General features: G+C 45.1%; 1 protein-coding gene across 1 annotated transcript; it reads left to right on the forward strand.

Annotated features, from left to right (window-relative positions):
- The first annotated feature begins 27,985 nt into the window (after positions 1-27,985).
- On the forward strand, positions 27,986-57,072 carry LOC121284061 (neuroligin-4, X-linked-like). The gene is made up of 3 exons (XM_041199064.1): positions 27,986-28,056; positions 45,155-45,909; positions 56,893-57,072. The coding sequence occupies exons 2-3, from the start codon at positions 45,450-45,452 to the stop codon at positions 56,934-56,936; spliced, it is 504 nt and encodes a 167-aa protein (XP_041054998.1). The 5' UTR covers positions 27,986-28,056; positions 45,155-45,449; the 3' UTR covers positions 56,937-57,072.
- The last annotated feature ends 3,876 nt before the right edge of the window (positions 57,073-60,948 follow it).

Here is a 60,948-nt window from a genome sequence, read left to right on the forward strand (position 1 = left end):
GGGACCAGCAAGAGGTGTGTTGGAATATTCAAGTTTAGAGATAATGAAGGCATGAATGAGGGTTTCAGCAGCAGATGAGCTGAGACAGGGAAAATACTAACAATAATATCCCTAAGTTCCCCATTTCCATGAGACATTTGGTTCCCCACGATTTCTGGAATTTATTTTGTCTGAAGATATTTATTCCTCATTATAATTTTTCCTGCCTGTACCTGTAGGTGACTCGCATTTACCTTTGCTAACCTCTTCCATTGTACATGCTACAGAACCAATTTACAATATGAACCCACTTGACCTCTCCCTCCAGCAGCACCACCGTACCCTATTTCTAAGCTGCTCATGCCCCCAGTTTCATTTTATTCTTCGTCTCATCCGACGCCTCAACAAGAAACTTTGTCTCTTTCTTTCAGGTGCAAAGGAACGCAAGCTCCAACAACTCATCGACACCAACACCCATCTAGGACCCCCCACCCCTGCCTGTCCCTCTGTCCCCATCCCATCTTCCAATCCCAGCCCCGGCCGTGTATTCACTATACCCCCTGACCTTCCCCTCTCCGATGCTGAACGTTCAGTGCTCAGCAAAGGACTTAGTTTCATACCCTTGCTCCCTCATCTCAATGAATTTTGGGCTCGGCACGATGCTGAACTCTTCTTCTGCCGTCTTCGTCTCCGGGCTCACTTCTTTGGGCAGCAGTCCTCTCCCTGTTCAACGGATCCTTTTACGCGCCTCCAATATTCTCCCTCCACCTGGACCCCTCCCTCTGGATTCTTACCTTCTCTTGATCTTTTCATTGAGAACTGTCGGCGCGACATTAGTCGTCTCAATTTCTCTGCTCCTCTCACCCACTTTAACCTGCCTCTCTCTGAACTTACTGCACTCCGTTCTCTCAGGTCCAACCCTGACATTGTCATCAAACCTGCTGACAAGGGTGATGCTGTTGTTGTCTGGCACACTGACCTCCACCTCATAGAGGCTGAGCGTCAACTTGTAGATACTTCCTTCTACCTCCCCCTGGACCATGACCCCACCACTGAACATCAAGCCATTGTTTCTAGGACTGTCACTGACCTCATCTCCTCTGGAGATCTTCGTTCCACAGCTTCCAACCTCATAGTGTCCCAAGCTCGGACGGCCCACTTCTACCTCCTATCCACAATCCACAAACAGAACTGTCCTGGTAGACTGATCGTGTCAGCCTGTTCCTGCCCCACGGAACTCATTTCTTGCTATCTTGACTCCATTCTCTTTCCCCTTGTCCGGTCCCTTCCCAACTACATCCGTGATTCCTCTGACACACTACATCATACCAACAATTTCCAGTTCCCTGGTCCCAACCACCTCCTCTTCACCATGAACATCCAATCCCTCTACACCTCCATCCCCCACCAGGATGGTCTGAGGGCCCTTAGCTTTTTCCTCGAACAGAGGCCTGAACAATCCCCATTCACCACTACTCTCCTCCGTCTGGCTGAACTTGTTCTCACGCTGAACAATTTCTCCTTCAACTCCTCTCACTTCCTCCAAATAAAGGGTGTGGCTATGGGTATCCACATGGGCCCCAGCTATGCCTGTCTCTTTATGGGGTATGTGAAACATTCCTTGTTCCAGTCCTACTCTGGCCCCCTCCCACAGCTCTTTCTCTGGTACATCGATGATTGCTTCGGTGCTGCTTCATGCTCTCGTCGGGACCTGGAAAAATTTATTAGTTTTGCTTCCAATTTCCACCCCTCCATCATTTTCACATGGTCCATCTCTGACACTTCCCTTCCTTGACCCCTCTGTCTCATATTTCTGGTGATATACTGTCCAGCAATATTCATTACAAGCCTACCGACTCCCATAACTACCTCGCCTACAACTCCTCACACCCCGCTTCCTGTAAGGATGCCATCCCATTCTCTCAGTTCCTTCGTCTCCGTTGCATCTGTTCTGATGATGCCACTTTCAAAAACAGTTCCTCTGATGCGTCTTCCTTCTTCCTTAAACGAGGTTTCCCATCCACGGTGGTTGACAGGGCCCTCAACTGTGTCCAGCCCATCTCCTGAGCATCCGCCCTCACACCTTCCTCTCCCTCCCATAAGCATGATAGGGTCTCCCTTGTCCTCACTTATCACGCCACCAGCCTCCGCATTCAAAGGATCATCCTCTGCCATTTCTGCCAACTCCAGCATGATGCCACCACAAAACACATCTTCCCTTCACCCCCGCCCCCCTAGCGGCATTCCGCAGGGATCATTCCCTCCGGGACACCCTGGTCCACTCCTCTGTCACCCCCGACTCCTCAACCCCCTCCCACGGCACCTTCCCATGCAACTGCAGAAGGTGCAACACCTGCCCCTTTACCTCCTCTCTCCTCACCGTCCAAGGGCCCAAACACTACTTTCAAGTGAAGCAGCATTTCACTTGCACTTCCCTCAATTTAGTCTACTGCATTCACTGCTCCCAATGCAGTTTCCTCTACATTGGAGAAACCAAATGCAGACTGGGTGACCGCTTTGCAGAACACCTGCGGTCTGTCCGCAAGCATGACCCGGACCTCCCTGTCACTTGCCACTTCAACACTCCACCCTGCTCTCATGCCTACTTGTCTGTCCTTGGCCTGCTGCATTGTTCTAGTGAAGCTCAACGCAAACTGGAGGAACAGCACCTCATCTTCTGACTAGGCACTTTACAGCCTTCCGGACTGAATATTGAGTTCAACAATTTTAGATCATGAACTGTCTCCTCCATCCCCACCCCCTTTCTGATCACCCCCTTTTTTTCCCAATAATTTATATAGATTTTTCTTTTCCCACCTATTTCCATTATTTTTAAATGTATTTCCATCCATTGTTTTATCTCTACCTTTTAAGCTATTTCAATCCCTTCCATTCACCTCACCCCACCCCACCCCCACTAGAGCTATCTGTACCTTGCTTGTCCTGCTTTCTACCCTTAATTATCACATTCCTTAGATAATATCACCACCTTCAACACCTCTTTGTCCTTTTGTCTATGACATCTTTTGGCTATCTCCACCTATCACTGGCCCTCTATCCAGCTCTACCTGTCCTACCCGCCCCCACCCCACCACCACCCCCCCCCCCCCCGCCCCCCCCCCCCCCCCCCCCCCCCCCCATAAACCAGCTTATATTTCACCTCTTTTCTATTTTTCCTTAGTTCTGTTGAAGAGTCATACGGACTCGAAACGTTAACTGTGTTCCTCTCCGCAGATGCTGCCAGACCTGCTGAGTTTTTCCAGCTATTTTTATTTTTGTCTTGGCTTTCCAGCGTCCGCAGTTTTTAGTTTTTACAATTTGTTTTACTGCCTAGTTAACTCTCGTAATATTTTTTGTCCCTATTAATTTCTTGGCTATCCCTTGTTATTTCTAAAAACCTCTAAAACCCTCTGAAGTTCCCTGAAGTGTTTTTTGCTTTATTTGCATATGGTTTTACAGGTATTCCAATAACTACCCTTCCGATAACTTGTCTCCTGCCATCCAGTAACTTACTTTCCAGTAACTTGCTGTCATGTTTCACGATGTTTTGGCCATTTTTCTACAGTAAAAAGATTTGAAAACAAGCTACTTTTATTGATTGTTAGGGAACAAGGGATGGGGACAGGGAGAGGCCCCAAGAGGTGCCCCAGAAATGGACAAGACAGAGGAGACAGGGAGAGGTTCCAAGAAACGTTCCAGGCAGCAGACAAGGGAGAGGGGATGGGAGAGGTCTCAAAAGGAAGTTCCAGGTAAAGGACAAAGACAGGCGACAGAAACAAGTCCCAGTCAGGCTCAGTTAAGCTCAGGTAAAAGAGAGAAGCAGAGAAATAGGCTCCAAGTTAGAGAACAGGCTACGAGGGGGGCAGACTTCAAGTAAAGGGGGCCATTGGGGTGAAGGTACCCCTTTAGCGCAGTAGTGTTCTGTTCAGTGCAACCGAAGATCTGAAGTTGTCCCTACAATTTGGTGCTTGGGCGCATCTTTGGGAATCCAGGGGAATGGGATCTCAGATGTTGAGACTGAAGCTCTGGAGATGGCCTATTCTGAATGCCATCTGAGCCTGGTAATCGATGAGGGTGGAAGATCTGAGGAAGCAGCCGAAGGTTTGTGACTCCGTGCCGTGGCCCGTTGGGGCAAAGGTCCCCCTTTTGAAGTAGCAGTGTTTCAAAAATCTGAAATTGTGCTTATAAGTTGATGCTTAGGTGTGCCCGGGAATCCGGGGGAATGGAATCTTGGAAGGCGAGATTGAAACCCTGCAAGGTGGGCCATTGTTGAAGCCGTTGAGTTTGAGCGAATTTTGGAGAGAATTGCAAGGTGAGATTTTTGAAGGCAAAGATTGGAAACCCTTGTGAAAGAGGCAAAGGCGGGATTTTCTGGCTCCCGCCAAAAGTTAATTCTGGCCTCATGTAGCTTTGGCTAGGCTGTCGAATCTCCTGTGGCAGGTCCCATCACGATGGGGCCCGAAAGTCCCAGCTGAAGTTTCAGTGAGATTGGTTGACTCACAGTGTCAGGGACATCTAGGTGGGATATTGCGGAATCCATGGAGTCTGTTTTGGTTGCATTTGGCATTTATTGTGTAGTGGTGTGTTCGACCACAGTTGGTTCATTAATTCACATGTGCCTCATACTTACCCTGAGTGCTTGAGTAGAGGATAGATATTGCAAATTGTTTTATCTTTCTAACTTTGAGCAGCGAAGTTTATTTGTTGCTTGTTGAAAACCCATGGAATCTTGTGGCTATATTCCCTTAGTCAGTGATTTGGATCTCAAGCTTTGCTTACTTCAGACAAAATGTTATTGGTCCCTAACAACTTGGGGCCTGGCCAAGCATCATAACATGATTATAAGAGGAAGAACCTGAAGAATAAGTAATTAATCAGGTAGTTAATAAGGGCTGGTTTCTATTTATTTCTGTTTTTCCACTAACATTCATACCTGTATTTTAAACACGCTGTGAGAGTGTCTGAGGGAAGTGACTACATTATTTCGTCACAGCGCCTAATAAAACAAACTGCCCTTGACTAACCTGATAATGAATAAAAAGTGGGTGTAATTTAAGATAAAGAATGCATCTCGAAGTAATCCATTGTCTTATGCTTAAGGAGATGTGTGTATTTGGCAGGGTCCAATGAAATTAACGCTTACAACATTATTGACGGTTGACAACAACTTTAGATCACGATGGGGTGATATCAGAATTAGAGATAAAGGAGGGATTTGAAGACCATTTTATTGTGTACACCAAGTAAAGGGACGCTACATTGTGTTTTCGCGTGGGCAGAGGCAGAATTCCTGTTGGCCTGGACCCCGGATAGTGTGGTTTCCTTCCGAGACAGGGGCAGCATTCCTGTCGGCGAGAATGGTTGAGGTTGTTTTCCAATTCTTCTGGACTGGCAATCCATTTGAAGCTGTGACATCTGTAGTATATTCTTTAGTTAATTGATTAGTGTATTGTTGTTTAATTTTATCCTTTATTCAATAATCTTTGGTAGTATTTGCTAATTCAGTGTCTTTGCCTGATGGTTATATCTCAGTTGAACTAAAGCAGGTTAAAGGGTTAATTTGATACCCAGTACAGGCTGCACACAGCTAACTTAAATTACGTCTAAATTTATCTAAGCTCCCCTTTTCAAATTTACAATCCACATCTGATGTGGACTCAGTCCAATGTCACCTCGAGTCATAGAGTTGTACAGCACAGAATCAGGCCCTTTGCCCATAGTGTCTGTGCCTATCTATTCTAATCCCATTTTCCAGCACTTGGCCAGTAGCCCTGTATGCTATGGCATTTCAAATGCTGATCTAAATGCTTCTTAAATGCTGTGAGGACCTCTGACAATTCAGCACTTAGGTTGTACCTCATTAGAATGTCAGTCTGGGTTACGTGTTACATGTTCCGCACTGGGACTTAAAGTCATAATCTTCTGACTTCCAGTGCCAACTAAACCAAGAGAGATTCAGAGGACCATGTCATCAATACCTGTCTGATAACACTCCTATGAAATGCCTTGGGATGCTTTACTGCACTAAAGGTAGTATATTAGTGACTTGTTGATTTGTTCATTATAGTGGTATTGAATGAAGAGAGAAAAGTGAGAAAGATTGCAAGATACGATTGAAAAGTAGGGATGTTACATTAAATATGTATCAAACTGTGGTTAGACCACACTTAGAGAATACCTAGTGCAGTTCTGGTCGCCATATTATGAAAAGGATATAGAGGCACTGGAGAGGGTGCAGAGATTTACAGGATGATATCAGAAATATGTGGGTATGCTTTAGAGGAAAGAATTGACAGGATGGGTCTCTTTTCTCTTCTTTTTCATTCGTTCACATAATGTGGGCGTCGCTGACTGGGCCAGCATTTATTGCCCATTCCTTATTGCCCTCGAGAAGATGGTGGTGAGCTGCCTTCTTGAACCGCTGCAGTCCCTGTGGTGTAGGTACACCCACAGTGCTGTTAGGGAGGGAGATCCAGGATTTTGACCCAGTGTCAGTAAAGGATGGTGTGTAACGTTTTAAAAAATTTGTTTGTGGGACGTGGGCATCACTGGCTAGGCCAACATTTATTGCCCATCTCTAATTGCCCTTGTTCAGAGGGTATTTTTAAGAGTCAACCACATTGCTGTGGGTCTGGAGTCACAGGTAGGCCAGACTCAATAAAGGTGGCAGATTTCTTCCCCTAAAGGACATTAGTGAACCAGATGGGCTTTTATGACATTCAGGGTTTCATGGTCATCATTAGAGTTTTAATTCCAGATATTTATTGAATTCAAATTCCATCATCTGCCATGGTGGGATTTGAACCCAGTTCCCCAGAGCATTACCCTGGGGGTCTGGGTTATCAGTCCGGTGACAACACCACTATGCCACCACCTTCCCCCAACTTAGAGGGGAAATTGTAAGTGGTGGTGTACCCAGGCTCCTGCTGCCCTTGTCTTCTAGATGGTAGAGGTTATGGGTTTGGGAGGTGCTGTCTAAGGAGCCTTGGTGAGTTGCTGCAATGCATCTTGTAGATGGTAAACACTGCTGCGACTGTGCGGGCTGTTTCGTCCTGGATAGTGTTGAGTTTCCTGAGTGTTGTTGGAGCTGCACTCATCCAGGACACTCCTGACTTGTGCCTTGTAGGCGGTGGTCAGGCTTTGGGGAGTCAGGAGGTGAGTTATTCCCCACAGAATCCATAGCCTCTGTCATGCCCTTGCAGCCACAGTATTTATATGGCTGGTCCAGTTCAGTGTATGGTCAAAAATCTGTCTAACTCAGCCTTGAATATGTTCAAGACACCGTCTCCACTGGTCTCTTGGTTAGAAAATACTCAGATTAAGGTTCCTCAAAGTTCTAGACTCTTCCTTGAGGAGATCCTCAGCATCTACACACTGTCAAGCCCCCTTGGAACCTTATATATTCCAATAAGATCATCTTTCATTCTTCTAAACTCCAATGAGTATAGACCCAACCTTCTTAACCGTTCCTCATAAGACAACCCCTTCATCCCATCCTGACTTGGAACAATATCGTCGTTCCTTCACTGTTGCCGGGTCAAAATCTTGGAACTCCCTCTCGAACAGCACTGCGGATGTACCTACGCATCCACATGGACTGCGACCGTTCAAAGTGGCTCACCACCACCTCCTCCAGGGCAATTAGGGATGGGCAATAAATGCTGGCTTAGCCAGTGACACCCACACCGCATGAAAGCATAACAAAGAAAAAGAGCCCAGCAGCGAGCCTTGAGGTAGCCCCGGGTGTAATACTGGCCGTGGCCAATGGTCTTGGTGGCACAGCCACCACGGGAGAGTTGACAGTCTTTGATTGGCTGTCAGCCCTCAGAGACAGAATTTCCACCGTACTCAGGGCTTGATTGGGTGGGAGGCCCAGGACAGGACAAAGCAGCCCGCTTGATAGGCACCACATCCACAAACGTTCACTCCCTCCACCACAGACGCACAGTAGCAGCAGTGTGTACCATCTACAAGATGCACTGCAGGATTCACCAAGGCTCCTTAGGCAGCACCTTCCAAACCCACAACCACTACCATCTAGAAGGACAGGGGCAGCAGACACATGGGAACACCGCCACCCTGAAGTTCCCCTCCAAGTCACACGCCACCCTGACTTGGAAATATATCGGCCGTTCCTTCACTGTCGCTGGGTCAAAATCCTGGAACTCCCTCCCTAACAGCACTGTGGGTGTACCTACGCCACATGGACTGCAGCGGTTCAAGAAGGCAGCTCACCGCCACCTTCTCAAGGGCAACTAAGGGATGGGCAATAAATGCTGGCCCAGCCAGCGAAGGCCACACTCCGTGAAAGACTAAAAAAAAGTGCCCGTTTGCTTGATATTTGCGTCAGGCATTCGGGGGAAAAGAGGCATTGGGTTCTCACTGCTTCTCTAGTCGGTGCGCAGGATCCCCATCGCCAACATTAAATCTCACCCATGGTTCTTTAAATAAATAAATTAGGGACAGGTCCACATCTTGTCGGTTATCAACAATAAATGCAGCAAGAGTCAAAGATTTGGGACTAAAAGATGATAGCTGGACATCCTGTCTACTTTCCCTCTGAGGATAAGCCCCTGCAGAGAGCATCAAAATTGTGAATTGACCTAGTGAGTGTGGGATGTGACAGTGCAGTGATTTATGTTACTGAGCTAACGTTCTTGGGGAATGTGAGTTCAAATCCCACCCTATCGTTTAAGAATGTAGATTTGGTTCCGAAAGTGAATCTAAATTCTTAAATGATGTGGTGGGATTTGACCGGCTAGAGAGGCTATTCCCCAGGCTGACGTGTCTAGAATGAGGGGTAGGGTTTTTCAGGAGGTTCAGTGGGGAATGTATCCCTGCCGATACTGGCTGCCCCACAGCTCAGGGCAGGTGAAAGGGTGGTGGGAAGGTCAACCGGGGAATTTTACAGCACCGACCCCACCCCCCCTACCGCTTGCAAACCTGTTACCGGGGGAGAGTAAAATTCAGCCCTGGGGGGGGGTCACAAGCTCACATTAGAGGGTCAGCCATTTAGGTCTGAGATGAGGAGAAATTTCTTCACTCAGTGGAATGTGAATCATTGGAATTCTGTAACTCTGCAGAGAGACGTGGATGCTCAGTTGTTGAGTATATTCAAGACTGCGATCGGTAGATTTTTGGAGTCTATGAGAAACGAAGTTTATGAGGTTATGAAGGGAGGATGAGCTGATGTTCAGCCATGATCTTATTGAATGGCAGAAAAGTCTTGAGGGGCCGAATGGTCTACTCCTGTTCTTATTTCTTATGTTCGAGTGTTCTTAAATTGAAGATTGTGAAGTTAGATGAATGAAGAAGAAATGCTGTGGACCAAAGGTACATGTATAAAGAGTTATGATGTTCTCACAATCACTTCCAGCATCTGAAGTAACTGAATGAAGCGAGACGTAGCCATTGGACAAAAAATTATTTATTTTAATTCATTCACAGGGTGTGGGCTTCGCTGGCTGGGCCAGCATTTATTGCCCATCCCTATTTGCCCATGAGAAGGTGATGGTGAGCTGCCTTCTTGAAATGCTGCAGTCCATGTGGTGTCGGTACATCCACAGTGCTATTTGGGAGGAAGTTCCAGTTTTGACCCAACAACAGTGAAGGAATGGCGATATATTACCAAGTCAGGATGGTGAGTGACTTGGAAGGGAACTTCCAGGCGGTGGTGTTCCCATCTATCTGCTGCTCTTGTCCTTCTAAATGGCAGTGGTCATGAGTTTGGAAGGTGCTGTCTAAAGAGGTTTGGTAAGTCCCTACAGTACATCTTGTAGATGGCACACACTGCTGCCACTGTGTGTCAGTGGTGGAGGGAGTGAATGTTTGTGGATGTGGTGCCAATCAAGTGGGCTGCTTTGTCCTGGATGGTGTCAAACTTCTTGAGTGTTGAGGGGGCTGCATTCATCCAGGCAAGTGGGGAATATACCATCACGCTCCTGACTTGTGCCTTGTAGATGCCAGACAGGCTTTGGGAGTCAGGAGGTGATTTATTCGTCACATGATTCCTAGCCTCTGACCTGCTCTTGTAGCCACAGTATTTATATGGCTAGTCCATTTCAGCTTCTGGTCAATGGTAAATCCCAGGATGTTGATAGTGGGGGATTCTGTGATGGTAATGCCATTGAACATCAAGGGACGATGATTAGACTCTCTCTTGTTGGAGATAGTCATTGCCTGACACTTGCGTGCTGTGAATGTTACTTGCCCCTTGTCAGCCCAAGCCTGGATATTGACCAGGTCTTGCTGCATTTGGACATGGACTGCTTCAGTATCTGAGGAGTTGCGAATGGTGCTGAACATTGTGAATTGGTAGTGAATGTCCCCACTTCTGACCTTATGATGGAAGGAAGGTCATTGATGAAGCAGCTGAAGATGGTTGGGCCCAGGACACTACCCTGAGGAACTCCTGCAGTGATGTGCTGGGGCTGAGATGACTGACCTCCAATCACAACCAACTTCCTTAGTGCAAGGTATGATTCTAACCAGTCGAGAGTTTTCCCCCTGATTCCCATTGACTCTAGTTTTGCTAGGGCTACTTGATGCCACAATAAATCAAATGCTGCCTTGATGTCAAGGACAGTCACTCTCACCTCACCTCGGGAGTTCAGCTCTTTAGTCCATGTTTGAACCAAGGCTGTAATGAGGTCAGGAGCTGAGTGGCCCTGGTGGAACCCAAACTGGGTGTCAGTAAGCAGGTTATTGCTAAGCAAGTGCCGCTTGATAACACTGTTGATGACCCCTTCCATTACTTTACTGATGATCGAGAGTAGACTGATGGGATGGTAATTGGCCAGGTTGCGTTTGTCCTGCTTTTTGTGTACAGGACATACCTGGGCAATTTTTCACATAGCTGGGTAGATGCCAGTGTTGTAGCTGTACTGGGACAGCTTGGCTAGGGGTGTGGCAAGTTCTGGAACACAAGACTTCAGTACTATTGCCGGAATATTGTCACGGCCCATAGTCTTTGCAGTATCCAGTACCTGCAGCCATTTCTTGATATCATGTCGAGTGAATCAAATTGGCTGAAGACTGGCATCTGTGATGTTGGGGACCTCTGGAGGAGGCCGAGATGGATCATACACCTGGCACTCCTGGCTGAATATTGTAGCAAATTCTTCAGCCTTTTCTTTTGCACTGATGTGCTGGTTTCCTCCATCATTGAGGATGGGGATATTTCTGGAGCCTCCTCCTCCAGTGAGTTGTTTAATTGTCCACCACCATTCAAAGCTGGATGTGGCAAGACTGTAGAGCTTAGATCTGATCCGTTGGTTGTGGGATCGCTTAGCCCTCTCTATCTTTTGCTGGTTATGCTGTTTGGCACGCAAGTAGTCCTGTGTTATACCTTCACCAGGTTGACACCTCATTTTTAGGTATGCCTGGTGCTGCTCCTGTCATGCCCTTCTGAACTCTTCTTTGAACCAGGGTTGATCCCCTGGCTTGTTGGTAATGGTAGAGTGGGGGATATGCAGAGCCATGAGGTTACAGAGAAATGGGCAGAGGAAGCTCAGTTATGCCCCTTTTGTTTACCTTTGTGTCCCCCCCACCCCCAACCTCAATTGGGCCTATGGTAGATCCTGCCTACAACTAAACACATTTTAGGAAATGGAAACTGTATGATTTTATAGACACATGGGGTCTAGTCGGTTGGGGTCTGAGCCAGAATCATTCATTGTTAAGTCTGGTGTTAGAAGGTCACAAGAGCCAGGTGTTAGTACTATGCAGATGGACTTCTGCTGCAGCCTAATTATTTTATACATGTCTGCACATGAGCTGTTAACATCAATTATGTTATTGTTATAAAGGGAACACAACCTTGCTGTTCTAACAGCCAACTCATATTACGTAGATGCCCCTTCAGATTATGATTTTACCTGTTTAAAATTCTTTGGCCATGAAGTTCCTCCTTTCATGGAGAATCCGTCCATAATTAATAATCAGCAATTAACCCTAATTCTCGGAATTTTTACGTTCTGAGAATATCCATTCCCACATTTTCATTCAGAAGACCATTGACTTCAGTGAAAAGCAGTCACTCTTCCCATCTTCCTCTGGAAAAGGCAAAACGAAACTTGGTCGATTTTGTAACCTCAGGCTTTCCCCTCCAAACTGTTACTTTTTGACATGTTGTCCCAGATTCCCAGTGTGGCAGCCAATTGGCAAACAGCAAGGTCCGACGATCAGACATTGGGATTGCATAGTATCAGGTTATTCAATATGCTGGTGTCTGCACAAAGTTTATAGAGGCAATGGGTAAGGTGCAGAAAAGATTTACAATGACCAGGACTGAGGTGTTATAATTATTAGGAAAGACTGAACAGGCTGGGGCTCCTTTTTCTAGAAAGTGAAGGTATTTACTCCACATGACCTTCACCCCATCTTATCAATGCCATGTCAACATAGCCTTCTATTCCTTTCTTCCTGATGAGCTAATGTAGCTTCCCCTTTGGAGACTGATAACTTTTGAAAAGAAGTTCAGACTTCCAGTTAATAGCTGAAAGAATGACACAGCAAGATTTCACGTTTTAAGACAAAAGACTCAAAGCACTAATGACGAAACATTATTTTTGTAGGCAACTTATACGTTGTACTACTGAACGGATCTCTTGACACAACTGAAAATAAAACTCTATCAGTTATGCGTTACACTATCCTTTAAAGGGGCATTCAATTCTTCCACAATCAGTCCAAAATGATTCTTAGCTCCTGAACATTTACTTCTGTTCTTTTCCTTCGTCAGCCTGCTAGCATCGAACCCCTGGACTGTCCTATACATTGAGAGTATTACTGGAGATCCTCCCTCTAGTGCAAGTTAGACATATCTTCCAGCTTCATTTTAACTTCTCACAAGTTTGATGTTTTCAATCTGAGCATGATCTTCCACCTGCATTCCAGTGGTGTGGCTTTCGGTCTCTAACTGTTCTCTCCCTCCAAGATCCTGGCAGATTAACTGTTTCTGTGAATTTTCAGGGATATCTTATAAATCCTTCCTCTCTCAAATCCCATTTCCATGGCAACGTGAATCACATGGGCCTTGTATGCAGTTTGAAATGCTGATTAGTTATGCTTGAGCGTACAACTCTATCATCTTGGAACTAAATGGACAGCTTAAAGCACAATTGTTACAATTCGACATCCTCAACACTTTCCTGGGGCTTTGGATCCTCACAGTCTAATCAATGTTAGCACCAGGCTACTGCCATTGTTTCCAAGCTTAAATACCTTGCACCTTATTCCCAGTAAAACAATCTGCACCCCCCCACCCCCACCACTTTAATGTCTAACATTAAACTACCCAAGCTTTCTGTCAGCCTGTGGCTGAACGTGGTCAATAAGATGATCAACCTGCTGCTTCTGTCTTCTCTTTGTTTCTCTAAATTGTTGACTGTAAGGGCTAGCACCGATCATTCTTGCGTTTCAGATTTTATACATTCAGTGCGGTCTGCTGGGATCTTCTTTCTAAACGAGACTAGTGCTAGTTAGTCAAATACACATTGCCTATCTGCTTCAAAGCACTTCCTCCTCCAATGATACTCCTTGTAGTTTCCACCCCTCAAAGCTCTCAATCCTTTGGTGTTCTTTCTTATCAGAATAAGTGTCTGCAAGACCCGACCATGTTTTATAAGATGGGCAAGACAACTTCGCTTTTCAGTAATTTCATCCTGCAGAAAACACATTGCTCTAATCATAAGGTTGATTGACTTGTGGTCTCCACAGAATACACACTGTGTGGATCAGTTGATCATCACAGAATGTCTTTGCCTCAGATGTGGGGTCTCCTTGCAAGTCCCACTAGACCTTATGGCCAAAGCAAGCTCGATTTTGATTGTTCAGGTAGCACTTGCAAGCCTTGGCCAATCAAATTTGATTACAGCTGCATCATTACAATAATGATCGCATTTCCTTTAGGACCTGTGTTCTTGGATACCTAACAAGTTGAAATATTTTCTCTTTGTCTATTCTATCAAAACCCCTATGAAGTCAGTGAAGCCTTTTCTTTTCTGGGAAAAAAACTTTTCATAATAATTATAACTTTTCAGTTCTGGGAATCACTCCTGTAAATCTTTTTTTTTTGCATCTTTTCCAGTGCCTCTATAATTTTTGTAATATGCAGATCAGAATTGAGCACAGAGTACCCCAGGACCGATCTAACTAAAGTTTCCCTACACATTTAACATAACCTCTCCACAATGGTGCTCTGCCCCCCACCCCCCAGCCACCTGACCTGGGTATTTTTGTGGCATTTTTGTTTTCGCACAGCTGTGCTGGGCCAAAAGAACGTAAAAATGCAGATCTGTGCATGTGTGGCCTGCTCCTGGTTTGGCTCCGAGGCCTGTCAGGAACTGATGTTCCTGGATTATTTAGTTCAGGCCTAATGAATTACTGGTCTTGCAATATAGACGTTATGTTACTGTACCTCCATTAATTAATTAGCCATAAAGCTCTTTGAGACTTGCTGAGGTTGTGAAAGACCCTATATAAATATAAATCTGTTTCTTTCTCATTCCTTTTATGAACTGTTGCCCATTGGTGAGGAGTTAAGTCACCTTCCCATCCACCTGCTCAATATCTCATGGCACACTATGCGGACAAGAGCAGGAAGCCGTTCTGGTGTTCTGGTCAACATTTGGGTCTAAATACATTGATCATTAATGTCTCATGATGCAACAGGTAGAGTTCTTGCCTCTGAGCCAGAAGCTCCGGGTCTGAGTCCCACCCAGGGCTTGGTGGCCAAGGAAGGTGTGTTTATAATGCGGCCAAACAGGTTAAGTGTCAACCTGCAAATCCTCCCAACACACGCCAATGGCAGGAAGTAAGAGCAGGAGAGATTCCTGGTCGGCCTTGCGATGAAAAGAAAAATGTGGCCTCTACCATCACTAGCCCTGGCTTGAGACCTCAACATGCACTTAACGTTCAATGTTGCCACAGCAACTTGGACTCCCTCGGTGATCTGTAACACAGCACCACATTGCTGATTAAAACGTCGTGAACAGGTTACAGAAAATAATCAAAAAATGCTCATGTTTCATATTTAGGGAAATAGGGGTTAGAAGGCATGATTCAGCTGCACAAAGCCCTGCCCTGGTTAGACCACACCTGGAGTCACTGTGAACAGTTCTGGGCACCACACCTTTGGAAGGATATATTGACCTTGGCGGGAGTGCAGCATAGGTTTACCAGAATGATACCCGGGCTCTAAGGGCAGATTTTTACACCCGGCATGCAGGCGCGCGGTGACGTTGGGCGTGTGTCCCGACATCATCATGCAACATTTCGCTCGGCGGGCGCACGCCAGGATCGGCTGAGCGTCCGCCGATAATTTAAAGGCCCATTAAGGCTGCTAACAAGCTAACCGAAATCAAATTAACTCTGCCCGTCCAACCTTACAGTCGGCGAACAGGCGAAAAGGCCAAGCGGCCTTCACATTTTTTAGGAAGCCTCCTCAAGCAAGATGAGGTTTCCTAAAGCAAATCAACATTGAGTTAAAGCTTTTATTTTGGAATTAAAAGCATGCCCCATCTCATGCGACAGAGTTACATGAGGGGACAAGTTTCATTGCATTTTTTACTGCCTTCGTTAATTTTTTTTTAAAGCAGCTCTTCAATCTCTCCTGAGGCAGCTCCGTGACTCTGGGGGATTGAAATGCTCTTTCGCTCGCATGTGTGAACAGCGCACCAGGCCCGGGTCTCCTTTCCAGCCCCTCCCCCACCCCCCCCCCGCCTTAATTGGCCCGTCCTTGTGAAATTGCAGTCGGCTGCCTGGTGCTCCCATCTGCCCCCACCGAGCGCCCCTGCCAAGGGCAAAACCCTGCCCTAGGGGTTAAATGATGAGGTCAGGTTTCACAAACTGTGACTGTATTAGCTGGAATGTAGAAGGTAGGGGATGATCTTTTAATCAAGGTTTTCAAGATGTTAAGGGAAACCAATGAGGGTGGGCAGAGAGAAAATATTTCCGCTGGTTGAGGTTTCTAGGGCTGTGGGGTCACTCATGGGTCCATGGGAATTCATCCCAATCCAGAACAGGTCACAAGTTACCCAAAGAGAGATTCAAATGGGATATAGAGTGGAAACCAAACCACAAACCATTTTGTGTGTAGATTTTTGAGCCAGGCCTTTCAGGAAGGAAATTGGGGAAGGCTTCTACACACAAAATGGTTTGTGGTTTCCTTTCCACTTTAAACACCACTTGAACCTCTCTTCGGGTAACTTGTGACCTGGTCTGGATTGGGATGAATTCCCACTACCCATGAGTGTCTTGGGTCCAACACCAATATTTTTCTTTGAAAGCCGCTTTATTTACACTATACTACATTCTAAGCTTCTAGGTAAGTTCACCTCCCTCCTGTACAGATTATTCCATTGTCTCTCCTCAGTCTCTTGCACATGACTGCTGATGTCACTGTTACATCATGGTGCGCTTCACTGTCTCATTATCATAACTATTAACCTCATATTCTGCACAAAGGATGGTAGAAGTTTGGAAATCTCTTCCAAAAGTGTCAATTGATGCTAAGTCGATTGCAAATTTTTAAATCTGAGATGGATACAACTTTGTTATCCGATGATAATACGGAGCAGAGACAGGTGTATGGTGTCGAGTCACAGATCAGCCTTGATCTCAATGAATTGCATTGGAACAGGCTTGAGGGGCTAAATAGCCTCCTCCCTCCTATTCCTAGCTCAAGCAGCAAAAATAATCCAGGTTAACCAATGTGCCATTTCAGTGCTACTTCATGGGAGAGAATGGCTGCTGTATTTGCCTAAGTAACAGCGTTTCATTTGAAATTCATTGTGTGGCAAACTTGGAAAGAGACAGGGATGAGGAGGAACTTCTTCTCTCAGAGGGTGCTTAGTCTATAGAATTCTCTCCACCAGAGAGAAGTGGAGGCTGGGTCATTGAATATATTCAAGGCTGAACTGGAAATATTTTTGATTAACAAGGGAGTTAAGGTTTATGGGGGAACAGGCAGGAAAATGGAGTTACAGCCAGAATCAGATCAGTGATGATCTTATGGAATGGCGGAGAAGGCTTGAGGGACTGAATGACCTACTCCTGCTTCTACTTCTTATGGTCTTACGTTCTTATTTGATGTGATGATGAGCTTTATATATCAAGTTTTAAAATCCTGTGCTCCACATTTAAGTCTCATTGTTCAGGGGCAGCAAAGACAAACTAAAGGGCGATTTCTAATTCCTCGTGCAATCACAAGATCACCAGCATATAGTGATTAGAAAAGAAAAAGAACTTGCATTTTCATAGCTCCTTTCATAAGCTCGGGATGTGTCGAAGTGTTTCACAACCGTTTAAGTTCTTCTGAAGTGTAATCACTGTAGTTATGTGGGGAAACACACCAGTTGGTATGTGTAGGACAATGTCCCACAGATCGTAATAAGAAGCCTGACCATAACAGTTTATGCCAAACAAAAGCAGAAAATGCTGGAAAAACTCAGCAGGCCTAGCAGCATCCATGGAGAGGGGAACAGAGTTAACGTTTCGAGTCCGTATGTCCGAGTCCTGCAAGTTCATTTCCTTCACTGCCCATCCAATTTCCTTATGAAGTCATTGATTGTTTCCACTTCCATCACACATGTAGGCAGCGAGTTCCAGCTCGTTATCACTTGCTGGGTAAAAAAGTCCTTCCTCACATCCCCCCACATCTCTTGCAAAACCTTATATCTGTGTCTGTTTGTCCTTGCACCATCACTAATGGGGACAGGTTTTCCATGGCTACCTTATCTAAATTGTCATGATCTTGTACGCCTCTAGCAAATCTCCCCTCAACTTCCTTTGGTCTAAGGAGAACAACCCCAGCTTGAAGCTAATCCTCATTGCTGGAACCATCCATATAAATCTCCTCTGCACCCTCTCAAGTACCCTCACATCTTTCCTAAATTCTATAGATTCTGGAATGGTGCCTGTGGATTGGAAGGTAGCAAATGTAACCCCACTATTTAAGAAAAGAGGGGGAGAGAAAACACGGAGCTACAGATCTGTTAGCCTGACATTAGTATAGGGAAAATGCAAGAATATATCATAAAGGATGTGATAAGTGGTCACCTGGAAAATAATGGTAGAACTGGGCGGAGTCAACATGGACTTATGAAAAGGAAATCATGTTTGACAAGCCTGTTGGAACTTCTTGAGGATTTTACCAGCAGGATAGATAAGGGAGAACCAGTAGATGTGGTGTATTTGGATTTTTAGAAGGCTTTCGACAAGGTCCCACACAGGAGATTAGAAAGCAAAATTAGAGCATATGGGGTTGGCAGTAAAATATTCCGATGTATTAAGAATTGGTTAATGGACAGCAAACAAGGAGTAGGAAGAAACAGAGCATTCTCAGGTTGGCAGGTGGGGTACTGCAAGGACCAGTTCTTGGCCAGCTATTCACAATCTTTATCAATGATTTGGATGTTGAGACCAAATGTGATTTGCTGATGATACAAAACTTGGTGGGAAAGTGAGCTGCATCAAGGCTGTAAAGGGGCTTCAAGGGGATTTAGGCAGGCAAAGTGAGTGGGCAAGAACATGACAGATGGAATATAATGTGGAAAAATGTGAAGTTATCCACTTTGGTAGGAAAACAGAAATGCAGAGTATTTCTTAAATGGTGAGAGATTAGGAAGTTCAGGGATTGGAAGTAATATATTACGATGATTTTTTTGGGGGGAGAGGTGATGGCTTAGTGGTATTGTTGCTGGCCTAGTGATCCAGAGACCCAGGGTAATGCTCTGGGGACCTGGGTTTGAATTTAATAAAAGTCTGGAATTAAAAGTCTAATGATGACCACAAAACCACTGTCAATTGTTGTAAAAACCCATCTGGCTCAATAATGCCCTTTAGGGAAGGGAATCTGCTGTCCTTGCCTGGTCTGGCCAACATGTGACTCCAGACCCACAGCAATGCGGTTGACTCTTAAATGCCCCCTGAACAAGGGCAATTAGGGATGGGCAATAAATGCTGCCCTAGCCAGAGACGCCCATGTCCCCTGAATGAATATTATAAAAAAGGGTTCTGATGAAGAGTCATACGGACTCGAAACATCACCTGTGTTCCTCTCCTCAGATGCTGTCAGACCTGCTGAGTTTTTCCAGCTATTTTTTGTGTTTGTGTTATAAAAAAGGTGTTGATGTCCAAAGGAACCTGGCTGTGATTCTTTATAAGTGACTTTTTCTGGGCCTTTTTTCTGATTTGTGGAATTTTTTTATTGCTGACTGTTTATTCTGCCTTTCTTTTGAATGTTTCTGTCTGGATTTTTTGAATTGATTTCTCTTTTTTCTGAACTTTTTCTGACCTTTACTTCTGACATTTTTCCTTATTTTCTTTTACTTCTCTTCCGAATTTTTTTTCAGACTTTTTCTGACTCTTTTTCCGGACGATATTTCTGACTTTTTTCTGATTTTATTTCTGACAATTTGCTTCCTGACTTTCTTTTCTGTCACCTTTTTCTGACCATTTTTCTGCCCTTTTGTCACATTTTCCCGACCTTTTTCAGAATTTTTTCCCTGACCTTTTATTCAGTACTGACCCTCTGACAGTGCGGCACTCCCTCAGCACTGACCCTCCGACAGTGCGGTATTCCCTCAGCACTGACCCTCCGACAGTGTGGCACTCCCTCAGCACTGAACCTCCAACAGTGCGGCATTCCCTCAGCACTGACCCTCCGACTGAGCGGCACTCCCTCAGCACTGACCCTCCGACAGTGCGGCACTCCCTCAGTACTGACCCTCCGACAGTGCAGCACTCCCTCAGCACTGACCCTCCGACAGTGCAGCACTCCCTCAACACTGACCCTCCGACAGTGCGGCGCTCCTTCAGCACTGATCCTCCGACTGTGCGGCGCTCCCTCAGCACTGACCCTCCGATTGTGCGGCACTCCCTCAGTACTGACCCTCCGACAGTGCGACACTCCCTCAGCACTGACCCTCCGACAGTGTGGCACTCCCTCAGCACTGACCCTCCGACAATGCGGCACTCCCTCACCACTGACCCTCCGACTGTGTGGCGCTCCCTCAGCACTGACCTTCCGACAGTGCGGCACTCCCTCAGCAGTGACCCTTCAACAGTGCGGCACTCCCTCAGCACTGACCCTCCGACAGTGCGGCACTCCCTCAGCACTGACCCTCCGACTGTGCGGCGCTCCCTCAGCACTGACCCTCCGACAATGCGGCACTCCCTCAGGACTGACCCTCTGACAGTGCGGCACTCCCTCAGCACTGACCCTCCAACTGTGCGGCGCTCCCTCAGCACTGACCCTCCGACTGTGCGGCGCTCCCTCAGCACTTATCTGTCAATGATGGCTGGGCGTGGCACTTTGGGTATTTTTTGGACTTATTTTCTGATTTGTTTCTCTGACTTTTTTCTGGCTTTTTCTTTTGTCTTTTCTTCTGACAATTTTTCTGACTTTATTTCTGACTATTTCTTCTGGCTTATTTTTCTGACTTTATTTTTGACATTCTGATTTTTTTCCCCAGACCTTTTTTATGGTTTGTTTTTCTAACTTTTTCATCTGGCTTTTTCTTCTACTTTTTTTTCTATCTTTTCTTCTGACTTTTTCTCTGAGCTTTTTTCTGACTTTTTCTGATTGGTTTTGTGGCATTTTTGTGACCACTTCTGACTTTTAGCCTGGGCTTCTTTTTCCAGGACATTTTATCTGACTTTTTCTTACTTTCTTCTGGGCATTTTTTCCTGGATTTTTTTTTCTGACTTGATTCATAAACCTTTTTGTCCTGACTTTGTTTTCTGACTTTCTATCAGAATTTTTTTTTCTGGGCTTTTCTTTCTGATTCGATTTTCTGACTTTCTCCTGCCCTTTATTTCTGACTTTTTTCCTGTCTTTTTGCTGACTCCTTTTCTGAGTCTTTTTCTTACTTTCTTCTGGATAATTTTTTTTTAAATCCTGGATTTGAATAGAAGTTCAGGTAAAGGCACTTTGCTGGAGACAATATTAGCTTCTGAGAGAGAGAGAGAGAGAGAAAAAGAGAGAGAGAGATTCCTTACTGCTTCTTCCAGCAGTTTCGATTACTTCTCTCTCTGTGTCTGGCTTGGCAAAACAAGTTCTTAAACCTCCTGTCTGTATATTCCAAGAAGAGATTCATTAACATGTCTTGCAGCAATTGTAGATCAAGTAATCATAGTTTTTGATCTTTCATCTCAGCAACTTTTGACACATTTCAAGGTAGTAGAAACCATCAGAAGATGGGGTTATATTGTCCTGTACACTCAATATAATTATGCCATTAAGTCTATGTTGCCTTTCCCTATCCATTTTGCCAAATGCATCACCTCACACTTCTTTGTATTAAACTCTATCTACCGCTTATCAGCCAATTCTGCTAACCCATCAATGTGCAGTTGATTGGTATCATCGTCACTGCTTGTCACTTCTCCAAGTTTGGTACCATCACCAAATTTTAACATTTTACTCTATTCCAAAATCCAAGTCATTAATATTTATCAAAAAAAAAGTGATCCTTGCACCGACTCTCAGGGATCACCTAACATAAGAACGTATGAACAAGGAGCAGGAGTAGGCCATTGAGCCCATCAAACCTGCTCCGCCACTTAATAAGATCATAGCTGATCTGATAGTACCCTCAAATCTGCACCCCACCTACCCCCCCATAACCTATCACCACACCCCCCCGCCCCCCTTGCTTATCAAGAATCTATCCACCTCTGTCTTAAAAACATTCAAAGATCACCTTTTCAGGAAAAGAGTTTCAAGGACTCACAACCCTCTGAGTGACACAATTTCACCTCATCTCTGCTTTAAATGGGCGACCCCTTGTTTTTAAACAGTGACACCAATGTCTACCAACCTCCAATCTGAAAAATAACCTTTCACCATGACTCGCTCTTTTTTGCCTTCAAGCCATTTTTAAAAAAAGTTAAGTTAGCACTGATCCCATTCCATGGGCCTCAGTTTTGTTAAACAACCTTTTACGTAGTAGTTTGTCTAATGCTTTCTTAAAATACATGGAGACAATATCCAATTGTGTTCTGTCCACCAGCCTTCTCTGTTACTTCATCAAAAAATCCAATTAGATTAGTCAGGAATGATCCGCCGTTTACAAACCTGTGCTGACTCTCCTTAATCAATTCAAAACTGTTGCTTTTTGTCTCCTCATGATTATTGGGCTGGGCTTTAAGGAGTGGGATGGGGAGGGGGGAGGTGATTACTCACCATCACCGCAACCCCACCCAGGAAGGAGAGTCGGCCAGAAGCGGACACGCCTGGGAAAAGCCTGCTCCGCAGTTATATTACATGGTGGGCGGCGAAAGTGATTGAGACTGGAACTTCTGCCCCCCCCCCCCACACCCACAGCGGGAGGAGGTCCCAACCTCGGGAGCTGGGGTGGGGGGGCGGCGGGGGGGGGGGGTGGTGGGGCAATCTGATTGGCTGGCAGCTGCGGCAGTCCCGGCTGTGGTAAAGCACAGCGGTGGCCTCTGCCAAGTTTGCAAGCAGGAGCACCAAGAAGATGGCCGCCCCAGAAAGGTGAGTCCCAGGGGAACCCGGAGAGTGAGTGAGGGGGGTGGGGGTAGGGGAGGGAGGTTTGGTTGGGGGGGAAGGAGGCAGGCGGGGTGGTGCGGAGATTTTTAAAATTCATTTACAGGATGAGGGCATCGTTGGTTAGGCCAGCGCTTAAAGCCTAGGACAGGTGGTGCAGAAGGAGGTGGGGGCCGTGTGGGTGACATAGTCAGGGGGGCTGCTCCCAATGCACAGCGAGCACAACCCGGACGAGGTGCCCCCACATCCCACCCCCACCCCTCACTTTGCTTATTTTTCTTCTCTTCATCCAGGCCATAAAAAACTGGCCTGCCCATTCCTACCCGCCTGCCCATGCCAACTGTATTATGGCATGGGCAGCGTATCATCGAGGTCAATAAGCTTGCTAACAAGCTGAATAAACCTTCGTTTGTTTGCATATGGTGGGCGGGCTGCTGATTTTGGCGCCCGTCCGCTTAGCTCATTATGTGGCCCTTCTTGGGGGGAGGGAGTGGGCTGACCACCACCCCCCCCCCCCACACCCCCTCACCTGCCCCCCCCCACCTCCACCCCCCTCACCTGCACCCCACCCCCCCCACCTCCTCACCTGCCCTCAACGCAGAAAACACACCTGGTGGGGGCACACGGGATACACCCCATTGCTTGTAAAACCTTACCCATCGCTGCTCTGATCATCCGAGGTTACTAGGGATGTCCTTACATCTTGAATAAGGCTGCAGCGTTTGTCACTCTCCAATCCTCCAGCGCCTCCCCCATATCCAGGGAAAATTGGACGATTATGGCAAGCCCTTCCGAAATCTCCGGATAGCCCTTCCGCTCTCTCCGCATCCAGTTCCTTCAGCAACCTCTGATACAAGACATCTGGTCCAGGTGATTTATCCACATAGCCAGCTTCTCCAGTACATCAATTTTCACCCCGTTCATTATCTCTACCATTTCTGCTTCAACCGATATTCTGTCAGATTCCTCTTCCTGAGTAAATGCGGATACAAAGTGCTCAGTAGGTATCCTAGCCTTGCCCTGCACTTCTAAGTAAGGAGGAGGTGATGGCATTGTGGTAATCCAGAGGCCTAGGCTAATGCCCTGAGGACATGGGTTCAAATCCCAATCATGGCAGCTGATGGAATTTGAATTCAGTTAATAAATCTGGAATTATAAAGCTTGTCTCAGTAATGGTGGCGATGAAACTATCATTTTTTGTTGTTGTTAGAAACCCATCTGGTTTACTAATGCCCTTTAGGGAGGGAAATCTGCTGTCCTTACTTGGCCTGGCCTACATGTGACTCCAGACCAACAGCAATGTGGTGATTCTTAACTGAATGGCCTAACAAGCCGCTCAGTTCAAGGACAACATGGGATGGGCAACAAATGCTGGCCTTGCTAGTGATGCCTGTACCTCCATGAAAGAATTAAAAAAAGCCCTAAGTAGAGCCACTCTGCCTCTTACTACTTGCCCACTATTTATCTGTCATTGGGTTTTTGACATTCACCAGCCTGAGGCCTCAGTTCAATATATTATCTGAAAGGCAGCACATTTGGCGGAAATTGCTTCCTAACTTGTGGGATGAAGGCCTGGAATAGAATTGTGACCCAAGACTGGTACCCATTGAGCCTGTTGGTGCCATGCACAATGTGGAAAGTGCTGGAAACTCTCAGCAGATCAGCTAGAATCTGTGCAGAGACAAAGAGTTAATTGTTTCGGTCAGTGACCTTTCATCGGAACAGTGGTGTCTAACAATTTAGGATCATAGAATCATCCAGCAAAGAAGGAGGCCACTCGGCCCTTCCTGCCCTCCTACACCATTGGGTTCCGTGTGTCCTATAAGATCATGGAGAAAATGACAAATGAATGCTAGCTCCTACCACGCCAAGCAAAGTAACTGTGGCCAAACAACCCCTTCTCCTGTTGTGAGCAATGGCCCTTTAAATCATACACCTACCTGTATCACACCCCCTCACTTTCCACCCACCGCCCCCCCACCCCCTGCCCCCCCCCCACCCCCCCGCCACACCCCATTCCTATGCAGTTTACTTTAAATGTCTGATTGCTCATATAGACTGTGCTCACCCCAGGTTAGCAGTGCATTTGTGTACCAGCCCGAGCATTGCATCAGTGCAGATTGCAAACCTACCACTTCCCTTCGACCCTCCCTCACAATGGCAAGAGAAGGGTATCCGGTCCCCTTTGGAAAGGGAGCTGCTGATGCAGCCTCCATCTTGGCAGCTGCTGCTTTGCACCTGTGTGTGTGTGTGTGTGTGTGTGTATGTGTGTGTGTATGTGTGTGTGTGTGTGTGTGTGTGTGTATGTGTGTGTGTATGTGTGTATTATGTGCGTGTGTGTGTATGTGTGTGTGTATGTGTAAGTGTGTGTGTGTATATGTGTGTGTGTATGTGTGTGTGTATGTGTGTGCGTGTATGTGTGTATGTATGTGTAAGTGTATGTGTGTGTGTATAAGTGTGTGTGTATATGTGTGTGCATATATGTGTGCGTATGTGTGTGTGTGTGTATGTGTTTGTGTGTATATGTGTGTGCATATATGTGTGCGTATGTGTGTGTGTGTGTATGTGTTTGTGTGTGTATGTATGTGTAAGTGTATGTGTGTGTATGTGTGTGTGTGTGTAAGTGTATGTGTGTGTGTATGTGTGTGTATGTATGTGTAAGCGTATGTGTGTGTGTATGTGTGTGTGTATGTGTGTGTATTATGTGCACGTGTGCGTGTGTGTGTATATGTGCGTGTGTGTATGTGTGTGTTTGTGCATGTGTGTGTGTATGTGTGTATGTGTGTGTGTGTGTATATGTGTGTGTATGTGTGTGTGTATGTGTGTGTGTGTATGTGTGTGTATGTATGTGTAAGCGTATGTGTGTGTGTGTGTGTGTATGTGTGTGTGTATGTGTAAGTGTATGTGTAAGTGTATGTGTGTGTATGTGTGTGTATGTGTAAGTGTGTGTGTGTATGTGTGTGTGTGTATGTGTGTGTGTATGTGTAAGCATATGTGTGTGTGTGTGTATTTATGTGTGTATGTGTAAGTGTATGTGTGTACTTGTATGTGTGTGTTTGTGTATGTGTGTGTATGTGTAAGTGTGTGTGTGTATGTGTGTGTGTGTATGTGTGTGTGTATGTGTAAGCATATGTGTGTGTGTGTGTATTTATGTGTGTATGTGTAAGTGTATGTGTGTACTTGTATGTGTGTGTTTGTGCATGTGTGTGTATGTGTAAGTGTGTATGTGTAAGTGTGTGTGTGTGTATATGTGTGTGTGTGTATGTATGTTTGTGTATGTGTGTATGTGTGTATGTGTGTGTGTATGTGTGTGTGAGTGTGAGTGTGTAAGTGGAGCTGTTCAGAAATTGTGGAAATGCTTCTTTAAGATGCAGAGGTAGGGAAAACCAAATGGATTAGCAACTTGTACAAATAAAAAGGGAGATAATAGGGATCAGTAGATAATGTAAAGAATTATGAGATAGATAATAGATATATTGATAATAGGTAATGATGAATTGACAAAAAGATTGATTGGTAGCAATAGAATGAAAGATAGATAAAAAAATAGAGATTGGTAAAATGATAGATTGACAAAAAGAAATTTTGAGATTTAGTTAGAAAGATAGAGGGATGGAGAGATGGATAAGTAGAAAGATATATTGATAAACAGGGAAAATTGTAGAAAAAGAAAGAGAGATAGGTGGACAGATAGATGGATGAATAGATAGACAGATAAAAAGATGGATAAATTGATATCTATAATGTTGGAGTGTAAAAAAGATAGGTAGAGAGATAAGACATAGATGAATATATAGATAGAGATGGAAAGATAGAGAAATAGATAAAATGATAGATTGATAAAATGTTTGAGAGATAAAGTAAAAGGAATGGATAACTAGATATGCTGATAGAGAAAAGGTTAGAAATATGGAGAGATATAAAGATAGAGAGATAGGAAAAGAGAAGTCAAGATAGAAAGATAGGTGGAAAAATAAAGGGATAGATAGAGATTGATATAGATACAGATGGATAGATATAGAGATACAGAAAGATAGAGATAGATGGAGAGATACAGATAGAGAGATGTAGATAGATACAGATATATATATATAGATATATACAGGTAGAGAGATATATATAGAGACAGACAGATAGATAGATATAGAGATAGGAAGATAGATATAGAGATAGAAAGATAGAGATAGATAGAAAGATAAAAATAGATAGAAGGAGAGATACAGATAAAGAGATGTAGGTAGATACAGCTATATATATATAGATAGACACAGGTAGGGATATACATATAGAGACAGACAGATAGGTAGATAGATATAGAGATAGAAAGATAGAGATGAAAGATAAAAATAAATAGATGGAGAGATACAGATAAAAAGATGTAGATAGATACAGATATATATATATAGATAGACACGGGTAGGGATATATATATAGAGACAGACGGATAGATAGATAGATATAGAGATAGAAAGATAGATAGATATAGAGATAGAAAGAGATAGAAAGATAAAAATAGATGGAGAGATACAGATAAATAGAGAAATGCAGATAGATACAGATAGATAGATAGATGGACAGACAGACGGAGAGATGGATAAATATAGATGGCACAGAGTGTAAATGGCAGAGAGCTGCCGGGTTATTACTGTTCCGCTCTCATAGACTCGGCAGCATCAGGACTGATCCAGCCGACGGAAGGAGACGATCTATTGGCTGGCGTGTTTGTAAATTTCTCCTTGCGCTCGTCCAATGGCAGAGAGCGGGGGGGGGGGGGGGGGGGGGAAAGAGGAATCTGCTCCTGCTGCCTGACTGGCTGACTGGTCCCTTCCAGCTCCGTGTCCCACTTCATTTCTTCTCCCTGTGTCTCTCCCAACAGTGCACTGGGCAGACACAGGGGTTAAACCGCGCTAGCCGCACACACACACACACACACACACACTCCTCCGTTGTGCCTTCCTCCACACTCTTCCCTGACTCTCTCCCTGTGTGTGTGTGTGTGTGTGTTGTTGTAGTGGTGGTGGTGGTGGTGGTGGTGTCTCTCTCTCTCTTGCTGCTGACCAGCGTTTCGCCTGGGTCCATTTCAAGGTTAATATCAGGAGCAGTTTCAGCAAAATCCGCGGGAGGAATTGTACAGCGTCTCTACCCATCCAGTGAGCTTAATTACTGAATATATATTCATCTTGGATCTGGAGGAGAGGGGAGGAGGAGGAGGAGAGAAAAAAACAAGCAAGAAAACTGGTCCTGAGGAACGAGAGAGAAAGAGAGAGAGAGAAAGAGAAAGAGCTCGGATTGGAACTATATCTTAGAGGAAAAAAAAAAGAAAGGACTATAACTGAACGCTGCCGTGCAAGTGGATTAATTCATCTGTCTTTTTTGTTTCCTCGCTGATGCTTTGGAAGACCTGGGGAAGAAGGAAAACACAAGTCAACTGAGAGAGGGAGAAAACAAACAAACAAACAAACAAACAATCGCCGAGCCCATAAATAAGGGGGAAAAAACCCGCCCACCACCCCCCCCCCCCTCGGGTCTGATTTCAGTTCCGCCTGCAGCTGTTCCTGGACGGGGTAAGTGCAAACATTTCAGTTCACGCCGCTGAAACCTGGGCAGAACTCGATTTGTATTCGGGTGGGCGAGACATTCCGGATTGTCAAATAGCTTTTTGCTCGGTGACTTTTTAAAATGCATACATACAAACAAAAAAAAACCCCACCACACAGACACACACACACACACACACACACACAACTACGTGTTTTCTATCATCGAATTTATAACGAATATAATGTAAAAAGTAGCAATGAGAATTACTTGCAGCCCAGGAGGTAACGGGACTGTGTGCGTGTGTGTGTGTGTGAGAGAGAGAGAGAGAGAGAGGCTGTCAGAAGGGTTTGTTGAAAATGTACTGATGTTAAAATTGCTGGAGAGGCAGAGGGAGAGAGGACACTAGTTGGTGTTTTTTTAAAAAAAGATTCCATTACTGTTGCCGAGGTGAGCCGCCACTGAACATATCGCAAGATCGATTTATTTAACGGCAATCTGTGATTTGGGACTGGATTTTGCTTTTTTTGCAAAAATGTACCTTAGATTTTATTCTCTCTCTCTCTCCCACCACCTCCCCCCATCTCTATAAAGTGGGGTTTCAGAAAGAAGCTGGGCTGATCATTTATGCCCCTATCCTATCCCCCGATGGTCTGTGTGAAGGTAGTGTCGGTGAGAGAGTCCAAAGCTGCCACACTGTCTGTTAGTGTGTGCAGATTCGGAATTCACTGCCTCTCAGTGTCTGTAAGGGATCTCTGTGGTTACAGTCCCATCCTTCAGTCTCTCTGCGTGTCTCCGTCTATGTCTGTCGTTCTCTCGCAATCTCCCTGCCTCTCTCCGCCTGTCCCTTGTTTATCTGTCTCTCTATCCCTTACTTCGGCTCCCCCTCTTTCCATGTCTCTGACTCTCCCTCTCTCTCCACCCCCCCCCCATCTCTATCTCCATGTCTCTGACTCTCCCTCTCTCTCCACCAACCCCCCCATCTCTATCTCTCCATGTCTCTGACTCTCCCTCTCTCTCCACCAACCCCCCCATCTCTATCTCTCCATGTCTCTGACTCTCCCTCTCTCTCCACCAACCCCCCCATCTCTATCTCTCCATGTCTCTGACTCTCCCTCTCTCTCCACCAACCCCCCCCATCTCTATCTCTCCATGTCTCTGACTCTCCCTCTCTCTCCACCAACCCCCCCCCATCTCTATCTCTCCATGTCTCTGACTCTCCCTCTCTCTCCACCAACCCCCCCATCTCTATCTCTCCATGTCTCTGACTCTCCCTCTCTCTCCACCAACCCCCCCATCTCTATCTCTCCATGTCTCTGACTCTCCCTCTCTTTCCTGCTCTCTCTCCCTACTATGTCCCTGTCCCTCTCTGACTATCTGCCTCTACCCTGTGTCTGACTCTCTGCTCCTCTCTATTTCTCTCGTTCCTTTTTGATTCAATCTCTCTCTCTCCCATGTCCTTGCCTCTATTTGACTCTCTCTTTCTCCACCTCTTTTATCTGACTCCATCTCTCTCCGACTTTCCCCCTCTGCCGACTCTTTCTGCCTCTGACTCCCTCCTGTCTCCCTGTGTTTACCCGACTCTCCCTCTCTCTACCCCCCAATGCCTGTCTCTCCCTCTGTTTCCCTCTGACTCTCCCCCTCCCCTCTGTCTCCCCAAATCACCAGCCCCCCCTCTCTCTCTCTCTTTCTGTATGATTCCCTCACTCTGATTCCCTCCCTAATTACTTTCTTTCAATCTGTACAATATTCTGCCCCCCCCCCCCTTCCCAGTGCCATTGCGACATACCGACAGGAGAAGACACATTACAAATGTGCCTAAATAAAGTAAAACTGCTTCAAGATGAAATAAACGGCGGGCAATCGGGATTCGGCCCCAATCTCGCCTCAAATGGTGAAATGTGAATTCTGTCTTTGTTTTGGGAGGGGTGGTGGGGGGGGTGTGGGGTTGGGGGGGGGTGGGGGTTGCTGGTGAACCTGCTTCAAACTTCACCCAGTGATGCTCGCTTTGGTGCAGATTTGGGTACCGGATTTGCAAGAGGTATAAAATCGGGATGGGTGGAGGAGGGAGGAGGGGCAGGGATATTCCTCCCCCCACCCCCCACCCCCTAGCAAAATAACCTGGATCCGGATTTAAAACGGCAACCGGTGCCCGAATAAAAGGGCTGGAGTGTCAAGGCTCTGGCAGCCAATCCAATTTCAGGGCAAACGTGGATTACAGAAAGAGCGAGGTCCACCTCGCCAAGCCAAGTCAGGTCAAGATGCCTGAACTCACGGCCAAGGCGGGGAATTAAATCTTGTAACGAATCACTTTCACTCCAGTTCTCTGTGCTAAAGGAGTTTTGTTGATTTTCCTCCCCCACCCCACACACACCACCCAACAACCATGATGTTAATTTAGTCCATATTTTGCAAACAGAATTGAACCATATTAGTTACCCGCTCGCTGCAGAAGCAATGTGCAGCCTCTCGCTGGCGGGATCTTAATGATTTATCTACACACCTATTTCACAATTCTGGTATTAACTCGCTGCTGGTGGGGAGGGAGGTGGGAGAGGGGGTGGGGGGTGGGAGGTTGTGGGCAGTATTTGCAACCTAAAATAGTCCTTGCAATTTACCAAGGATGGATTATGAGGTACCCAAGACGCAAGGTAGAGAGAGAGAGAGACGGAAAAATAGTGGAGTGAGGCTCCTGGTACAATGAAAGGCTTTCCCACATGTAACAATGCACAATAATATTTTCTCTCTCTCTCTCTCTGTGTCTCTCTGAATGTATCAGATGCGCTTGTCATTATTATATTTTGACTTTGATGTGTCGCGGGTGTTCCACGAGGTGGCAGCACCGACACTTGGATTCGGTGGTGCTCCTCGTGAATCCTAGTGTGTGTGTGTTTGTGTGTGGGGTGGGTTTTTTCTCTCTCCAGGTTTTAAGATTTGTACAACGTTAATGGAAATTAAGAGGCAAGTTTCTCCCCCCCCCCCTCCCTCCCCAAGTGAGCCCCTGGTGGATTTTCAGCGGGGAGGAAGAGAGAGTTAAAACGTGCCTTCACACAAAGAGCCAGCCACACAATAAAAAATAGCACATCCTGGTCTCCTGCCACGAAATGTGAATTGTTTAATTCCTATATAATAGCCATTTTTTTTCTCTCATGGCAATGAATACACCTTGTACTATCTCCATCTAAAATGCACCAGCCCGTGAAAAAAAAAGGAGACCAATCTGGTGTCTGGTGCATGTAATCCCAGAGTTAAGTCCCACTGTTATTGGATGGATTTATTGGATGGGACGTACTTTTCTAGCCCAGGAATTCTCTCAAAAGCCCAAACATTTTTTTTTCTCTCTCTCTCCTTGTCACATTTCAGCGTAAAGTTGTCGCATGAAATTGACGCCCGATTTAGAGGGATGAAGGAGACTTTCAAGACATGGGGGTGGAAACCAAATCATGTTGGAACTTTCAGAGGGGAAGCTGGACGCGAACCCCCCGCGGTTCATGCGCTGATCATCTGCGTGTCGCTGCTCCCCGATCATAAACTCCCTCCCGGTGCCGCTTGCCAACCGTGAGGGCAAGTCTTTGAGCTGAGCCCTTGGCTTCTCCCTGTAGCCCCTCTGCCCCTGTCAACAGCCCATCAGTTTGTCTCCACCAGGACCGCAGTAATTGGACGAATCGTTGTAGTTTTTCTCCTCTCTCGCCTTATAGGCGCCATGAAGGACATAATGACAAGGAGGGAGAGCAGTATAGGTTTAACCCTGGACTCCTGACAAGGAGGGAGAGCAGTATAGGTTTAATCCTGGACTCCTGACAAGGAGGGAGAGCAGTATAGGTTTAACCCTGGACTCATGACAAGGAGGGAGAGCAGTATAGGTTTAACAGAGTGAGACCTGGACTCCAAGGGTTAAATTCATAGGAGCTAGGGCTGTGTTGCCTGGAACTAAAGCGGGTGTGCGCAGTGATTTGGCTGAAGTTTTCAGGGTATTAATGGGAACTGGTGGTGCAGGTTGGGAGAAACTATTTTAGCTGGTTGGGACATCTGGTGAAACAAATAGAATCAGGACTTTCGGGGGAGAGAGGAGGAAAAACACTTCTCCACACAAAAGGTGCTAGAAGTTTGGAACCCTTGACCGCTGAATGCAATTGATTAGGTTGTCGGGGGAAGGCAGGAATGTGGAGTTGAGGTTACAATCAGATCAACCATGAGCTTATTGAATGGCGGAGCAGGCTCGAGGGGCTGAATGGCCTACTCCTGCTCCTAATTCGTATGGTTGTAATTGATGCTGGATCAATTGTTAATTTTAAACCTGTGTTTGATAGATTTATGTTACCCAAAGGTGTTTAAGGATATGGGGCCAAGGTGGGTAGGTGGAGTTGGGTCACAGATCAGTCATGATCTCGTTGAATGGTGGAAGGGGCTCAATGGGCTGAATGGCCTCCTCCTGTTCCTCCATTCCTATATTTACTTAACCGGATAACTGAATGTATATATAAAAACAAAAAAACTGCGGATGCTGGAAATCCAAAACAAAAACAGAATTACCTGGAAAAACTCAGCAGGTCTGGCAGCATCGGCGGAGAAGAAAAGAGTTGACGTTTCAATGTCAACTCTTTTCTTCTCCGCCGATGCTGCCAGACCTGCTGAGTTTTTCCAGGTAATTCTGTTTTTGTTTTTAACTGAATGTATCCCTGCTTTTGTTTACTCCAGACTCCGTTATTCCAATGCTCTCCTGGTCAACCTCTCACTTTCCACCTGTATACAAACATCCAATACACTGCTGCCTGTACCCTAACTTGCACCAAGTCCTGTTCAAGCCCCCGCCCCTATGCTCACTGACCTGCACTGTCTCCTAGTCCAGCATCTTGTGGGTTTGCATGTTTTCTTTAAAAAACCTTTGTTTTCAAATTCCCTCCACAGGCTCGCTTCTACCTATCTCTGTAACCTCCTCCAGCCCCGCGGCATCCATGACGTCTACACTCCTCCAATTCCGACTGCTTGCGCATCTCCGATTTTAATCGCTCCACCATTAGCGGCCATGCCTTCAGTTGCCAGAGCCTTAAAGCAATGGAATTCTCTCCTTCAACCGCTGCACCTCTCTCTCCTCCTTTTAGATGCTGCTTAAAACTCACCCTTACGACCAAGATTTTCATCACCTGTGCTATTGGCCCCTTCTTTGGTCCAGTGTCAATTATCTTTTCTTTTGCCTGATCACATCCTGTGTGGCACCTTGGGATGTTTTACCATTTTAGAGATGCTTTGTAAATGCAAGTTTTTTTTGCCACTCAATCATTTTTATCCATCATATTAACCTAATTCATTTTTTTGTCCCTATTCATTCATGGGATGTAGGTGTCGCTGGCAAGGCCAGCACTTGTTGCCCATCCCTAATTGCCCTTGAACTGTATGGCTTGCTTGGCCATTTCAGAGGGCAGTTAAGAGTCAACTACATTGCTGTGGGTCTGGAGATTGGAATCACATGTAGGCCAGATCAGGTAAGGATGGCAGGTTTCCTTCCCTAAAGGACACTGGTGAACCAGATGGGTTTTTAACAACAATCAATGATAGTTTTGTGGTCCCCATTACTGAGGTTAGCCTTTTGTTTTATTCTTTTGTGTGGGTGTCACTGGCTGGGCCAGAGTTTTTGTTGCTTATTCCTAATCACCCTTGAGCCACCTTCTTGAGCCGCTGCAGTCCATGTGGTGTAGGTACACACACACAGTGCTGCTGGGGAGGGAGTTCCAGGATTTTGACCCAGCGACAGTGAAGGGACGGCGATATATTTCCAAGTCAGGATGATGTGTGACTTGGAGGGGAACTTTGCAGGTGGTGGTGGTGTTCCCATGCATCTGCTGTCCTTCTGCAATCATGAATGGTGCCGAGCACTGTGCAATCATCAACGAACATCCCCACTTCTGAGGAAGGGAAGGTCATTGATGAAGTATGAAGATAGTTGAGACATCTATTTCAGATTTGTTAATTGAATTTCAATTCCACCAGCTGCTATGATGGGATTTGAATCCATGCACCCAGAGCATTAACCTGGACCTCTGGATTAATAGCCCAGTGACATGAACACTGGCCACCATACAGACACATGGCCATGCAAAATAGGAGCAGGAGTAGGCCATTCTGCCCCTCTAGTGCTCCACCATTCAATAAGATCATGGCTGATCTCTTTGTGCTTCAAGTTCCACATTCCCATCTACCCCCGATAACTTTTGATTCCCTTGCCCAACAAGAATCTATCTACCTTCGCCTTAAAAATATTCAGTGACCCCCGCCTCCACCACTTTCTGTGGCAGAGATTTCCAAAGTCGCACAACCCTCTGAGAGAAAAAAACATTCTCCTCATCTCTGTCCCTGTAAGGGGACCCCTAATTTTAAAACAGTGCCCCCTATGGCATCTTTCATACACTTAAGGCATCCCAAAGCAATTCACAACTAATGAATTACCTTTGAAATGTAGTCACCTTTGTAATGTAGGAAACATGGCAGGCAATTTACACAGCAAGATCCCGGAAATAGCAATGACATTGTGACCAGGTAATATATATTTTAGTGATGATGGTTCAAGGATAATGATTGGCCAGGGTGCTGGGGGGAATTCTCTGGCTGTGGAATCTCTTATGTCAATTGAGATGGCTGACGGGGCCTCGGTTTGATGTCTCTTTTGAAAGCTGGCACTTCTGACAGTGTGGCATTCCCTCAGTGCTGCACTGGCGTGGAAGCCTGAGTTTGGTGCTCAAGTGCCGAGGGTAAGATTTGAATTTATAACTTCCTGCCTCAGAAGCAGGATGATTGGGCAAGGCTGACACCGTAAAAGAGTCAATGAGACTCTTCTCTTAGTGTCTCACCATGGACCCCGATACAAGGACACCTATGATCATAGAACACAGCTATTGTCAGTCAATGAGGGGGTTGAGTGGGTGCAGGGTAATGTCCCTTCATGATTAACTCATTAGCCTGACTGAAGCAGGCCTTTGTTTAATGTCTCATTTGAAAGCTAGCATCTCTGACAGTTCAGCACTGGAGTATCAGCTCTGGATTTGAGTTTGAACCCACAGCCTTTCAGCTCATCAGGTGAGACTGCTACTGATGAGCTAAAGCGGACACCTAAAAAGTTCAAAAAGCGAGGCAAAGTCACAAGTAGGTTACAATCAGCCTAACAATTTACAGATATTATCACAACTGACTGATTCCCACTGATCTTGTTGATACCAGTAAGCTGTAAAATGGATCACGCTTAAGACAATGCCATATAATGTTGTGCTAACACCCTTTTTAATCTGTTATCAGCAATAGACTTGTTGCCGCCAGTATCATGGAACAGCACACCACAGAATGAAGCCATTTGACCCGTCGTGTACATGCTGTCTCTTTGAAAGAGCTACACAATGTGTCTACCTTTCCTGCTTGTCCACATCACCCCACACATATTTCCATTTCAAGAATATAACCCATTCCCATTTGAAAGTTACTATTGAATATACTTCCAGTGAGCTTTCACACAGTGTATTCCAAATCATAACAACTCGGGTGCCCTCGGGCTGGCATGGACAAGATGGACCAAATGGCCTCCTTCTGTGCTTTTCTATAGTTCTGACTCGTGCTAAAAAATACAACCTCCTTATCTCCCCCTCTGATTCTTTTTCCAATTATCTTAAACTGACATTCTTGGGCTACTGACTCCCCGGCCAATGGAAACACTCCCTCCCTATCTAGCCTATCCAATGGCACGGCTAAGATCCACTACAAAGTGATCATTGGAAACATGAAAAAGCCATTCCACCTCAACATTTTTATACCTTTGTCATTGATCAGCAGACTTATCTAGCAGCTCACTATACGCCTTCCTTCACTCGCTAGTACAGAGCTTGAATATGTTGCTGAAAGGAGAGACATGTTGCTGAAGTTTCTCATCTTGCACTCATCAGGACAAATGCAAGAATAGCAAATTTCAAACAAATGCAAAAAACTTATACTACACAGGGGAAAGGGGTGCTGATTGGTTGCCAAGTCGACTCTGATTGGCCGAGGTGTTGCCATGGTGAAGGCAACAAGGAACTATCGGCTCCCCAAGCTCCTGGGTAATTCAGAAAAGGCGCAAGGCTTGAACATATTTCTTCTGTTTGCAGAGAAAGGTGAAATTTGGCATTCTTGCTTTTGTCCTTATGAGTGCAGGATGAAAAGCTTTGGAAAGGTGTCTCCCTTTGCAGCAATAATGCTTTCTTCAGAAGTGAATTTATCTAGTTGCACCTTGAAGCAATTTTGTACTGTTCCATCTCAACTTATTCCACAGGTCTTTGGGTGAAACATTTTTGCTGGCTTTTCCCCTTCTTCCCAGCTGGATCATTTTTGAGTTCAGTTTCCTTACATTCCAACCTTCCAACATATTGAACTATTTGCCTGCATCTCTTCTGTCAGCTGCCATCATAGTCTTGACAACTTCCAATTGTGTCACCTCTTTTCAAAGGAAACCTGCTTAACATTAACCTTGCTTTGCACATTAATGACCTTCTGGTGATTAAATAATCACAGGATCATCGTCAATTAGCTTTTGTTTTATTCGCTTCATGGGATGTGGGCATCGCTGGCTAGGCCAGCATTTATTGCCCATCCCTAATTGCCCTTGAGAAGGTGTTGGTGAGCTGCCTTCTTGAACCGCTGCAGTCCATGTGGTGTAGGTACATCCACAGTGCTGTTAGGAAGGGAGTTCCAGGATTTTGACCCCGTGACAGTGAAGGAACGGCAATATATTTCCAAGTCAGGATGGTGAGTGACTTGGGGGGAACTTCCAGTTGATTGTGTTCCCATGCAGCTGGTGCATTAGCCTTCTAAGTGGTGGAGGTTGTGGGTTTGGAAGGTGCTGTCAAAGGAGCCTTGGCGAGTTGCTGCAGTGTATCTTGTAGATGGTACACACTGCTGCTACTGTGCATCGGTGCTGGAGGAAATGAATGTTGAAGGTGGTGGATGAGGGTTGCTTTGTCCTGGATGGTATCAAGGTTCTTGAATGTTGTTGGAGCTGCACTCATCCAGGCAAGTGGAGAGTATTTCATCACAAGCCTGACTTGTGCCTTGTAGATGGTGGACAGGCTTTGGGGAGTCAGGAGGTGAGTTATTCACTGCAGAATTCCAGGTCTCTGACCTGCTCTTGTAGTCACAGTATTTTTATAGCTAGTCCAGTTCAATTTCTGGTCAATGGTAATCCCCAGGACCTGGATTGCAGCTTACCAGCCAGTGAATGTCAAGGAGCGATGTTTGGATTCTCTCTTGTTGGAGATGGTCTTTGCTGGCATTTGTGTGGCATGAATGTTACCATTCACTTATCAGCCCACGCCTGGATATTGTCCAGGTCTTGCTGCATTTGGACATGGACTGCTTCAGTATCGGAGGAGTTGTGAATGGTGCTGAACATTGTGCAATCATCAGCGAACATCCCCACTTCTGACCTTACGATGGAAGGAAGGTCATTGATGAAGCAGCTGCTGATGGGTGGGCCAAGGACACTACCCTGAGGAACAACTGCAGTGATGTCCTGGAGCTGAGATGACTGACCTCCAGCAACCACAAAGTATGACTCGAACCAGCCGAGAGTTTTCCTCCTGATCCCCTTGACTCCAGTTTTGTTAGGGCTCCTTGATGCTACACTCGGTCAAATGCTGCCTTGATGTCAAGGACAGTCACTCTCACCTCACCCTGGACCCTGTTTCCTCAACCAGAACTTGTGTCTGTTAGGTCAGTGACCTTGGCTGGAGGTGCACATGTTGAGTCATTGGGTAATGATGATTGGCATTGATGGCGCATCCCCTCAAAATGTAATACCACCTTACACTGTCAAGGCTTGCACGCAAACTGGCTTGTCAGTTGGGCCTCGGAGAGTACAGTCCCATCATGGAACCTAATCCTATCAACAGTGTTGCAGTCGGAGGTGCCAATGTGTCATGACATCACTAGTCACGCCTATCCCTTTGCCCTGGCGAGTTCACTAGGGGCATCCATTTCCCTTTAAGTCCCATTCGTGAGAATGCTACAAACAAGGCACATTGTGTAAGATGCTTGGTACTATGCTAGTACTGAGGGGCAGAGTCTGCTGAAGGAGATAGCTTAAATTCCCAACACGTTTCCCAATTAACTTGTGTCCCTTTACTGTACTCCGGAGGTGATGCAACTTACTGAAGACCTTAATCTACATTAACTAAAACTGGCTCATATATTCACTGCTTTCAATTGCATTGCTACATTTGAATTCTAATCATTCTTATCTAATTTAGAATGGGTCTGCATTACTTTCAATCACATATGTCTTTAGAGATGCATGATTTTCAATTTTAATTTCCATTTTATTTAATTGTTGGCCATAAAAATTCTATCAGATGGTCGAGCCCTTTTCACTCTAGTCTTTGCAGCAACTGAGGGAACTTGTTCACAGAGAGAGAGAGAGGGAGGGAGGGAGCCGGCCTGGTCTGCTTTCACAGTACTGCACAGATCGATGGGGGAATGCAGTAATCAATCCATCCTCTACTCTGCAGCAGGGCTGTTAATGGAGGAGAACCTTAGTAAATGACCACAGCTTCCATCATCAAACGGCATGCTTCCCTTACAGCTAGCACTTATAGCTGCTGCAATAAACACCTTTTTCTTTCTCCTTTCTGTCAATTCCCTTTCTTTCTCTCTTCTCTTTTTGCCAATTTCTTTATTCTAACCCCTTTCTCTTTTTTCTTTCTCTCTCTCAATCCTCAACCCTTTCCTTCTTTCTCTCTTTATTTCCTTCACTTTGTCCCATGCTATCTCCTTTCTATTTCTCTCCAAAACCTTCAATTTTTCCCCTTTCTATTCCTTTCTCTTTCCTGCTCTCTCTTCCTTTATTCCTTCCTTCCATTGTCTTTCCCTCTCTCTCTTTCTCAGATAAGAATATAGGAAACGGGAGTTGGAGTAGGCCATTTGGCCCTTGAGACAAGAAAACGATTCAGTAAGATCATGGTTGACCTTCTACCTCGGGGGTGGTGAGGGGGGGGGGGGGGGGGGGGGGGGGGGGGTGGGGGGGGGGGGGGGGGGTGGCGGGGGTGGGGAGGTGGTGGTGGTGGTAGCATAGTTGTCATTGTTACTAGACTGGTAATCCAGAGACCCAGGGCTATGCTTTGGGTACCCAGGTTTGATGGTAGATGATGGAATTTGAATTCAGTATCAAAACAAAATCTCCAGATTGTCATTAAAAACCCATCTGGTTCACTAATGCCCCTCACCTGTTGTCCCTACCTGACTTGGCACTCCAGACCTACAGCAAAATGGTTGACTCTTAGAATGCTCTCTGAACAAGGGCAATTAGGGATGGGTAATAAATGCTGGCCCAGCCAGTGATGCCCACATCCCATGGGTGGATTTAAAAAAAAAACTCCACTTTACCACACCCCTTGATTCCCTTAGAGACCAAAATATCTGTCAATTGAAAAGATTCAGAACACTGAGAATGAAGAAATTTCCTCGTCTCTGTCCTGAGTATGGCCAACCCACTTATCCTGATAATGTGACCAACTGGAGAGACATCCACCTTGTCACAATCCCTTAAAAATATTGTATGTTTCATTGAGCTCACCTCTCATCCCTTTAAATTTCAGGAAATAGAGGCTTAGTCTGCTCCATCTCCCATCGTGGGACAATCCCTCAGTCCCTGGAACCAACGTAGTGAACATTCATACTTTCACATTCTTTTCCCCTTCTCCCTCTCTTGCTTCCTTTTCCTCTGGCTCCTCATATTAGATGGTGGAACATCTGCATTACCAGTCAATTAAAATGCACTGCAAAATTGTTGGAACTCGCCGCTGAGAACATGAAAACATCAGAAATAAAAACAGCAGTAGGCCATTTGGTCCTTTGAGCCTGCTCCTTCGTTCAATTAGATCGTGGCTAATCTGACTGTGGCCTCAGTTCCCCTTTCCCAGCTGTTCCACATAACCCCTTACCCCATTATAGTTCAAGAATCTAATTATCTCAACCTTGTTTATATTCAGTGTCTCAACCTCCACTGCTCTCTGGGGTAGAGAATTCCAAAGATTAATTAATGCACCTCTTGAGAGAAGAAATGCCACCCCATCTCTTTCTTAAACGTGCGACCACATATTCCAAAACTATGGCTGCTGTTTCTAGATTTCCAAAGAGGTCCTCTCAGCATCTACCCTGTCAAGCACCACCCCCTTAGAATCTTATATGTTCCAATAAGATCACCTCTCATTCTCCTAAACTGTCGAATGTAAGAAAAGCCACACTGCATGGGGTTTGAAAGCTGAGAGTGCAACACCTGTCACTTAGGAGCATGGTTATAAATTGTGAAATGAAGTAGTGACTTGGCAACAGATCAGGCAGGTAGGTATAAATAGATAAATTGATCCAAAGAAGCAAAACATTAATAAAGATACAGTCATAAATATAGATTGTTAGCTATTTAGAGAGCAGGAGACAGATAGGAGAGTGAAAAAATAGCAGTGCATAACTGCAGGATTTACAAGAAAGGTGGACTACAGAGTGTATGCGCTCAGGGGAGGCGATTGTGTAGTGGTATTGTTGCTGGGCTAGTAATCCAGAGAGCCAGGGTAATGCTCTGGGGACCTGTGTTGGAATCTTACCATGGCAGATGTAATTAGAAGTCTAATGATGACTATAAAACCATTGTCAATTGTTGTTAAAAGCCCATCTGGTTCACTAATGCTAACCCTAAGGAAATCGCTACCTTTGCCTGGTCTGGCCTACATGTAACTGATGTGGTTGATTCTTAAATGCCCTCTGAACAAAGGCAATTAGGGATGGGCAATAAATGCTGGCCTAGCCAGCGATGCCCACATCCCATGAATGAATAAAAAAAAGCATGCTATAGATGAATATTTTATTCTGAAGGATGATTATAAAGGATAAGGGCTAATCAATAATAATTGTTGCAACTCTAGTGTGATCAGAGAGTTTCTAGCACATTCAGAACAGTTAAGTGACAGATGGTAGCTGGACACTATACGACCAAAGGCAGTCCGTATTAACCCTTCCCAGACAGTCTGTTATGTTGTATGGTGTTCTGATCTGAGGCAGAATTTTAATGCAGGCTTCAAGATCTCAATGTCAGCGTAAAAAGTGGGTCTCAAGCCAACAGTGAGTCTGGTTTGGTGATTTTATTGCAGCGGCTTCCTAATTGGCTGCCTGCTAACCCACCATCCTGAGCCCTGGAGGCAGTCAGCCCAACCAGAGGGCAGGAGATCCTTGGGGGTGGGGGGGGGGGGTGGGGGAGGTGGGGGGTACCTCAAAATGGAGGCAGCAGCCGACAGCTAAGTACAAATTACAATTCAGGATGGCCGAGGACCCATAGGCCATGCTGATTGCAGGGCAAACCCTTCCGGGGGGATCACGGGGACCTCGGGTGCTGCTCTCCAGGACCATGGCCCCACCCCCCCCCTCTTTTGGCTGCGAAGTTCCCCGCTCTGACGCCACCCTCACCCACCCCCCACCACACCCACCCCCCTCCCCACGACCCCAGGCTACCCCAGAAGGCTGTCTCCATGAAGCTGCCGGCCTGCCCATGCAGAAGGCAAAATGCCCGTGGCCCTCATAAAAGGGCCCTTAACTGGGCCCTTAATTATTCATATTGCTCCATGGAGTCAGCCACCCATCTAGCTCACAGATGGCCTCATGCCCACTGCTGGGAAACCTCCCCAACGGTGGGATAGTGAAGGGGAGCCATCCCAATGCCTGCTATTTGACCGGTCACCCATTCCCTCCACCAAATGCCTCCATTCTCGCCGCCCAGGGGCCGGCAAAATTCAGCCCTTATCCTCAAGCGAGCTTTTGCAGACATTTTGGGGAGAGCCAAAGTGAGGAGTTGAGGGCGAGGGCACCGTGGGATGACTATGATGCCTCGAGGTTGTAGCCTCTGTGTTCTGCGTGGAGCTGCACCGTACAATCCAAGAAGGCCCTGGGTGTGATGACCACTGTGCTGAATTGAACTTGCCAACTGTAATGGAGGTAGCTGTTCATGCGCAGTTAATGGAGTCTGCTCCTGGGCTAGAGAAGGGGAAAGAAAACTAGCTAAGATTTTTGGGTTTATAATCTGACGTGGATATTGTTATGGCCAGGTGAGAAGGGATTAACTGGCTCCCCTCTATTCAACCTCCTCGGTTGGTCACAACAAAGGTTTAAGATTCTTTCTCATGAGGGTATGCTTTTGCCGAATCAGAATGTATTTAACCATTTAAGCTGTGAATAATAAAGAGCCAATCAAACAGGGGTTTTCTTGAGTTAAAGAAAGAGCGAACTTATTAACCTCTAAACCCGAGAAAAAAGTGAACAAATACACGAAGCCTCACATACACACAGCTATCAGAAATAAAGAAAGCTTAGAGACGAATAACAAAATGTTAACATAATAAGTGGTTAAGTGTCCTTTGATTGTCCTAGAAGCTTTGATTTTTAAGAGTTGCTGCTGATTTGGATTCACGGGTTACGTGGGTGCAGTCAGGTGTAGAAGATGTTGCAATTATTACAAGATCTCGACTCGCTGGCTGATTTCTAGTAATGTTGTCTTCCGAACCAGTCAATATATTTGTTCCAAAAGAGAGAGAGAGAGGGAGAGAGCGCAGTTTTGCAGCCTGTTTCCTCTGCTGAAAGGTTACTTGACGCTCCCTGTGTCACTTGCAATCTCTCCTCAGTGGCTGCAGCCTGTCCTGTTATATTTCATCCATTGCATATTTCCAAGGGGTTTTGGGTGGTCTGTCTGTGGCAGTTATTGTTTCAAACAAAGGTTTAGGTTTCTTTTTCATGAAGATATGCCTTTTCCAAATCAGAATGCATTAAACTATTTAAGTGATGAATAATAAGGAGCCAATCAAACAAGGTTTTATTGAGTTAAATAAAGAGCAAATTTATTAACCTCTAAACCGAGAAAAAATGAACAAAAATTGCAATGTCCCACAAACACACACACACACACACACACACACTCACCTATACACGCACACCTACACACACCCTCACATACCCACCTACCCTCACACATTGACCTACACACACCCACTTACACACACACACACACACACACCCTCAAACACCCAACTACGCACACCCACCTATACAAACCCACCTACACACACAACACACACAAACACCTACACACACACTCACGCACATACACACCCTCACACATTCACCTACGCGCACCCACTTACACACACACACCCTCACACACCCACCTACACACACCCACCCTAAACACACCCACTTACACACACACACCTACATACACACATACACACACACGCACATGCACATACACACCCTCACACATCCACCCACGTGCACCCACTTACACACACACACACACACACCCACCTACACATGCCCACCCTACACACACCCACTTACACACACACACACCTACATACACACGTACACACACACGCACACACGCACACACATGCACACACAGCCATCAGAAATAAAGGAAGTTAGAAACGAAAGCAGAACATTAAAATAATATGTTTAAATGCCCAGCACTTTGCATTTTAATGTCTCTTCCTTAGACAGTGACTAGTTTTGATGGCTCTGCAGGTTTGTTTGTTTTTCACCTTCACCTTGAAAGGTGGCCTTGCATTTTTAAGTACTTTTCTGTCTCATTTCAAATTGCAAAGTTTCCAGTTTTAAAAGTTTCCTTGAAAGCTGAAAAGTCATATTTTCAAAATCAAAGGGGCACAGCCTTGTGACAAGATAGATGAGTTTTTGATCACGTACCTGCTCCATCACTCAGGCTGTGTACTTTCACCTCCGTAACGTTGTCCGACTCCGTCCCTGCCTCAGCTCGCCTGCTGCTGAAACTCTCACCCATGCCTTTGTTGCTCTAGACTTTGTCATTGCAATGAACTCCTGCTTGGCCTCCCATCTTCACCCAACATAATCTTGTAGACATCCGAAGCTCTATTCCCCTCACACAAAGTCCTGTTCCATCACCCCTGCACTTTCTGACCCACATTGGCTCTTGGTAAAGCCCCACTTCACAGAATCACAGAATCACACAGTGCAGAAGAGCCCCTTCAGCCCATCGAGTCTGCACCGACACGTGAGAAACACGTTTATAAAATGTGGTTTAGCCAATTTTAACACGTTTAAGTTTTAACAATTTTAAATCAGAAATTTAAAAATGAAGTGGGGCTTTGGTTAAACCACATTTAGAGTATTGTGCACAGTTCTGATCTTCACATTATGAAAAGGATCTAGGGGCACTGGAGGAGTTGCAAAAACGATTTACCAAAGCCAAGAGGCTATTACTATTGGGAAAGACTGAACAACAACAACTTACATTTATATAATTATTTAACATTATCAATTATTTTAATTATAATTGATTAGATAGGATTAGGCTCTTTTCTTTGCGAAAAAAGAGTTGACCTGATAGAGGTCTGAAAAATTATAACGAGGTTTAATACCATCTACAAGATAAAGGGAAGATATTTCCACTCGTAGGAAATTACAAAAGCTAGGGACCATAAAGATAAGACAGTTAGTAATAAATCTACCAAGAATGCAGGAGAAATTTCTTTACCCAGAGAGTTGTTGGAACGTTTGGAACTGGCTACCACAGTTGAGACACAGAGCATAGTTTACTTTATTCTTTCACAGGATGTGGGCATCGCTGGCTGGGCCAGAGTTGTTGCCCATCCCTAGTTGCCCTTGAGAAGGTGGTGGCGAACCATCTTCTTGAACCGCTGCAGCCCATGTGGTGTAGGTACACCCACAGTGCTGTTAAAGAGGGAGTTCCAGGATTTTGTCCCAAAGATGTGTTGCAGGGGGAAACCAAATAAACTCATGAGGGAGAACAAGTTAGATGTATCTGCTGCTTGGTTAGATGAATAGAGGGGGGAGGAGTCTCATGTGGACCTGTTTCTGTGTTATAGATTCTGTAGTCATTCAGCGCTATAATACCAGGATGCAAATCAAAAATTAGCCCTCAGTATTACTCATTCGACCCAGTCCGTCTTATTCAGTACTATCATGTGTGTGTCTTAAAAAAGATGCTGTCTTATTGACTGCATAGTATCTTCCTTTTGTTTATCTCTCTGTCAAGGCCTCAATTTGAATTATCATCTTCTTTTTCTTGCTCTTCAGGTTGGCCAGTCCTCCTAAATCGCCTTGGCAGAAAGACCGTGTTGTTCAAGGTGAGCACCTTGTCCTCATTCAGTCCAGTTGGAGGAGGTACCCCTGATCACAAGATGGTAATCGTAGACTCAGATGGATAAAACCAGGGTTTAATGCAATTGATTGGTTCTCCTCGGTTTTAAATGGATCCCTCTGGATCTGAGTCCAGTTGCAATAGGTAAAGTTCGGCACTATCTCCCAGCCTGAAACCAGAACTGCTTTTCTCACTTCTGGAAGGTTGCATGCCAGATTTGGATCATAAACAATGTCCAACTCAAATGGAATACCATGGATCTCTTTTGTTCTTGCCCCTACCTTGAATCTAAACGTCCTGCTCTGGATAACAAGCCTTGCCACGCAGATCGGCCTCCTCACCTGCCAGGAAAACTACCCCATAGTCACCACCAACTACGGGAAGCTCAGAGGGGTCAGAACACCTCTTCCCAATGAGATCCTGGGACCTGTGGACCAATACCTTGGAATACCGTATGCCTCAGCTCCGACTGGCGAGAGGCGCTTCCAGCACCCAGAGTCCCCATCCTCCTGGACCGGCGTTCGGAATGCTACCCATTTCGCCCCAGTCTGCCCTCAAAATATTCATGGGATTTTGCCTGACGTCATGCTACCTGTATGGTTTACCTCCAATTTGGATATCGTGGCCACTTACATTCAAGATCAAAGCGAAGACTGCCTTTACCTGAACGTCTATGTCCCGACTGAGGATGGTAAGTTGCCATGTTTAAAAAAACCCCCAGGAAATTGGGAAGCAAAGAGGTGGGGGGGCGAAAAGAAGCCAATGTTGATTGATTGAGCCGGTTTTCCTTTCCCCAGCAAAGCTGACTGTGTTTGTCTACCTTCGTTAGGTAGGTACTCCTTCAAACCCAGGTGGTCCTTGAGGTTAATTTTCGTGTTAGAAAATCTCTGTCCAGTTCAGATTCCCCAGGAGGTGGTTATATTTAGAGCGTAAGGTTTTTTAGAAAGAGGGGAAAAGATAAACAAATTCAAACAGCCTTTGCACAGAGCTAAACGAATAAACCAATATGGCAGCAATACGCAGTTTTAATGATCAAGTACAATTAGTTATACAGTTAGTTATAGGAAGCACGCGACCCACTTGTATAAGTTGCCTGATTTTATTTATTCTGACTGTGAGCTGCTGTTCTTCACCTTCCACCCCTTATGGGGGTTCCTTTACAGACCCCCAACCTCCTGAGGCATTTACATGATGATGGCATGACTTATTCTCAGCCAATCAATGGCACTGTAACCTCGGTTACCCATATATGGACACTCTTCCATTTAGCTCCCCCCACCCCCACCAACCCGGTTATTTTCAGCACTTCACAGCAATCACAGTTTTTGGCAAGCTGCCTTGGGTCAGATTATAAAGCCAAATCTCTAGAGAGATCATACAGCCCCACCCACTCACCTTAATTTTCACCACAGGATTAATAAAAGCAAAATACTGCAGGTGCTGGCGCTCTGCAATAAAAGCAGATTTAAGCGGGTGTAGCAGCAGCTACTTAACCTTTCGAGTCGAGAGTGACTTCTATTCGGAGCAGCATTCCTCTGCCCTTTCACCAGACTCCTCCATTCTTCCTCCTTTCCCCATCTGATTGGCTGCTGGGGTCACTATCGACCGTGAGCCTCAATGGCCTTCCTTGGTAACTCATGGCACAAATCTGTACGTTTGCCTGGGTTCATTTCATCAGCCCCCTTCATAATGCGACTCTTACTTTAAATGGGTCTGCGGATAGGATGAGATAAAGAGGGGAGACCAGGTGAAGGCTTGTATGGAGCAGAGATATGAGCAGAGATCAATTGGGGATGAGTATCTTGTACCTGTAGCCTCGATTTAACTTCAAGTGGGATACTTTGAAGTCTCTGTGACAAAAAAAAAGCAACAATACTGTAAATATGCTCAAAACATTTTCTCCTTGTGGCGGCCTAGAATGGAATAGAAGTCTTTTTACCCTCCAAGGCTCCTGAGGGAATATCAGCTTTCATTTTATTTTCATTTATAATAAGAACATAAGAAATAGAAGCAGGAGTAGGCCATTCAGCCCCTTGAGCCTGCTCTGCTAGTCAATAAGAGCATGACTGATCATAGTGTGGCTTTATCTCCACTTTCCTGCCTGTGCCCCACCAACCCACACCCCAATGTTAAACATTAGCCAAACTCTGAGGAAGCCAGAAACAAGCTCCTTTTAATCCAAAAACAGTTTTTTTTAAAAAAAACACAAAGATGTCAAGCAAGCTAAAATATCTTTAATAATTACTACCGATCTTCAATGTTTCAGGAATCTAGAATACAAACACGATTAATAACTGCATCTAACCTAATAGGCTCCTGAAAATTAGTACAATGGCCCGATTGAATCCCTGCTAGCTGTTGGGGTTTGGTGGGTTTGGGGGGGGTGCGTGGGGAGATGGAATGGTGCTGAGGCTATTGCAAATTGCTTTCATCATAACTATAATAGTGTTTGGAACAATAGCTGCTGCTTTTTTTATTGAGAGTGTAGCTCTTTTTAATCTGTCTGATGACAATCGAAAGGCTGTTAGTTGATTCTTTTGTATTTACTGCAGATTTTCTTCCAGAAAAACGAAAAAGCACAGCGGCTTCCTTCAGTTTGGTCTGCCCTTATATGCTTGCCTTCCTTTTTGTAACTCTGTGGTCATTACACCATTGTACGTGTTGTGTGGAGCACAGTGGGAGGTCCTGTGGCACAGTGGGTAGTGTCCCTCCCTTCTGAGCCAGCAGCTCTGGGTTCGAGTCCCACCCCTGGATTATGATGGCCGGGGAAGGTGTGTTTGTTAAGCGGCCAAACAGGCTGAGGCTCAACTTGTAAATCCTTCCAACAAAACACATGCCGATGGCAGGCAGTAAGAGCAGGAGAAATTCCTGGTCAGCCAAGTGAGGGAAAGAAAATTGGAGACTCAGTATCCATATCTCTAGACTACGATGTGCATGTTGCCACAGCAACTCAGACACCTCAGTCAGGCCAGTTGGCTGGATCAGACCAGATTGGTGCTAGCACAGGATTTGATCTCCATTTCTGCCAGGGTGGATTCAGGGCCCGCTCTCCATGCTCTACCCATGGTGCAGAATGTGGCATGGTGGGTCAGACCTGCCTCTTACTAGAGCTGGCAACCCTAATTCTGCCAAAGAGCCAGCAGAATGCTACTCTCTCCCCTCATTGATACTCAAGTGACATGACAATTAAATGCCACTGAGGGTCTACTTTCTCCCTGACTAGAGAGTGGCATAGAGCACAGCAATAGGTAAAAGCCTCAAATCATTAGCTGTATCTAGCCTTGGCCTCCTCCTCTTAAACAACTACATACTGTCCCTCGGTGATGTCATCTGGAAACATGACATCAGGCTCCTCGTTCATTCTTTGAGGTGAAGGTGACCATGTCCATCATCTGGGGTGTTTGATAGGGTTCCGGTGGGGATGTCGGTTTCAGCTGAATATATGACAGGATAGCACAGCTGATTGAGAATTGGATGAGTTTCTGGCCGAGGATTTCCTCTCCCTGTGCATGCTTTCTGCCGCTGATATGCGTTTGCCGCGCTGTTTTTCATTTGGTTGCTCCAGGTGCAGGGGTCCTGGGCAAGCTTCTCCCAGGACTCAAAGGTCAATACCAAAAGTCCGAAGGGAAGTGGTCAGAGTGTGCTTTTAGTGCTTCCTCTGACTGCCACGAGAGTGCACCCCAGAGTCAAGCTCTCCATGGAAGATTCACTTTGGTAAGCGAGTGGCTACATGACCGGCCCCAACTCAGTTATGACTGTCTGAGGATGCTTGGCCTCCCAGCTCGGGTGAGCACCTCAGTGTCGGCCATCTTGTCCTGCCATCTGACCTTCAGAAGCTTCTGAAGGCAGCTCAGCTGAAAGTGGTTGCTTCCCTTGGCGGGGAGGTGGTGGTATAGTGGCATTATGACTGGACTGGTGATCCAGGGAGCCAGCGTAATGCTCCGGGGAACCTGGGTTTGAATACCACCACCTCAGATGGCGGAATTTGAATTCAATAAAAAATTTAGAATTAAAAGTTTAATGATGACCACGAACCCATTGTCGATTGTTGTAAAAACCCATCTGGTTCACTAAAGGAAAATCTGCTGTCCATACCTGGCCTGGCCTACATGTGACTCCAGACACAGAGCAATGTGGTTGACTCTTACATGCCCTCTGAACAAGACAATTAGGGTTGGGCAATAAATGCTGGCCTAGCCAGGGATGCCCACATCCCATGAACGAATAATAAAAAAAAACACAGTCCAGGATGTGTAAATCAGAGTGGGCAGGACTGTTAGTCTATAGATGTTGAGCCTGATAGGCAAACTTCCACCTCCTCATTCCCAGATTCATGTTTAAAGTGTTGCACGTGTCTCGTTATCAACATAGACAGCTTGAGAGAGTGTGCTGTTGTGTTAAGAGGATAAGAGGGAGAAATATTGTATGTTCTGTCTGTGGGAAACACTGCTGACAGGTTCTGGCGATGGACTGAAAACTTGGGCTCGAAATAGGGCTTTCCTGGATTAGGCTGGTGCATTACTTCAGTTTTCCTTGTGCTGATTGTAAGGCCGGAGTTGTCACATGCATTGGAGAACAAGTCCATGCGAATTTGTATGCCAGGCTCTGAATTGGCAGCTAGTGTACAGTCATTTGCAAATAGGAAATCGTGAAGTATATCGTTGGAGACCTGAATCGTTGCTTGGTTGAGCAGCAATATCTGATTTCCAAGCCAGGGTCCTCATCGTGAAAGGCATCAGAGACCGTAGCAGAGGAAACCATGGTGAAGAGGGCTTATTCTAGCTCGCAGCCCTGTTTTACTCCATTATTGGTTGGGAATGGGTCACCATTATCCTAGACATGCTCGATGCCATTGCGGAACTGTCGAATCATTGTGATGAATTTCTTAGGGCAGTCAAATTTCTCCATTACCTTCCAAAGGAACCTCATAGTTGACTGTGTCAAAGGCCTTGCTCAGGACAATAAACTTTTTTTTACACATTCATGGGATGTGGGCATCGCTGGCTAGGCCAGCATTTATTGCCCATCCCTAATTGCCCTTGAGAAGGCGGTAGTGAACTGCCTTCTTGAACTGCAGTAGCCCATTTGGTGTAGGTACACTCAGAATGCTGTTCGTTCCAGGATTTTGACCAGTGACAGCGAAGGAATGGCGATATATTTCCAAGTCAAGATGGTGAATGGCTTGGAGGGGAACTTCCAGGTGGTGGTGTTCCCATGTGTCTGCTGCCCTTGTCCTTCTAGATGGTAGTGGTCATGGGTTTGGAAGGTACTGTCAAAGGAGGCTTGGTGAGTTCCTGCAGTGCATCTTGTAGATGGTACACACTGCTGCTACTGTGCATCGGTGGTGGAGGGCGTGAATGTTTGTGGATAGGATGCCAATCAGTGGGCTTTATCCTGGACGGTGTCAAGCTTCTTGAGTGTTGTTGGAGCTGCACTCATCCAGGTTAGATTTTCTCCTGTTGGATTTGGTCACTGCCTGGCACTTATGTGGTGCGAATGTTACTTGCCACTTGTCAGCCCAAGCCTGGATATTGTCCAGGTCTTAATGCATTTGGACATGGACTGCTTCAGTATCTGAGGAGTCATGAATGGTGCTGAACATTGTGCAATCATCAGCGAACATCCCCACTTCTGATCTTATGATGGAAGGAAGGTCATTGATGAAGCAGCTGAAGATGGTTGAGCCTAGAACACTCCCCAGAAGAACTCCTGCAGTGATATCCTGGAACTGAGGTGACTGACCTCCAACAGCTACAACCATCTTCCTTTGTGCTAGATATGATTCTAACCAGCGGAGAGTTTTCTCCCTGATTCCCATTGACTCCAGTCTTGCTAGGGCTCCTTGACACCACATTCAGTCAAATGCTGCCTTGATGTCAAGGGCAGTTTTAGGAGTCCATGTTCTGTTCTTGGCATTTCTTCTGGAGCTGTCCAACTACAAGCACCATATCAGTGGTACCTTGACTATATCTGAAACTACACTGACTCTCTGTCACAGATTCTAGTCAAGATGTTGCACTAAGGAGTTGAGGAGGTTCCACATGTACATTGGTGACACTCAGCTCTACCACACCACCACCTCTCCCCCAAACCCTTCTTCATTATTGCTTTGTTATACCCAACATTTGGGCAAGGATGGTCAGAAATTCCATCTGATTAGATATTGGGAAGAGCAAAAAACTCTTCACAAACTCTGTTGCTCAGCTGCTGACTCCATCCCTCTCGCTGGCCACTCTCTGAGGCTGAAAGAGGCTATGAGGTCCTGTTTGATTCTGAGATGAGCTTCCAAAGCCATCTCCTTTCTTTCAACAATACTGTATATTTCCATCTCTGTAACATCACCTGGCTCCATCCCTGCCTCAGCTCATGTGTTGCTGAAGCCCTCGTCCACGTCCTTGATGTGAACTTCAGCTCATTAAAACTCTGTGGCCCGCATCTTAACTCGCATCAAGCCTCATTTGCACACCACCTCTGTGCTCACTGACTTATATTGGCCCTAGTCTTGCTATGATTTAATTTTAAAAGTCTCACCCTTGCTTTCAAATCCCTCCAATGCCTCATCTCTGTCCAGGACCACAACCCTCTGAGACCTCTGTGCTCGTCTAACTCTGATCTCTTCAGAATTCCCGTTTTTAATTGTTGCACTGTTGACTGCCATGCCATCAGCTGTCAGCTCTAAGCTCTGGAATTCCCAATAGGAACCTCTCTGCTTCTGTACCTTTCTCTCCTTCTTTAAGATGCTCCTTAAAACCTACCTCTTTAATGAAAGCTATCTGTTCCAATATCTCCCTTTGTGGCTAGGAGTCAAATTTTGTTTAGTACTTGTTCCTGTAAAGTAGCTTGGAATATGTTATTATGTTAAAGATACTATATTAATCAAGTTGTCATCATTATTATTATTATATAACTGTGCATAAGCTCAAATGACCAGCTTGCAAGCATTTTTCCATAAATATATTTATAAGGGAATATGCAATTCTTGTTAAGTACTCTGCGGTGCCAAGAGAAATCATTGCTTCAGCATTATTTTTAAAGTAACAGGAAACCCCCTGACAGCTCAAAGTTATTAATGCAACTTAAACTCAAGTAGCGGGTGAACAAGATGTTTGAAATAGTGAGAAATTAAAATGAATTGAACAGTTTTTTTTTATAAGGGATGAACACCAAAGCAGATTAATCCACTCCTGAGTGACATGATTACATGGTTGTCCCACTAACTATGCAGGGTCTTGGAGCCGCTAGCAGCTCTGAGAGATGGTCCAATTTTTGGATGTGATATCTAGGAATTTCTAAGATACAAAACAAGAGGTCAAAATGTCCTGAAAGCCATTAACAAGTGCAAAACAGCATTGGGATTCATTTCTTGAGGAATAGTATTGAAATGCAAGGAAATGATGTTAAACTCGTACAGCACCTTGGTTAGACCACACTTGGAGCACAGTGAACTGCCCCTGATGTGCAAAAAAACCAGAGGCACTGGAGAAATTGCAAAGGTAAAGATTCACAAGGGTAGTACCTAGTTTGACATGTTGCAACTATCAGGAAAGACTTACCAGGCTGGGAATCTTTTCTCAAGAGAAGACAATGGGGGTGCCCCTGTGGAGTTCATTAACATTATGGAGGCATTCAAGAGGCTAAAGATATAGAGGTATTGGCCTGGACTCTCCAGGGATTGAAGATCAATCTCCAGGACTTTGTTGTATGCAACCCTGGATGTGTTGACAGAGCAACCTTTTTTTGAATTAGCTGGGGAGCTTGGGGAGCCTATAACATCTCCATGGCAATGCCTCGGCCAATCAGAGCCAACTTGCCAACCAATCAGCACCCTTTCCTCCTGCCTTACAAATTGTTACGATTATTTGAAATTTGGTACTCTTGCATTTGTCCTGATGAGTGCACAATGAAAAGCTTTCAGCACAATCTGTAAGTAATTTAGAGGATTGAGCGATCCGTAGTAGGCCTGAAAGAAAAAAAGAGATGGTGGCATATTTCATTAGAAAGGGTTCTGTAGGTGGGTGTTCAAACCTAAGGTCCTACTCACAACCTCAGGCAATCTTTCTCTTCTAGTTGCTGACTGACCTGCTGTGTACGTACAGACATTTCTGCACTCCAGTCTTCAGCTTCCTCGTCCTGACTAGGTGTAATGTCACCCATAGCCCTGTGGGTAGCACTCTCATTTCTGAGTCAAAAGGGTTCAGGTCTCACTTCAAAAACCTACGCGCTCCCAATGCAGCATCGAGGAAGATGGCACCTCCAACATTTCAACCCTGCTTCCAGACTGCCAGCTTTGGATTTTTTTCTTTGCTTTTTTCATGGGATGTGGGCATCGCTGGCAAGGCCAGAGTTTGCTGCTCATCCCTAATTGCCCTTCAACTGAGAGTCATGATGGGTCATTTCAGAGGGCAGTTAGGAGTCAACCACTTTGCTGTGGGTCTAGAGTCACCACATCAGCCAGACTGGCTAAGGATGGCAGATTTCCTTCCCTACAAAGCATTAGTGAACCAGATGGGTTTTTACAACAACCACTGGTAACATCATGGTCATCAGATTTATTAATTAAATTTTAATTCTATCAGCTGTTGTGGCGGGATTTGAACCCATATCCATAGAACATTAGCCTGGGCTACTGGATTGTTAGCCCAACAGCAGTGCAACCACACCACTTCAAGCCTTTGGTTTGGGATTTGAACCCATAACCTTTTGACTTGAGGCTGAGACTGCTGCTAGGCTAAGGCCCGCTTGATCAATTCTCCACGGAATATTGATAAAGGAGGCATTAAATCATATTAATGGTTTTAAGGGCTGATGCATTTTCTGCTGGGGTACACATTCTGACAGTGATTCGAGCACTGACGATGAGCCAGAGAATAAGATATTTGAAAAGAGAAGTCGCTTAGCAACTGGTTGGCAAGAAAAAGCTCGTCTGATTTTCTCATTTAAACAAATTTGCGCGTTGGACAATAGCTTGACTTGTCAATGAGTTAAAGTTGGAGAATTCTGGTGATGCACAATCTGAAGGTGAGTAAGTGGGCTGTCACCTTCAGGTACTGAAGGAACCTGCATTTTTTTGTTCTCCTTTGGGATATGGGCATCGCTGGCAAGGCCAGCATTTGTTGTCCATCCTAATTGCCCCTTGAACTGAGCTTCTTACTAGGCCAAAGAATCAGTCACATTGCTGCGGGTCTGGAATTGCATGGAGGCCAGACTGGGTGAGGAAAGCAGGTTTCCTTCTCAAAAAGGCGTTTATGAACCATATTTCTTTCTTACAACAACCAGTGGTAGTTTCATGGTTATTCTTATTGATGCTGACTTTGTACTCTAGCTTTATTATGTGATTCTACCTGCTATGGCTGGATTTGAACCCTTGCCCTCAAAGCATTAGGCTTTGCCTATTATTGGTCTGGTGATACTACCACTATGCCACCATTGCCCTCAAAGCAGTTCTAGCATTTTCTGAAAGGAGACCAAGGGCGACCTAGATCATTGTCTACAATCCTCGATACATTGAAAATGGATGTTGATTAATCATATCAATCAATCTCTATTGATTAGCCAACGGCAGTCCCAGAACAAGGCAGGGAAAAACCCCGGGGTTGGAGAGCTTTGGGAACAATAGGTCTCCTGAAGGCACCTATTCCATAGATTGGCCATAATCATTGAAACATTGGGCAGAACTTTATGGTCCATCCCCAGGGGGTTGGCAGAAAGGGGGTGCTCGTAAAATTCTCCAGATGGCCTTCCCACTACCCTCCCTTGCCCCAACCCCAACCTGTACAAAATGTTATGAGGGGATGGACAAGACCTTGTCCATGTGGCTCCTAAGTGAGCAATTAAGGACCATTTAAGAGCTATTTCCCACCTAGCCTCAATTTTGAGGCTGCCGACATGACTTACGCATCAAAACTTAAACCTTTTTTTCACAAGTTGCGCAGGATGTTTATTTGACAAGATCATACTGTCCTATTAAAATGCACCTTAAACACCAAGTATCCATGAAGCATTTAATTCTTTTTTTTCTAAGTATGATACCGGAGACTCTCTTGACAATGTCCATCTGTTTAAACTTCATTAATTTTCCATTCCTTGTGAAGGTTACAGACTTATCTGTAAATATAACAATAGCATTCTTTCCTAGACACTCGCACATGTTTGTAAACGCAGGACAATTAATTAATCCAAGTCTCTTAACGTACTGACTTCTTTCAAAGAATTAGAGAATTAAAAACAGGCCTTATCTGATAAAACATATGGGGGAGAATATTTCCTATGGCGGGAGGGCTGGGTGGGAGTAGGAGGGGCCAGGCACGGAGCTGATCGCCGCCCGCAATTGCTTGCGCGACGCCATTTTACGTGAATGGCCCAGTTAAGGCCCGCCCAGTGTAACGTGCGGCCGGACATGTGCGGGTGGGGGGGGGGGGAGGAGGGAGAGAACTGCCTCAGGGAGATTGAATAGACGATAAAAAACCTTAATAAATCATGTTTAAATTTATTTGAGCACGTCCCCTCATGTGACAGTGTCGTATGAGTTGGGACATGTTTGCGAAGTTGGGAAAATGTTTTTAATCGTTTTATGAAAGCTTCAGGAAACCTCATCGCACCCGTGGATGAGGTTTCCTGAAAAATGCGAAGGCCGCTTGGTCTTTAAGCCTGCCCGCCAACCTTAAGGTTGGACGAGTAGCATTCTTAAATACTTTAATTACTTTATTAATGGCCCTAATAGGCCATTGACATTTTGGCGCCCACCCAATGAAATATCGAGGTGACGCGTGATGACGTTGGGACACACGTCTGACATCGTCGTGAGTCATTGTACGTGTCGGCGTGCCAGTCCCGCCCCCCACACGCCGACAGGTAGATTCAGCCCATGAAATTGTGATTTCTAGTTTATCTGCATTTCGAAAGGAACCAAGCTCTGACATCCTCCATCGACATCAGTTTGTGTCACTCGCTTTCAGCTCTCAAAACACTTTAGACTATTTAGGCCCGTTCAATTAGCATTTTTTTAAAACGTCTTCATTCAGCCATGTCAGCCAGAGCCAGGGAGAGAAATTATGGAGCCCGACACTTCTCCTGTTTCCAGACACCTTATTCCTCACCCCTTCTTTAACCCTCCCCATCAATCGTGCATGATATATTTTCCCCTTTCATGATACACCAATCGATTCATCAAACAAATACAGAAAGGCCCTAGTAAAATGATAACGCTCATTGATGGCACCTGGTTACAAATATCATCTGATATAAATGCAACATGGGTCATTAACATTAAGAGCAGCAATGATACAATGCAGTGTTACTTTGTGTATGCCCTATAACTGATCCCACCACAACTATTAAATAAACCAGGGAGTACAACTTTTACTTTATCAGCATTGTGTAATATTGTTAACTTGACAAGAAAATATCCCATTAGTTATTTATAACACTATGCAGATGATAGCGTTGATTTTAGTGTCTGCGTCAGCCCTCATTAATATGTTCTGCACATTACACCATATGAACATGGTGACAGTAAATTCATATTTGTGGGAAAGATTAATATTTGCAACCCAGATAGGCTGCACAAGATCTTTTCCATTTTGTAGAAGTAAAAGACTTTCTCCTGCCTGCATGCATGATATTATTCAATATAATTATTTCATACAAGACGTGTAATTGGATTCTATTTTATCAGAAATCTTACAGGGTAAAAAGATCAAAAGCAACAAAGTGGAATGATTGAACAATATAGGTCTTCACTGTCAATGAGAAGCACTGGAGCCCCAAGGTGTCTCTGTGTGATACAATTTTTAAGAGGCCAGAGGATAAAGACTGAATGGTTCACAATTGTATCTGTGTTTTCTTGATCAGCAAGTTTGAAGACTCTGCTGATTGCTGCTTCCCACTACAATATAATTTCAATATCTACTATGCAACAAACCTTATCATGATATTTCAATAGCTCAAAAAACTCATAAAAGCACCAATATAGAGTGGGATAATAGGTAAGTAGACTAAAGGACAGGATTGAAGTCAGTGGAAAAGACTCTTGAGAATCATGTGCAGGATAAAACAGGTTACTGATTCACTATGAGCCCATTACACACTCCTGTCCTTGCAATTTCACCCCACAAAGCCTGCTCACAGTAACCTTCCATTAGCAACAAAATAAACAGAACTCCAGCCATGATTCCACCCTGTGTTTGCAAGATAATTATAGATGACAAAATATTTAGCCCAGCTCATCTCATCCATCCAGAATGCCATTCGTATTTGGAGCAGAAGAAAGCCGTTCGGCCCCTTGAGCCTACTCTGCCATTTGATAACATTGCCCATATTATATTTGGACATCATGAAGTGTGCTATTTAAATGTAGCTTTTGTCTTTCTTTCATTACATCTTCCATGCAGTAGGCAGAGTGTAGCAACATGAAATTGGAGGCCTAATGCTGATCCCCTAAGGCTAATTGCCAAAGAGCAATCAACTGATGTTAGGAACGTGGCTATAAAGAAATCATTACATTTACAAAACAATTCAACTCTGTAGCTAGTACAACCTTACCATTCCCTGGCACCAACCCACAATATTACCGCAAATGGCATCCGTCCATTTTACGCTAAGACACTACCTCCAGGATTTGTCAATCAGACATCTACCAGCAGATCAGAAAAAATGTAGATTGAATTGTTGATCTGAATTTTTCAGAGAAGGGTGATACATGATACAAAAATTCAGTACATCCTTAACTCCAGAACTGGATTGTTTCCCCTTCCCCCAGAAGCTGTTATAAAAATTGTGTTGTACACTGTTAATTTCCCGCAGGTTCCATCTGATGTGGCATCATATCTGTACTAAATAAATGTGCAAGTAGTATTTTTTTTTAAATTCTAATTGTTGTTTGAAGTGTGAGAGAAAGAAGCAAATTAAGCGGAAAAATGTAATTAATAAATAAGAAACTCTAATACCAAAAAAAAGTGTGACAGCAATATCCTGAGAGAAATCATTTCCAGCAGCACCTAAGTCAATTCCTTATGCTTCTATAAAGGCACTTTCTGGTAAAAGCCCTTTATGCTGTTTCTCTGGGACTTCAAATGGATTTTTTTTTTGCTGAAGTTAAAATGGATGATCAAGAATCTTCCCCCTAGATTAGTTTTAGTCCCACAGTGTGACCACCTCCTGCTAGATTGTAAGCTGATGTTGCTGGCTGGGGTGACCCTAGGATGGAGTAGAGATTTGGAAAACTCTTTATTCATTCATTGACAGGGTGTAGGCATCGCTGGCTAGGCCAGCATTTATTGCCCGTCCTTAATTGCCCTTGAGAAGGTGATGGTGAGCTGCCTTCTTGAACCGCTGAAGTCCATATGATGTAGCTGCATCCACAGTGCTGTTAGGAAGGGAGTTCCAGGATTTTGACCCAGCGACAGTGAAGGGACGCCAATATATTTCCAAGTCAGGATGGTGGGTGGCTTGGAGGGGAACTTCCAGGCGGTGGTGTTCCCATGTGCCTGCTGTCTGTGTACTTCTAGGTGGTCGTGGTTGTGGGTTTGGAAGGTGCTGTCTAGGAAGCAGTCTCCTAGTGACAAATAGGGATTTCATTCCCATATTTTGCAAGAGTGACAAAACGGGCGATAGTGAGTCAAAACCTTGTTTAGCATCACTCCCAGCTTTTAGTTTCTGGCATTTACTTTGATGAGGACCAAGGTCCTCAAACTTCTGGTAGAACAACACAGCATGTCATCAGAATTGTGCCTACTTAAGGGCATGTTGAAAATATCGGCTGCTATTTATGTGCTGGTTCGAATTCAGAAGAGAATTTTGTGAAGTGTGCGGTATTTAAATTTGTGGTTCTAAACCTTAAATGTGACACCCCAATCCACCCAAACCCCCGACCCACACCCCTACCCCAGCCCCATTCCCCCCCAACCCCACCCCCCTACTATCCCCACCTCCCTCACATGAATCCAGTTGGTTCCAAAATGATGGCAGGGATTAGACGTATCATCTTTCCAACCAGATTTTCGACCAAGGGCACTCTCATGGCAGCTTCTACAATTAGGAACTGCTATTTCACCCTCAGGCAGCTTTGTGGTTTCCTGGCGGGATTTAAAAAAAAAAATTGGAACCACGAAGCTGCCTGAATGTTGGAAGCAGCAGTGCAGCAACCGCCTATGAAATTGACCTGAAAGTCCAGCTTTAAAAAAAACCAGCATGACAATTCTGATTTTTTTTTTTAAATCTGGTTTTTCACATCTGAAGCCCTGCCTCTGGGCTGCTTAGGCTGGACGGTGAGAAACTCAGTTTATAACACTGAACCCGGGCACTCCCTAGCCTCTGAACCCAAGTGTTTGGCACCGTCTGCACACCCCTCTCCTGGGACCTGGTGTCAACCCCTTATGTTTGTGCCTCTTTAGTAAAACTCTCCAATTTTCAAAGTGTTACAGACCAATGCCTCTGTTTATATGCAATGAAACAAAAACCTCCTGTAAATGTATACAGCCAATAACATTCCGTATTTCATTTAAATTATCGATGCTGTTGTGACCACAGCCTATGTTAATTGTTGCGCAAACCAAATCCCAGGAGGAGACTTGACTTATGGGCAATACCCTTCTTTTTTTTGTATCCTGAAAATGAGGAAAAGATCTACTGATCTCAGCAGTAAGATGTACAGCAACATTTTGGGATTTTAAAAATTAAAAGTACAAATTTTATTAACAAGACTAAAAGAAAATTTAAGCACATATGATCACAGTTGCACAATTAAGGTTAGTCTTACAAACATTCCCCCAAAAAGCCTCTCTACTTGATCAGGCCCACAATTAAACACCTTCTAGGCAACACTCCTGTATAGATGTTTAACTATAAAACCCCAGTAATATTACCCAATGCAAACCACTGTAGCTTTAAAAGAGGCATACCACATGACCTCTCAACTCTCTCCCACTCTTCTGTGGAATCTAAACTTCAGAGTAAAACTGCTTGTTGCAGCCCAAGACCTTTCTGGCTTGATTGGATGGCTGGTTCAAAAAGCACCTCCTCCCAGCCCAGAGCTAACAGCTCCCAACTTAACAGCTCAAACAACTCCAGCTGCTACCCCAACAGTTCAAACAGCAACTCTAAAATATCTTTTTTCCCCCCTTTCATCTCGGGTTCCATTGTTCTCACACCTCTTTGAAACTCAAATCCTTCCATCTACTAAATCTTTTATGTCTCTATTTTGTTTTTGTTTTTGGTTCAATAAAATATACTGTTCCCCATTCAATTTACCTATGGAATGCTTGCAAGATGAAGCATGTCTCTTTGTACCTCTGACTCCCCTTCGATATTCAAACAATTTCTCAACTTATCTAAAAATGCATATGTTAGATCTAACCTATTTACTTGTACCTCAAACCTAACACCTCTTTCCTTTTCATGTTTTAACCTCCTCAGGCAATTAGTCTCCTATTAATTTCTTCCAAGTTTAATTAAAACACACATACAGACACACACACACACACACGCACACATACACAGAGACTTATCCCACAGACTAACACAATATTCCCTAAAAATATTTTAAAAAAACATCCATTTCTCACAATACCCACAACATCCTCTCACCTCCACCTTGGATTGAATAGCTTCTGCAAACCTCAACCACACATTTCAGTTAAAAGTACAATTAAGTCAGTGAAAAATATTACAGCTTCTTACACAAGGTGAAGAATTTCTGCTAGATTGTGCTTTGACTTTTGAAGAACGTTGGCCA

Source organism: Carcharodon carcharias, chromosome 11, assembly GCF_017639515.1.
Source record: "Carcharodon carcharias isolate sCarCar2 chromosome 11, sCarCar2.pri, whole genome shotgun sequence".
NCBI classification, from domain to species: domain Eukaryota; kingdom Metazoa; phylum Chordata; class Chondrichthyes; order Lamniformes; family Lamnidae; genus Carcharodon; species Carcharodon carcharias.

Bases quoted from the DNA above. Each gene is read 5' to 3' on its own strand.
- LOC121284061 (XM_041199064.1), top strand. From the start codon at position 45,450: ATGTCCAACTCAAATGGAATACCATGGATCTCTTTTGTTCTTGCCCCT. The intron at 45,910-56,892 runs GTAAGTTGCCAT...CTATTTTATCAG, and splicing joins CTATGTCCCGACTGAGGATG to AAATCTTACAGGGTAAAAAG.